We start from the raw sequence: 63,424 nt of genomic DNA on the forward strand, positions 1-63,424 counted from the left end.
TACTGGCCATGGTGGAAGTTGTTGTGGTGGGAGGGGCTGTGGTGGAAGCTGTAGTGGTCACAGGGGCTGTGGTGGAAGGAGTCGTGGTGGCAAGGGCTGTGGTGGAAGGTGTAGTGGGTGCAGGGGCTGTGGTGGAAGTTGTAGTGGTCTCAGGGGCTGTGGTGGAAGGAGTAGCAGTGGCACGGGCTGTGGTGGAAGGTGTAGTGGGTGCAGGGGCTGTGGTGGAAGGTGTAGTTGGTGCAGGGGCTGTGGTGGAAGGTGTAGTGGGTGCAGGTGCTGTGGTGGAAGGAGTGGTGGTAGCAGGGGCTGTGGTGGAAGGTGTAGTGGTGGCTGAGGCTGTAGTGGAAGCTGTAGTGGTTGCAGGGGCTGAGGTCAAAGGTGTAGTGGGTTCAGGGGCTGTGGTAGAAAATGTAGTGGGTGCAGAGGCTGTTGTGGAAGTTGTAGTCGGTACAGGGGCTGTGGTGGATGGTGTGGGTACAGCGGCTGTGGTAGAAGGTTTAGTTGGTGCAGGTGCCGTGGTGGAAGGTATAGTGGGTGCAGGGGCTGTGGTGGAAGCTGTAGTAGTGGCTGGGGCTGTTGTGGAAGGAGTAGTGGTGGCAGGGGCTGTGGTCAGAGGTGTAGTTGGTGCAGGGGCTGTAGTGGAAGGTGTAGTAATTGTGGGGGCTGTTGTAGAAGGTGTAGTGATTGCAGGGGCTGTGTTGGAAGGTGCAGTGGTGGCGGTTGCTGTGGTGGAAGCTGTTGTGGGTGCAGCAGCTGTGGTGGAAGGTGTAGTGGTGTCAGGGACTGTGGTGGAAGGTACAGTGGTTGTAGTGGCCATGGTGGAAGTTGTTGTGGTGGCAGGGGTTGTGGCAGTAGGTGTTGTGGTGGCAGGGGCTGTGGTGGAAGCTGTAGTGGTCACAGGGGCTGTGGTGGAAGGAGTAGTGGTGGCAGGGGCTGTGGTGGAAGGAGTAGCAGTGGCAGGGGCTGTGGTGGAAGCTGTAGTGGTCACAGGGGCTGTGGTGGAAGGTGTGGTCATTGTGGGGGCTGTGGTGGAAGCTGTAGTGGGTGCAGCGGCTGTGGTGGAAGGCATAGTGGGTTCAGAGCCTGTGGTGGAAGCTGTAGTTTGTGCAGGGGCCATGCTGGAAGCTTTACTGGTGGCTTGGGCTGTGGTGGAAGGTGTTGTGGTGTCAGGAGCTGTGGTGGAAGGAGTAGTGGTGGCAGGGGCTGTGGCAGTAGGTGTTGTGGTGGCAGGGGCTGTGGTGGAAGGTTCAGTGGTTGTAGTGGCCTTGGTGGAAGTTGTTGTGGTGGCAGGGGCTGTGGCAGTAGGTGTTGTGGTGGGAGGGGCTGTGGTGGAAGCTGTAGTGGTCACAGGGGCTGTGGTGGAAGGAGTAGCGGTGGCAGAGGCTGTGGTGGAAGGTGTAGTGGGAGCAGCGGTTGTGGTGGAAGGTGTAGTGGGTTCATTGGCTGTGGTGGAAGCTGTAGTTGGTGCAGGGGCTGTGGTTGAAGCTGTAGTGGTGGCTGTGGCTGTGGTGGAAGGTGTAGTGGTGTCAGGGGCTGTGATGGAAGGTGTAGTGGTGTCAGGGGCTGTGATGGAAGGTGTAGTGGTGGCAGGGGCTGTGATGGAAGGAGTAGTGGTGGCAGGGGCTGTGGTGGAAGGTGTAGTGGTGGCAGGGGCTGTGGTGGAAGGTGTAGTGGTGGCAGGGGCTGTGGTGGAATGTGTAGTGGTGGCAGGGGCTGTGGTGGAAGGTGTAGTGTTTGCAGGGGCTGTAGTGGAAGGAGTAGTGGTGGCAGGGGCTGTGGTGGAAGGTGTAGTGGGTGCAGGGGCTGTGGTGGAAGGTGTAGTGGGTGCAGGGGCTGTGGTGGAAGCTGTAGTGGGTGCAGGGGCTGTTGTGGAAGCTGTAGTGGTCGCTGGGGCTGTGTTGGAAGCTGTAGTTGTGGCTGGGGTTGTGGTGGAAGGTGTAGTGTTGGCTGGGGCTGTGGTGGAAGGTGTAGTGGTGCCTGGGGCTGTGGTGGAAGGTGTAGTGGTGGCAGGGGCTGTGGTGGAAGCTGTAGTTGGTGCAGGGGCTGTGGTGGAAGGTGTAGTCGTGCCCGGGGCTGTGGTGGAAGGTGTAGTGGTGGCAGGGGCTGTGGTGGAAGGTGTAGTGGTGGCAGGGGCTGTGGTGGAAGCCTTCGTGCTTCCCATGTGTGTTGTGGACTGTGCTCTGGTCTTCCAGGTGGTGGTGGGGATTGTTGGGGTTACAGATGTTTTACTGGAGGCGCGGGTGCTCTCAGCTGTATGTCTGGACGGAGTGGACACTGGTGCTGAGATGCTGCCCGCGGGCCCTGTGGTCGTTGTGGCGGGTGGCGAGGTCGGGGTAGCGGAGGCAGCGGCTGGCAGGGCGGTGTCCCGGGAGGCGTGGAGGACTGTCTTCTCTGTGTCCTCGGCGGTGCCTGCTGCTCGGGGGGCGGCCTGGCTTGTCACTGGAATGTGCACAAGGATTTTGTGATCAGACCTCACAGCATTTTCCATTTAATTGTCCTCTCTGCAGCCTTTTCTGCTTTAATGGGTGTTAATATCAGCACTTTCTTCCTGGCGGGCCACCCTGGCGCCCTCCAGTGCTGGTTTCAGGCGCCGTGGCCTGTCCATCCTCCCTGGCGGGGCGCTGCCCTCCTCTGCGACTGTCCGACTGTCCGTCCCACCTCATCAGTAACTGACATAGGTTAGGTCAGGGAAGCACACTGTCTTTGCTTCTCTCTGTTGCCCCCAGAACAGTGATTTTATTTTTAATAATCTTATTCTTAGCACATCTTCCCATGTCGTCTCACACAAGCCTGGAGTCCAATGATGTAAGACTTTGGGTCAAGAATGCATAGTAGGTCAAGGCAGGAAGATTACACCTGAATTACACCCCCACCCACCGCCACATGCACCACAGGAAGGCCAGGCTCACCTGGCAGAGAGCTCTGCCACAGCCGCTCTGGCTCCAGGCAGCCCCTGCGCAGCCACTGGTTTCTCCTGGCAACCACCCTTACAGCCGTAGCTGGGCCTCCGCCCACCCCTAATGCATGCAAGGCTCACCTGCAGCTGAGGGCTCACAGACACCACAGGCCCCTGAGCACCTGGCTCAGGCAAACAGGGGAGACCACCAGGGCGGCCCCAGGACAGCTACATAAGGCCTCTCACAGCAGATCTACCCAACACATAGAAACGAACACAGGGAGAAGGCAGATGAGGAAACAGATACGCGTCCCAAATAAAAGAACAGGGCAAAACTCCAGGAAAAGACCTGCAGGAAAAAAGGCAAGCAAGCTACCAGGTACAGAGTTCAAAACACTAGTTATAAGAGACTCAGTACACTTAGAAGGAGAATAAATTAACTCAGTGAGAACCCCAACAAAGAGATAGAAACTTTAAAAAGAAGCAGTCAGAAATAAAGAATGTGCCCAGCCAGTGTTGCTCAGTGGTTGAATATTGACCTTTGAACTAGGAGGTCATGGTTTGATTCCTGGTCAGGGCACATGCCCGGGTTGCAGGCTCAATCCCCATTGTGGGGCATGCAGGAGGCAGCTTATCAATGATTCTCATCATTGATGTTTCTATCTCTCCTTCTCCCTTCTTCTCTTAAATCAATAAAAAAATATTTAAATAAATAAATAAAAATAAAAACTCTTAAAAAGGAAATAAAGAATGCGTAACTGAGATAAAGAATACATTAGAGAGAATCAACAGCAGGTTAGATAAATCAGGGGATTGGATCAGCTATTAGTATACAATGTAGCAGAAAACACCCAATCAGAACAGTGAAAAAGAAAAATGCTATTAGGAAATGAAGATACTTTAAAGGACCTGTGGGACAACATCGAGCATAGCAATGCTCGCATCAGAGGGGTGCACGAAGGAGAAGAAAGAGAGAGAAAGGTACTGAAAACCTATTTGAATAAATAATGACTGAAAACTTCACTCATCTAAGGAAGGAAATAGACATATAAGTCCAGTAAAAACAGAGTCCTAAACAAGATGAACTCCGGAGGCCACACCAAGACACATCAAAATTTAAATGCCAAAGGTTATAAACAAAGAGAAAATCTTAAAAGTAGCCAGAGAAAAGCAGTTACATACAGGGGAGCTCCCACAAAGACTTTCAGCTGATTTTCAACTGAAACTCTGCAGGCCAGGAGGGAGTGGAACAAATATTCAAAGTGATGAAAAGCCAGGACCTATAATGAAGGTATTTCTATCCAGCAAGGTTATCATTTAGAATCAAAGAAGAGATAGTTTCCCAGACAAAAACAAACAACAACAATAACAAAACGGCCAATGGACTTTATCAACACTAAACCAGCATTATTAGAAGTGTTAAATAGACTTCTTTAAAAAGAAAGGAAAGGATTATATGAATAAGAAATATAAGAAAGAAAAAGAGAGGAGGAACCAAGATGGCGGCATAGGTAAACACCGGAAATTGTTGCCTTGCACAACCACTTCAAAAATATAACTAAAAGACAAAACGGACATCATCCAGAACCACAGGAAGGCTCACTAAGTGGAAATTCTACAACTAGAAGGAAAGAAAAAAGCACACGGAGACTCAGAGGAGGTGCGGAAGTAAAGTGCAGAGGTACGGAGGCACACGTGGAAAGGGCTAGCAACTGAGGACACGGTTGTCTTTTTCAATCGGGAGGGAGTCTCAAGCTCCCGAATGCTCTGAACTCCAGTTCTGGGCGAGTCTCTGGGGACCCAGGCTCATACGGGGAGAAACTGGACTGTCTGGCATCAGTCAGAACTCGAGGACGGCTTTCTCTCAGAGGTGCTTGCAGTGATTACCAGGACACTGAGAAGCCGGGCCTCTTAGGGTAGGACTGAGGATCAGCCATAGCCGTTTGCTCCACCCTGTTGATTCCCTGAGACCCCGCCCCACCCAAGCTGTGCGCAGAGGCTTTTGCATATGAAAGGCTGGGCCCTTTGCGATCTGAAAATTACCTAACAATCTGCAGCTGGGTCAGAGAGACCCAGAACTTCCTAAAGAAGGCCCAAGGCCCAACAGCAGCTTGCATTGCTTCACAGCTGGGCCTCATCTAGGCACCTCCAAACCCCAAACAAAGAAGAGGAATCTGCAGATCTCTCCATAGCTCCTGCTGGGTAGCCTCAGGCAGAGGCTAAATTAGCACCTCCTTAGAGATCCAAGAGCCAGTGTACCCAGTGGTCAGAGTGGGACCATCCAGATTACAACCCCTCAGACCCATAAGGGACACACTCAGGGGGCAGACTCAGTGAGGACCAGAGCCCCACTAAAGCAAGTCTTGCCCCATAAGGGTGTCTCCAGCACAGAAGTTCTCCCACTGCAGACACAGCTGATTCCCAGAGCCAATTGGCCTGGAGGTCAATTCCTCCCAGTGATACCTACAACAATAGGCTTAACTACAACAAGACTGTGCACACAGCCCACAAAGGGGTGCCCCAAGAGTGTCCACCTCAGGTAATTGGGGAGGCTGAGCCACTGAGCCCTATAAGGACACCTAGCATAGAAAGCCACTCTATCAACACAGGGAAGCATAAAAAATGCAGGGACAAAGAAACAGGCCACAAATGACAGAAATGGAGGACAGCAAACTACTGGATATAGAGTTCAAAACCACAGTTAGAAGATTTTTCAAGAATTTTCTAGAAACCGCCGATAAACAGTGAGATCCTCAAGAAATCTAGTGAGACCCTCAAGGATATGAAAAAGGACCAACTAGAAGTTAAGCATACACTGACTGAAATAAATAATATTATACAGAGTTCCAATAGAAGACTAGAGGATCACAAGAATCAAGTCAAAAATTTGAAATGTGAAGAAGCAAAAAACACCCAACCGGAAAAACAAAAAGAAAGAAGAATCCCAAAATGCGAGGATAGTGTAAGGAGCCTCTGGGACAGCTTCAAGCGCACCAACATCCGAATTATAGGGGTGCCAGAAGAAGAGAGAGAGCAAGATATTGAAAACCTATTTGAAGAAATAATGACAGAAAACTTCCCCTACCTGGTGAAAGAAATAGACTTAAAGTCCAGGAAGCCAAGAGAACCCCAAACAAAAGGAATCCAAAGAGGACCACACCAAGACACATCATAATTAAAATGCCAAGAGCAAAAGATAAAGAGAGAATCTTAAAAGCAGCAAGAGAAAGAAACTCAGTTACCTACAAGGGAGTATCCATACGACTGTCAGCGGATTTCTCAACAGAAACTATGCAGGCCAGAAGGGAGTGGCAAGAAATATTCAAAGTGATGAATGCCAAGAACCTACAACCAAGATTACTTTATCCAGCAAAGCTACCATTCAGAATTGAAGGTCAGATAAAGAGCTTCACAGACAATAAAAAACTAAAGGAGTTCATCACCACCAAACCAGTATTATATGAAATGCTGAAGGGTATCCTTTAAGAAGAGGAAGAAGAAGAAAAAGGTAAAGATACAAATTATGAACAACAAATACACATCTATCAACAAGTGAATCTAAAAATCAAGTGAATAAAAATCTGATGAACAGAATAAACTGGTGATTATAATATAATCAGGGGCATAGAAAGGGAGTGGACTGACTATTCTGGGGGGGGGGGGCGGGGGAAAGGGGTGTGGGGGATGCGGGAACAGGCTGGACAAAAATCGTGCACCTATGGATGAGGACAGTGGGGGGAGGGGATAAGGTCAGAGGGTGGGGTGGGAACTGGGTGGAGGGGAGTTATGGGGGGAAAAAGAGGAACAACGGTAATAATCTGAACAATAAAGAAAAAAAAGAAAAAAAGAAATTTCAAAAAAAAAGAAAGAAAAAAAATTCTGACAAAGGCAAACACTTAAAAGCAGTGAATCAACCAACTATAACGTTGGTACAAAGGTAAAAAGGCAAAAGTAAAAAGATCATGTGTAATTACAACAATAGCTTGAATATACACACAAACACACAGACAAAAGAAGTAAATAATAATGACAGAAACATAAACATGGAGGGGGTGAGTAATGTGTTTAGAATGTGTTCAAACTTAAGAGATCATCAACTTAAAACAAACTGCTATAAACACAGCTTGGTTATATGATGCACATGGAAACCAGACACCAGAAATCTACAAGTGACACAAGAAATGAAGAGAAAGGAATCCAAATATAACACAATAGAAAGGCATCAACATCCAAAAGAATATGACGAAACAGAGAAGAACCACAAACATAATCAGGAAACAATTAATAAAATGGCAATAACAATATACTTATCAATGATTACTTTAAATGTAAAAGAACTAAATGCTCAAATCAAAAGACATAGATTGTTTGAATGGATTTTTTAATTAAATCTTTATTGTTCAGATTATTACATTTGTTCCTCTTTTTTCCCCCCATAACTCCCCTCCTCCCAGTTCCCACCCCACCCTCCGCCCTCACTCCCCACCCACTGTCCTCATCCATAGGTGCACGATTTTTGTCCAGTCTCTTCCCGCATCTCCCACACCCCTTTCCCCACCAAGAATAGTCAGTCCATTCCCTTTCTATGTCCCTGATTCTATTATGATCACCAGTTCATTCTGTACATCAGATTATTTATTCACTTGATTCTTAGATTCACTTGTTGAAAGATGCATATTTGTTGTTCATAATTTGTATCTTTACCTTTTTCTTCCTCTTCCTCTTCTTAAAGGATACCTTTCAGCATTTCATTTAATACTGGTTTGGTGGTGATGAACTCCTTTAGCTTTTCCTTATCTGTGAAGCTCTTTATCTGACCTTCAGTTCCAAATGATAGCTTTGCTGGATAAAGTAATCTTGGTTGTAGGTTCTTGGTATTCATCACTTTGAATATTTCTTGCCACTCCCTTCTGGCCTGCATAGTTTCTGTTGAGAAATCCGCTGACAGTTGTATGGGTATTCCCTTGTAGGTAACTGAGTTTCTTTCTCTTGCTGCTTTTAAGATTCTCTCTTTGTCTTTTGCTCTTGGCATTTTAATTATGATGTGTCTTGGTGTGGTCCTCTTTGGATTCCTTTTGTTTGGGGTTCTCTTGGCTTCCTGGACTTTAAGTCTATTTCTTTCACCAGGTAGGGGAAGTTTTCTGTCATTATTTCTTCAAATAGGTTTTCAATATCTTGCTCTCTCTCATCTTCTGGCACCCCTATAATTCTGATGTTGGTACGCTTGAAGTTGTCTCAGAGGCTCCTTACACTATATTTGTATTTTCGGATTTTTTTTTTTCATTTTGCTTTTCCGGTTGGGTGTTTTTTGCTTCTTCGTATTTCAAATCTTTGACTTGATTCTTGCGTTCCTCTGGTCGGGTGTTGGGTGTCTGTATAATATTATTTATTTCAGTCAGTGTATGCTTAATTTCTAGTTGGTTCTTTATCACAACATTGAGGGTCTCATTAGATTTCTTGTCGGTCTCATTAAGTTTATTGGCAGTTTCTAGAAAATTATTGAAAGACCTTAAAAGTGCAGTTTTGAGCTCTATATCCTCCATTTCTGTCATGTTTCTTTGTCTCCACATTTTTTATGCTTTCTTGGTGCACCCCCTTGTGGTCTTTGTGTGCAGTCTTGTTGTAGTTAAGCCTTGATTGTTGTCGGTAATACTGGGGGTGATTTGACCTCCAGGCCAACTGGCTATGAGAATCAGCTGTGTCTGCAGTGGGAGAACTTCTGTGCTGGATCTCTAGGGTGGTGCTAATCTAGCCTTTGCCTGAGGCTATCTGGCAAATGCCTCTGTGCAGGGCTTGGGCGGGGCAGGTCCCGGGGGATCTACAGGGTGGGCGGAGAGAGCAGTTATAGCTGCTCTCAGTTCTGTCCCCAGGGGCCCTGCCTCTCAGAGTCCCAGCAACTGCTGCAAACCTCAGAGAGAAAGCTGCCTTCGAGTTCTGACAGAAGCCAGACAGTCCCATTTGAGTCTGGGTCCCTAGAGACTCGCCCGGATCTGGAGCTCAGAGTTTGAGACTCCCTCCCGATTGAAACAGACAACCATGCCCTCCACCGCCTGCCCGCTCCGCATGCACTCCGAACCTTAGTATTTGACTTCAGCACTGCGCCTCCTCTGAGTCTTGGTATGCTATTCTCTTTCCTCCTAGTTGTAGAACTTCCACTCAGCCAGCCTTCCTGTGGTTCTGGATGATGTCCATTCCGTCTTTTAGTTGTATTTTTGAAGTGGTTGTTTGAGGCAGCAAACTCCGGAGTTAACCTATGCCGCCATCTTGGTTTCTCCTGAATGGATTTTTTTAAAAGATCTGTGTATGTGCTGCCTACGGGACACCCATCTCAGGTAAAAAGACAGACTGAAAGTAAAGGGATGGAAAAAGTTATTTCATGCAAATGGGAAAAAAACTGGGGCAGCAATACCTATATCAGACAAAGTAGACTTTAGAGCAAAGCCTAAAAATATAAGCAGAGAACCCAGATGGTGGCATAGGTAAATGCCTGTACTCCCCGTCTCCCATAGCCACATCAAAATTACAACTAAAATACAGAATAACTATCATCCAGAACCACCTGAAAGCTGGCTGAATGGCGGTCCTACAACTAGAGAAGTAAAGAAGAAAGCACACCTTGACTGGTAGGAGAGGCAGAGTCACGAATGGGCTGGTCTGACACCCACCTGTGCCCATTTTTTTAATCGGAGGGAGATCATCTCTGTGGAGGCTGCCCATGAGGAGCAAGGGGTTCCAGCCTCACACCACACCCCCACCCTAGGGTCCCAGAGCTGGGAAAAGAATTCCCCACAACCACGGGCTTTAAAAACCAGTGGGGATTGTGGCTGAGTGACATGGAGGTTGCTGGAGACCCAGATGTCCCATTTAAAGGGCCAGAGCACAAACTTACTTGGACTTCCAGAATGGGGTGGCTTTGGGAGACCCAGACACATACAGGGAGGAACTGGATTGTCTGGCATCAGGGCAGGAAGTCAGGGGCAGCTTTCTCCCAGATGAGAGCTCTCACAAGGGTCATTGTTCCTATGCTGGGACCTACTCTCTTGCAGAGCTGACTGGCAGCCATATCTGAGTTTCCATCAGCCTGGAGCACACTGTTTGCTTCACTCTGGGGATTCCCTGAGACCCCACCCCACCCAATTTGCAGCCCTACCCAAGCTGTTTGCAGCAGCTTTTCCATATGAATGGCCTGTCCTGACTCAGGCTTCAGACTTTGTTAAAATCTCTCAATCAAGCAGCAGCTGGTGACAGTGTGCCCCAAACCTATCAATAAAAGGCCCAAGACCTGGCACTAGCACCAGCCTTCCTTACTTCACAGCTGAGCCTCACCTGGGCACTTCCAAGTCCAATACAAATAGCAAGTAGCAGCCATCTGCAGATTTTTCTGCAGCTCCTGCTGGGTGGCCCCAGGCAGTGGCTGACTTTGCACATCCTTGGAGGCCCTAGAGCCAGTGCACCCAGTGGTCAGCTTCAGACCATAGCAAATTACAACTCTACACAACCACAAGCAACACACTCCAGGGGCCGACTCAGTGAGTAGCAAAGCCTCACTGAAGCAAGTCCTGCTCCATAGGGTGTTTCCTGAACAGCAGCTCTTCCACTGTAGTCACAGCTGGTCCTCACAGCCAATTAGCCTGTGGATCAATTCCTCTCAGTGACACCTACAGCAATCAAGGCTCAACTACAAGACTGTGCACACAGCCCACACAGGGGTGCACGTAGAGTTCCTACCTCAGGTGACTGGGGAAGCTGAGCCACTGGACCCTGAAGGACACCTACTACACAAGGCCACTCTACCAATTCCAGGAGGCATAGCAGCTCTATCTCATACATAGAAACAAACACAGGGAAGCAGCCAAAATATGGATACAAAGAAACATGTCAGAAATGGAAGCAAGAAAACTACTGGGTACATGGTTCAAAACCATGGTTATAAGGTTACTCAAGGATCTTCATAAGATTTTCAAGGATCTTAGTGAGACTGTCAAAGACATGAAAAAGGACCAGTTAGAAACTAAGCATACACTAACTGAAATAAAGAATAATTTACAGGGATTCAACAGTAGAGTAGAAGATTCTGAGAATCAAATCAACAATTTGGAATATGAGGAAGCAAAAAACACCAGAGCAGAACAGCAAAAAGAAAAAAGAATCCAAAAAATATGAAGATAGTATAAGAAGCCTCTGGGACTTCAAGTGTACCAACATTCACATTATGGGGATGCCAGAAGGAGAATAGAGAGAGCAAGATATTGAAAACATTTTTTATTGTTCATATTTATTTATTAAGACCAGATGTACTTAATAAATGTTCTTAGCCCATTTTACTAAAAATCAGCAGAACATACATTCTTTTCCAAGTGCACATGGAACATTTTCCAGGACAGACCATATGTTAGGTCACAAAATAAGTCTCAATAAATTTAAGAAGATTGAAATCATATCAAGCATTTTTTTCTGATCACAATGATATGAGACTAGAAATCAATTATAAGGAGAAATCAGAAAAACATGTGGATGCTAAAAGCACACCACTAAACAGTGAATGGGTTAACAGTGAGATCAAGAGAGAAATCAAAGTACCCTGGGATAAAAGAAAATGAAAACACAATGACCCCAAATCTATGAGACATAGCCAGGCAAATTTATAAGAGACAAATATATAACAATACAGGCCTACCTCAGGAAACAAGAAAAGTCTCAAATAAATAACCTAACTTCACATTTAAAGGATTGGAAAAGAAAAAACAAGTGAAACCCAAAAGAGCAGAAGGAACTAATAAAGTTCAGAGTGGAAATAAATGAAGTAAAGTCTAAAAACTAGAAAAGATCAATGAAACCAACAGCTGGTTCTTTGAGAAGATAAACAAAAGGGATAAACCTTTAACCAGACTCATAAAGAAAAAAGAAAGAGAACCAAAATAAAATCAGAAAGGAGGATACATGATCACAAACACCATAAAAAGACAAAGAATTATCAGGAAATACCACAAACAATTAAACAATGCCAACAAATTATACAACCTGGAAGAAATTGATCTTCCAGGCTGAATCAGGAAGAAACAGAAAATCTGAACAGACCGATAACTACTATAAAAATCAAATCAGTAATCAAAAACCTCTCAACAAACAAAAGCCCCGAACCAAATGATTTCAAAGGTGAATTTTACCAAACATTCAAAGAATAATACCTGTCCTTTTCAAACTATTATAAAAAAATGAAGAGGAAGGTCTTATTTTATAAGACCAATAGTATCCTGATACCAAAATCAGACAAAGATACTACTCAAAAAAGAAAATTTTAGACTAACATACCTGAAGAATACAGATGTAAAAATACTCAACAAAATAACAAGCTGAATTCAGCAATACATTAAAAAGATGATTACACTATAATTAAGAGGAATTTATTCCTGGGATGCAAGGTTGGTTCAATACCCACAATAAATGTACATGATGCACCACATAAACAAAATGAAGAATAAAAATCATGTGATTATATCAATAGATGCAGGAAAAGCATTAGATAAAATACATACATTTATCTCAGCAAAGTGGGGCTAGAGGGAATAGACCTCAACATAATAAAGACTATATATGACAAACCCACAGTTAATATCATACTCAATGCAACAAGAATGTACACTTTCACCACTTTTATTCACCATAGCATTGTAAGTCCTAGCCAAAGCAATCAGCAAGATAAAAATGGCATTTGAATTGAAAGAGGCTTTTGGAACCAAGATGGTGGCATAGGTTAACGCCGGAGTTCGCTGCCTTGAACAACTACTTCAAAAGTGAAACTAAAAAACGTAACGGACATCACCCAGAACCACAAGAACGCTGGCTGAGTGGAAGTCCTACAACTAGGAGGAAAGAGAAACGCATACGGACACTCAGAGGAGGCGCAGGGCTGAAGTCAAATTCTGAGATGCGGAGTGCGCGGAGTGGGCTGGCGGCGGAGGGCGCGGTTGGCGTTTTCAATCAGGAGGGAATCGCAGACTCTGAGCTCCAGATACAGGCGAGTCTTTAGAGACCCAGACTCAAACGGGAGAAGTGGGACTGTCTGGCTTCGGTCACAGTGAGTGCAGCTTTCTCTCTGAGGTTTGCAGCGGGTGCTGGGACTCAGAGAGGCAGAGCCCCTGGGGACAGGACTGAGAGCCGCCATAACTGCTCTCTCTGGCCCACCCTGTTGATCCTGTGGGACCCGCCCCGCCCAAGCCCTGCACAGAGGCATTTGCCGGATAGCCTCAGGCAAAGGCTAGATTAGCACCTCCCTAGAAGACAGAAGTTCTCTCACTGCAGACACAGCTGATTCTCATAGCCACTTGGCCTGGAGGTCAAACCCTTCCTGGTATTAGCTACAACAATCAAGGTTTAACTATAAGACTGCGCACAAAGACCACTAGGGGGTGCACCAAAGAAGCATAACAAAATGGGGAGACAAAGAAACAGGACAAAATTGTCAATGGAAGATATAGAGTTCAGAACCACACTTTTAAGGTCTCTCAAGAACTGTTTAGAAGCCGCTGATAAACTTAATGAGATCTACAAGAAAACTAATGAGACCCTCGATGTTATATTGGGGAACCAACTAGAAATTAAGCATACACGGACTGAAATAACGAATATTATACAGACTCCCGACAGCAGACCAGAGGAGCACAAGAATCAAGTCAATGATTTGAAATGCGAGGAAGCAAAAAACACCCAACCGGAAAAGCAAAATGAAAAAAGAATCCAAAAATGCGAGGATAGTGTAAGGAGCCTCTGGGACAACTTCAAGCGTACCAACATCAGAATTATAGGGGTGCCAGAAGATGAGAGAGAGCAAGATATTGAAAACCTATTGGAAGAAATAATGACAGAAAACTTCCCCTACCTGGTGAAAGAAATGGACTTACAGGTCCAAGAAGCGAGGAGAACCCCAAACAAAAGGAATCCAAAGAGGACCACACCAAGACACATCATAATTAAAATGCCAAGAGCAAAAGATAAAGAGAGAATCTTAAAAACAGCAAGAGAAAGAAACTCAGTTACCTACAAGGGAATACCCATACGACTGTCAGCTGATTTCTCAACAGAAACTTTGCAGGCCAGAAGGGAGTGGCAAGAAATATTCAAAGTGATGAATACCAAGAACCTACAACCAAGATTACTTTATCCAGCAAAGCTATCATTCAGAATTGAAGGTCAGATAAAGAGCATCACAGATAAGGAAAAGCTAAAGGAGTTCATCACCACCAAACCAGGATTATATGAAATGCTGAAAGGTATCCTTTAAGAAGAGGAAGAGGAAGAGGAAGAAAAAGGTAAAGATACAAATTATGAACAACAAATATGCACCTATCAACAAGTGAATCTAAGAATCAAGTGAATAAATAATCTGATGTACAGAATGAACTGGTGATTATAATAGAATCAGGGACATAGAAAGGGAATGGACTGACTATTCTTGGTGGGGAAAGGGGTGTGGGAGATGCGGGAAGAGACTGGACAAAAATCGTGCACCTATGGATGAGGACAGTGGGTGGGGAGTGAGGGCGGAGGGTGGGGCGGGAACTGGGAGGAGGGGAGTTATGGGGGGAAAAAAGAGGAACAAATGTAATAATCTGAACAATAAAGATTTAATTAAAAAAAATGAATTGAAAGAGAAGTAAAACTGTCATTTGCAGATGACATGATACTATGTACAGAAAACAATCAAGAATCCACCAAAAAACTACTAGAACTAGTCAATGAATTCATCAAAGTGGCATAATTCAAAATTAGTTTTCGGAAATTGGTTGCATTTTTATGCACCAATAAAAAACTATCAGAAAAAGAAATTAAGAATGCAACCCCATTTACAATTGCATCAAAAAGAATACAATACTTATGAATAAATTTAATCAAGGAATTGAAAGACCTGTACTCAGAAAACTATTAGACATTGAAGAAAGCAATTGAAGAAACATGAGTAAATGGATGCATACACGATGCTGATCATGGATAGAAAGAATTGCCATTGTTAGAATGTCCATATTCTTTTTTCTTCCCTGGCTGCTTGAGGATCAGCCCCCATCATGAACGACACAGTAACTATCCAACCAGGAAGTTCATGACCAACAAACTATTTCAGAGGAAACAAATGCTCACTGATGTCCTTCATCCTGGGAAGGCAACAGTACCTAAGACAGAAATTTGGAGGAAACTAGCCAAAACAGACAAGACCACACCGGGTGCCATCTTTGTGTTTGGATTCAGCAACCCATCTTGGTGGTGGCAAGGCAACTGGCTCTGGCAGGATGTGTGACTCCTGAATTACCCAAAGCAAAGTGAGCCCAAACATAGACTTGAAAGACATGGCCTGTATGAGATGAAAGACCTCAAGGAAGCAGTGAAAGGAACGGAAGAACAGAACGAGGAAAGTCAGGGGGACCGCAAAGGCCAGTTGCTGGTGCCGCAGAGAGTGAGCTGGAGATGGGATGACAGAAGGAGTAAAGATTCTTCGGGGACTTGATCTGTGAAGACTGTGCTGATTTTTCATGAGGAAGTTCATAAACTAAGAACTTATAAAAAAGATAAAATTTCCGTATTACCTAAAGCAATATACAGATCTAATGCAATTCCTATCAAAATACCAATGACATTTTCACAGAACTAGAACAAATAATCCTAAAATTTATATGGAACCACAAAAGACCCCAAATAGCCAAAGCAATCTTGAGCAAGAAGAACAAAGTTAGAGGTAACACGCTACCTGATATCAAGTATACTACGGCTATAGTAAGCAGCATGAGGACAGACAGATGGATCAATGGAAAAGAGTAGAGAACCCAGAAATAAGCCCATGCCTATATGCTCAATCTATGCCACGAAGGTGAGAATAAATAATGCTGTAAAGACAGTCTCTTCAATATGTGGTGTTGAGAAAGCTGGACAGGTACGTGCAAGAGAATGAAATGGGATAACTTTCTTACACCCACATACAGAAATGAACTCAAAATGAATCAAAGACTTACGTGTAAGACCCAGAACCATAAAACTAAACAAACAAACAAAAAACAGCAACAAACAAACATGGGCAGTAAATTCTCTGATATCACTTTTAGTAATTTTTTTGGACATGTCTCTTCAGTCAAGGGAAACAAAAGGAAAACTATTAACAAATGGGGTTACATCAAACTAAAGAGAAACCATCAACAAAATGAAAAGACAACTTACTGAATAGGAGAACATATTCGCCAACGGTATTTCCAATCAGGGGTTAATATCCAAATTTATGAAGAACTCATAAAACTTAACACCAAGAAAACCCCAAACAACCCAGTTTTAGAAAGGGCACTTCTTCAAAGAGAGCATACAGATGGCCAAGAGACATATGAAAAGATGTTCAATGTCATTAACCATCAGAAAAATGCAAATTGAAACTACAATGAGCTATCACCTCACACCTGCCAGAATGGCTACCATCGACAAATCAACAAATGACAAGTGCTGGCGAGGATGTGGAGAAAAGGGAACCCTCGTGCACTGTTCGTAGGGATGCAGACTAGTGCAGCCACTTTGGAAAACAGTATGGAGTTTCCTCAAAAAAGTAAAAACGGAACTGCCGTTTGACCCTGCAATTCCACTTCTGGGTATTTATCTAAAGAAACCCAAGATACTAATTTGAAAATATATCCACACCCCTATATTCTTTGCAGAGCTATTTAAAATAGCCACGATATGGTAGTGACCTTAGTGCCCATCGATGGACAATTGAATAAAGAAGACGTGGTGCATGTGTACAATGGGATATCACTCAGCCACAGAAAAGAATGAAATCTTGCCATTTGCGGCAGCGTGGGCGGGCCTACAGCGTATTCTGTTACGTGAAGTAAGTCAGGGAGAGAAGGATACGGTATGACTTCACCGTGAGCGGCATCTACAGAACAAAATAAGCGAGCGAACAGAAGCAAGCTTACAGACGCAGAGAGCAGATGGGTGGCCGCCGGGGGGGAGGGCGGGGGCCGGGTGAAAAAGGTGAGTGGGTGAAGATGTAAAAGTTTCCAGTTATAGAAATAGTTATGGGGTGTAAAGTACAGCATAGGGGATATAATCAATAATATTGTAATAACTGTGTATGGTGCCAGATGGGTACTAGACATTCCGGGTTGATCACTTCATATGATATATAAATGTCTAATCACTGTTTTGTACACCTGAAACCAATATAATATTGTATGTCAACTTAATTGAATTTTTTTTAATCAAGTAAAGCAAGCAAGAAAATAATAAAATAAAAAATTAATGTTTCGAGAGGTTTCATTCAAAACCTGGAAACTGCTCAATTGTCTTTTAGCTGGTGAATCATTAGGCGCACTGTGGTGTGTACGGCCATACAGTGAAACTCTCGGCAACAAAGCGGAAATACCGAGGCAAGCGGAGCATCGGTGTCACAGGCATTCTGCTGAGTGAAAGTAGCCAGACTCCAAAGGCTACGTATTACACGATCCATTTGTATGACAGTCTACAAATGGCAGGACAACTGGCACACAGAACAGCTCCGGGTTCCCGGATGCGGGTGGGGACGATAGGTTGATGACAGAGGGTATGAGGGAACTTTGAAGGCTGATAAAAATGTTCTACATTTTGATGAACCAAGTGATTACATAACTGAGCATTTGCAAAATTTGTAGAACCATATAGCAACAGTGTGAATACTATTGTATGTAAACCGAAAAAGATAATTAAAATGCGGTGCATTATTTGTTCTGATGGGTAGTCGGTGTTCATAGGAGAGAGAAGTTTCACTTCCTGGAGATTTCATAGAGATCATGGCACTTGCACAGGTGCCCATAATTGGGTATTGTGGTTAGTCGGGTTAAAGGTAGGATGTGCAAACAGCTTTAGCTAAGGCTCACGCTTGGGAGTGAGTCGCTGTCCCAAATGGCTAAATCCTAAGCGTTCTGTTGCAGGAACACTGAGCCCCGAGACTCCATCGTTCATGAAGGACCAGATTTCGGAGGGCTCTTGTAAGTAGTGTGATTTGTTATCGGCGTGCTAGGCATGCGGTAGAAGACCTTGACTGCAGCTGAAGCATAAGGAACAGTATTCTCTAGAGATAGGAACTATGTACCAGGTCTACCCGGGCCTCATATGAGCTGAATGCTTTTCAGTGTTTTTAGTTTCCAAAAATAATCAACTAGGACAGTGATGGTGAACCTTTTGAGCTCAGCATGCCAGCATTTTGAAAAACCCTAACTTAACTTTGGTGCTGTGTCACATATAGAAATTTTTTGATATTTGCAACCATAGTAAAACAAAGACTTATATTTTTGATATTTATTTTATATATTTAAATGCCATTTGACAAAAATCAACCAAAAAAATGAGTTCGCGTGTCACCTCTGACACCCGTGTCATAGGTTCGCCATCACTGAACTAGGACAAAGGAGGTGGTGGGGATAAATTAGGGGTAAATTTGCGAGTTCTGGATGGTATTACTTTAAAATATAATTAATTATTTGGAAATGTTGAGCTCTTAAATTGTGCCTGGTATTTTGCCAAACTCTGGCCATATCAGTGTCAACAAAACAGCTGTGGACTTATAGTCAAGTAAAGAAGAGAGACAAAGCATGCAAGAATATAAATACACCCTAGGCTCTGTGCTGTTAAGGAAAGCAGGGGTACTGCTGTCGGTATTAGAGCCAGGAAAGGTGCGACCGAGGAGACAGCATAACTGAGATCTGACGGATGAGAAGGCAGCGTGGAAAGCCAGGAGGAGAATGTCAAAGAGCGATGGTGCACGGGAAATACGTGGGATGTTAATGAGCTCAATGTGATGCAAGAACAAATAGGAGACCAAGGTGGCTGAATGTGGTCATTGAATAAGAAAATTGTTGAAGGGGGACTTTAAGGCCACAGTAAAGAGTTAAGTTTTATCTCAAATACATTGAGAAGCCACTGGAATAACAGAATCTAATTAATTTTTCTTAATTTGTTATTTTTGAAAAGAACAAATTCTTTCGTAGTAAGTACACAGCAAAGAACTCCCCCTGCCCCCGAACCAGTTGGGATTTATTTAATCATCTGCTATTCCATCATCATTTAACACTTGATATATTCTCGTACGCAGCCATAATTCCGCCATCAAAACCAGGAAATTCACACTGACGCTTTCCTGCCATCTAATTCTCACACCCCTTTCAAGTTTTCCAGTTGTCCTGATACTGTGTTTGATAGCAAACTGATCCAAATCAGAGTCAGGATATTAGTCCTTGTGTCTCTTTAGTCCTTTCCAGTCTGTAGCAGTTCTTCATCTTCCTTTAACTTTTATGACGTTTTAAAAACTTTTCTAAATCGTGCACATGTTTATTCAGATCCTTTAATAACAATATAACATGATAATATGATAAATTATAATTTGAAAAGCATTCTCACACATTATCCTTTAGTTAATAATAATCACGTATAATTATTTTATTGAGGGCTTACTACATACTAAGTATATTGCTTAGCTCTTTATTTTTAAAATATATTTTTATTGATTTCAGAGAGGAAGGGAGAGGGGGAGAGAGAAGTAGAAACATCAATAAGAATCGGCTGCCTCCTGCACACCCCTCACTGGGGATGGAGCCCACAACCCAGGCATGTGCCTTGGCCGGGAATCAATCCATGACCTCCTGGCTCATAGGTTGACACTCAACCACTGAACCACACTGGCCAGGCTGCTCAGCACTTTATATGCATTAATTCATTTAACTAAAATCCGATGAGGCTGGAATATTTTTAACCATATCAAATGTTCTTTCTTTTTTAATTAAAATTTATTGGGGTGACTGGATAATAGGATCATATAGGTTTCAGGTATAGATTTCTGTGTTACAAGAGCTGTATATTGCACTGTCAAATAATTTTTCATCATGATCTTTTTAACATTACAGGTCAGTTACTTTATAGAATGTCCCTCAAATTGGGCTTGTGTGATGTTTTCTCATGATGAGGTCTATATTATATTGATTAGACGGGGCAGTAACAGTGGAGATAAAGTTAAGTGGGCCAATATAAGGTATGTCTCAAATTAGAAAAGTAGAATCAGCAGGATGTGTTGACAGCTGCTGTGATGATTGACAGGAAAAGAGAGAAATCAAGGAAACTCCTAGTTGTGGGGCTTAGCAAAGAGTTGAATATTGGTTCTACTCACTCAGATGGATAAGAAAGGAGGCAGAGGTGGGAAATATTAGACATTTGGAATTTTATATGTCTATTAGACATTCAAGAGACTGTGTCTGGTTGGTTAGATGCTTGAGCCTTGATCTCAGTTGAGAGGTCAAACAACAGGTAGAAGCCAGGTGAGTACAGCTTGACTTAAAGTCACGGAGCTGGCTGAGAGCGTCTGTGGGGAGACAGCAGCTGCTGAGGGAGCCCTGGGTGCTCCATCATCCAGATGTCAGAGAGAAGAAAAGAAACTCATGAGTGAGACCGAGAAGGAAGGAAGACAACTACAAGGTTATATGAAGACAGCAAAAAGATGAGGGGCTCTAGAAAAATATGGTGGGTATCTGAGTTGATTGTTGCAAAGAGATCAAGTAAGATGGGACCTGAGAAGTGTGCATTGGATTGAGGGACAGTATGGAGGCCACACTTTACTGTATTGAGTGCAGATCTGCATGCTGGGAAGACCATGACTGAAGTGAACGGAAAAGTGAATGAGTATGCATGCAGGTTTAAGAATCTCCCAGAAGAACTGAAGTAAAATAATAACAAAACTATAACTCTATAAAGCCAAAGTGTTGGAGAGATAACAACAGCAGAAGATATATAAACATTCTTCAAGATAATGGACAGCGGGTGGGTGAAGGGTGACTCTCCCAAAGAACAGAGAATGCTTCAACACAAGGCTTGTTTCAAGCGCGAGAGTCACCACTGACTGGTCCGTTATTCTTTATGTGGAATTCTGAAAGGGTCAGGAATTGCTCGGAAGATATGGGGTGTGATGTGTGACTAGATACAGAATGGAAGATTGAAATACAGTGCAGCTAGAACCCATCTCAATCCCCTATCCCTCCTTCTATTCAAGTACTGAGGTGAATACACCTCTGGCCCTCATGTGAGCCTGGGCTTTTATCTCTGGAGATACTGACACCAAAGAGACTGGTCCGTGGATCCCAGGTACTGCTAAAGTCAGGGTCAGTTGTTCTGAACGTGTGCGACCCATTCTCAGCTGTGAAGCTCTCATTGTCCTCGCCCTCCCCAGCTCCTAGCTCATTGGCAGCTGCGCTTGCTCTTTCCAAGCAGAGTGTGGAGGTCACCCCACACTAGAAAAGACCTGCAGACACTGACATTTCCAGGGTCTTCCCAACCAAAGGTGCCACATCTTTGCCGAGTGCCCTTGGAGCTAAGTCCATAAGTTAGCAGGCTCCACCCCGAACACAGAGCTTCTAGCATCACTTTAGTGCCTCACTCTCAAACACAAAAGACATTCTGAGATGACCACATATTTGAGGAAACCTCTAACTTGAAATACAAATGCCAAAACAAGCATTCTATGAACAGAACTCAGAGAAAACTGAGACAATGCAGAAAGCAAAACAATTTCAAATGTCCTAAACAAAATAAGTAAATATATAGCACCCATAAAAAAACAAAAATAAAAGCAAACTATTTTTTATTTATTTATTTTTTATTTTTTTAAAATATATTTTATTGATTTTTTACAGAGAGGAAAGGAGAGAGATAGAGAGTTAGAAACATCGATGAGAGAGAAACATCAATCAGCTGCCTCCTGCACATCTCCTACTGGGGATGTGCCCGCAACCCAGGTACATGCCCTTGACCGGAATCGAACCTGGGACCTTTCAGTCCGCAGGCTGACGCTCTATCCACTGAGCCAAACCAGTTTCGGCAGCAAACTATTTTTTAAAGGAGCATGCCAAAAGCAAAAAAGAACTCTTGGGAAAAAATTTAAAATTCAAAATTCACTAGAAGAATTAGAAGACCTCAGAGGCTTTCCAGAAGAAGAATAAAGTGACAGAGTTGGAAGACAGAAAACTAATAAAGTGTCAATCCAGGAGGTCAAACACCCAAACAATATTTCAGAAAGACAGAACAGAGAAATGGATCAGAGGCAATTCTCAGAGAAGAAATGCAAGAAATTTTCCCAGAAGTGACACTGTAAGCTCCTCACTATAGCACTACATCATGAGGTTTTAAAGCAACACTAGTTGTTTTAAAATCCGAATTTTCCAGAGAAACAATGAGTATTTGAAATAATATCAGACTTCACTATCTAGGTGTTAGAAACGGTGAATTAATGACTTTAAACTTCTGAGGAAACACAGTGTCCAACCTAGAATTCTATAACCAGCTAAACTCTGAACAAATGTGTGACTGGAATAAATACATTTTCAGGCATGTAAGGTCTGTACACTGCTAGATGCATTTGTCTCTTCTTCCCGTGCACATTCCCACCCTTGCTTGTAGCTGGGTGTGGCTATATGTCGAAGCCCCGGCCAGAGGACTGTGAAGGCATGTGATGTATATAACTTCACTTGCTTAAGAAGAAATCTCTTTTCTTTGATTTCTGTTCTTGCGTCCTTGCCTTTGGCTGAAAGGATGACAACACTGGAACCACTTGTAGAAGATGGCAGAACCACCTTCAGCCTGAGACCCTGAATGACTACATGGAGCAGAGGTCCCACCATCCTCTGATAAAGTCTATTTTATTTTACTTTGTTTTAATTTTATAATAAAGTGTATTTTACTTTTAAATTTGTTGTTTTTTAAGTCATGGATCTGTTTGTTACAGCAGCTTAGCATTACCCTAACAGTGCATAAGGTTTTAAACAATCTCTTACCATGAGCCCTCTCTCGGGAAGCTTCTAGAAAAAGTCCTGCATCAAAATGAGAAAATGAAACAAGAAACAAGATAGGGATCTACAAGAGGGAAATGGGGGCTTTCTGAGAGGAACAGTGAACCTGATAGATGCCTCGGGCGCATGGAAAAGAAGTCTATACCTTTGCTGGCGGCTTTAGGTGAATTGATGTATGTGAAGAAAGCAAAGCAAATTTTAAAATGGGCTATTATTGCCCAGCCGGCGTGGCTCAGTGGTTGAGCGTCAACCTATGGACCAGGAGGTCACGGTTCAATCCCGGGTCAGGGCACAGGCCCAGGTTTTGTGCTCCATCCCCAGTGGGGTGCATGCAGGGGCAGCCAGTCGATTCTCTCTCATCATTGATGTTTCTCTATCTCTCTCCCTTCCTCTCTGAAATCAATAAAAATATATTTTTTTTAAAAGGAAAGAAAGGAGAGTACTCATAATACAATGTATAACTCAGCTATAAACATGACTGGTATAGTGATCATAATGTACATATTGACTTAACACCAAAGACTTGATATAAACATTTAGGGGAGCTGTGAGATGGAATATGGGGGCGGGGGCGTCCAGGAGTTCACGCCTCCTTTGAGTAGAAGGAAGTCAGTACCCCTTCCTGAAGCAGAGGCGAAAACCAGAGCAAACTGGTGAAGGGGGAGGAGTCCGGGGGTGGGGGTGCGGGGAAAAATGGGGGACATCTGTAATACTGTGAACAATAAAAATATTTTAAAAAACAAACAAAAACACCAGAACAACAACAGACAAGGGATGGCCTAAGATGCCATTTACAAGGAGGTAAAAGCCAGGGCAGCCTGAGGAGCGGGGACTGGAGCCTGCAGCTGGGCTCCGGTGCGAGAGTGCACATTGTCACCAGTGGAAGAACCCAAAGGAAGTTCACGCGCAAGTGGGTGGTGAGCAGTGGAGATAGGAAGGTAAGGAAGCTAACGGTGGGGAGGAGATGGGGGGAGGCAGTGCTGGGAGGGATGAGGCAGGTCTCAGGGTGGAAGTCCTTACCACCCAGGGCCCAGGGCCTCGGGTTAGACCCCCCAGGAGCTGGCAAGGGCCTCAGCACTGCCCGGCCACAGAACCCGGCCTTGGACCTCCCTGAGGGATATTTATGCCCGGTGTTTGGATGCTGATGGGAGGGGTCGAGACCCGTGAAGGCAGAAAGGACGGGAGAGGAGCAAACCCACTGAGAGGGCCTTCGAGGCAGAGGGTGAGAGGGACCAGGGCTCCATGGGAGTGGTTAACCCTTGCAGCTCCTTGTGACAGGGTTACTCTATAGACCTGGCACGCTTCTCTCTTCCTGATGAACCGTGCGTGTCTGCGGCGTTTGGGGGAGAGGGCGCTCTCCTGTAGCCGTGCCCCGGCCCAGGGCTGCCACATTGCCAGCGTACCCGCTCCGTGAAGTGGCCCCAGGGAGGACGTGCCTGGTCTGAGGCGATCGGATGGGTGGGACAGGAGTCAGGGACCCACGGTTAGAGGTGGGTCTGGAGTCGCTGGGAGGGAGGGAACAGTTGAAGCCCTAGGATGTGGGGCTCACAGTCGGGAAGGACAGAGCCAGCCCTAAAGGAGGGAGAGCTGGAGCAGAGAGAGAGCGAATCCAAAAAGGATGCAATGGGACATGTTGGGGAGCAAAGGGGGACCGCCCCCAATCCTCCACCTCATCCAACCTGCACCCTTTCTTTCTTCCCCGCCTTCCTCCTTCTGACCTGACCTCCAATAGCAAAGGCAACGGAGACCTGCGCTGGGTAAGCCTGCCTCAGATAATGAAGGAAGACAGTTTGATTCAAGAAACCAAAGACCAGAGGAGCCGTGGAGCCAGCTCAGGCTGTCAGTTCGGCCCCACTGCGGCCCTGAGCCCGGGGGCTGCTCCTTCCAGGGTAACCACCCGCCGGCTTCGAGGGCCTCCACCTGCGTCTCCCAGGAACTCTGAGGGGGGAAGGCTGGTGGACACCAGGCGGGGTTCACGGAAGGGATAGTTCCGCTTCACTGGAGGCTCAGAACCTGGCTCGGATTTGGAATTAAGAATGCTATTGGGCCCAGCCGCGTGGCTCAGCAATGGAGCATCGACCTATGAACCAGGAGGTCAGGGTTCGATTCCTGGTCAGGGCACATGCCCAGGTTGCAGGCTTGACCCCCAGTGGGGAGCATGCAGGAGGCAGCCAATCAATGATTCTCTCTCATCATTGATGTTTCTCTCCCTCTCCCTTCCTCTCTGAAATCAATAAAGATATATATATTTTTTAAAAGAATGCTATTGGAACTAGGATGTTCCAGTTAAAAACAAAACTTTGTGCAAAATGCAGCGAAGTGAGCCCCCTACGCAGGGCCTCGCTGCCGCCGCAGGGCCCTCCGTGAGGCCAGGCAGCACTGGCTTTTGCAGGACTGGCCACGAGAGCGAGCAGGTCACCGTTGCTTCTGGAAGAGGAGTTGCACCCGGGCTGGGACCTCTCAGACCCGCGGCCTGCCCATCCCTCTCCTCACCAGCTCGTAGTCACTTACCCAGGAGTCCAAAGAGCAGACGCCACAGGCCGGGGACACCAGGAGGGACATTCCCTCTCCCCATCTTGAGATGACTCAGCGGGCAAGTCCCCAGGGAGAAGCCTGGGAGGGAGGAAGGGTGGGCTGCGGAGGCCGGGGGTACCGCGCCTCCAGGGGAAGTCTAGTCGTGGAACTCCCAGGCCAGTCAGGGCCAGGCGGCCTCCGGGTGGGGCTGGGGAGCTCCACAAATGGTCCCAGTTTGTTCTCGTTTTCTTCTCTTTTCTTATGAGCACGTCTGTCCGAGGCATTTATACCGGCCAGAGCCCCGGCCCTCCCTGCCCAGGGCGGGGCATCTCTGTGCCTGACTCTGCCGTTTGTGCTATTGGCACAGAGGTCCCCTGCCCCAAAGGCAGCCGAGGGGGCAGGCCCGGGAGGGGCGAGGAGGGGATCCGTGCCGGGAGGAAGGGACCCGCCCTTTGAACCAGAAATGATCTTAAGTCTGTTTGCTTTGAGTGTATGCCTCATTTCAAAGCAGACGCCTGTAGAGAAGGAAAGAGGAAGAGGAAGAGGAAGCAAATGGATCTTAGAGGTCAGCAGGTGTTCATCCAGGGAAGCTGGCGCTCTGGGGCCTGAAGAAGCAGCCACACGGAGGCTCCTCCAGGTGCCGGTCCGGGGCTCCTTCCTCTGTGCTCCAGGCTCTCACGTGGTCCCCCTGCGAGAGGGGGAGGGCCTGGTCAGCCGCTGGTCCGGCCTGGCTTTGGCGAGGGCTCAGAATGGGCCAGGGCCTAACCCATGACCCCTATTTCTAGGCCTCCCAGCGAGCGGTGGCTGAACTTGACACTGCAGGTCAGATGTGCAAGGACAAAAATGTAACGACTTGCTCTCCCTGATCTGACTTGGTTCCTGGGTGCGTCCCGCCAAAGGCAGGGAGGCTGTGGTGAGGGATGAGGCCGTGAATTGCGTGCCAGATGTTGGCTTTCATTTCACTTCCTTTTAAAAGGGTCTCTTGAGATCAACCAAAGGACTTGTATGCATGCAAATAAGCCTAACCTATGGACACAGACACCGGGGGTGAGGGCGTGAAGGGGGTTGGGGGGCGATGGGGGGAAAAGGACACATATGTAATACCTTAGCCAATGAAGAAAAAAAAGGTAGAGAAGGTTTCTGCCCTCATAAAGCTTACATTCTAATGGGGAAATAAATACAATAAACAAGGAAACGAATTAATAAATATAATAATTTCCACTGATGGAAAACACTATACGGAAAAGGAAACAAGGTCATGTGACATTAGCAGGTGGGAAGAAGGAACACACTCTAAGGCAGCGGTTCTCAACCTGTGGGTCGCGACCCCTTTGGCGGTCGAACGACCCTTTCACAGGGGTCGCCTAAGCCCATCCTGCATATCAGATATTTACATTACGATTCATAACAGTAGCAACATTACAGCTATGCAGTAGCAACGAAAATAACTTTATGGTTGGGTCACAACATGAGGAACTGCATTTAAAGGGCCAGAAGGTTGAGAACCGCTGCTCTAAGGTGTAGCCAGACAAAGCCTTTGCGAAGCAGTGACATTGAACTGAGATCTGAAGAACAGAGCTCTTGAAGAAGATCCTAGAGAGGGCTGAGCACCAGCAGCCCGCGGCACCACGAGGAACTTAAAAAAATTAAAAACGGAATCTGGGTAACTAAAACCCAGTAGCTAGGCAACCAAAGGCTGTCTCAGCCCGTCTCCAGGGATGCTGACCTGGCATGGTTTCCTGAGATGTCCTGTGGCTTCCGTCCTTCATGCCCTTGCCTGTGCTGTCTCTCCATCTGCACACACTCCTCCCTGTGGTCCCTTCTCCACCTCGTTCACCCGATGCACTCCTGCTCATGTGACATCGCTCTAAGAAGGGTTCCTTGACTCACCCAGGAAGAGGTAGGCCCTTCCTCCTCCTGGCTCCCATAACAGCCTAGGAATACCACTCACCTCGGCGTACTATTTAATCATTTATTTTCTTGTGTGTGTGTGTGTGTGTTTTAAATCTTTACTGTTGAAAGTATTACATATGTCCCCTCTCTGCCCCATTGATCTCTCCCACCTGCCTCCAGCCCCCACCCCAGCTCCCCACCACCCACCATCTGTGTCCATAGGTTATGCATATGAGCTCACTGGCTGATCTCTTCCCCCGCCCCCCCCCCTCTTCAAATGCTACCTTCTCCTGCCTTCCCTCTGAGGTCTGACAGTCTGTTTGACGCTTCTATGAGCATGGATGGACCTGGAGAACATTACACTAAGTGAAATAAGCCAGTCAGAGAAAGGTAAGTGTCACACGATCTCACTCATATGTGGAATCTAATGAACAACATTAACTGATGAATAATAATTTATTTTCTTGTCAAAAAATAAAAAAAAGGGTCTCTTGGAGCCCTGGATGGTATGCTCAGTGGTTAGAGCGCCAGCCTGAAGACCAAAGGGTCCCAGGTTCGATTTCCAGTCAAGGGCACGTATCTAGGTTGCCGGTTCGACCCAGGCCCAGTAGGAAGGCACTTGGGAGGCACCAATCTATGTGTCTCTCTCACATCTATGTTTCTCTCTCTCCCTCCCCCCCTTGCTCCTGCCCTTCCACTCTCTTTAAAAATCAATGGGAGAAATATCCTCGGGTGAGGACTAACAACAGCGAAAGGTCCCAGAGCACATAGTGTGTGGTTGGTCTACTTCTATGCAAAGCCTGCGATGATGTGTAGCTATGACCCGTGGTTCCCGGGGGGTGATATCGGGGTGGCAGGAGTGCACGGCGGGCTGGCAGCACGTAAGCACGTCACAATGCCATGGCCTCAACACAGGAGGTGGCCGCCTTGCTCACTTTCAAGGCCATCTCAGGGCTGGATTTTTCCTTCCAAGGATCTCCCGCTGAGGGAGGCGCACTCCTAACGGGCGGGGGAAGAGGACCCCACTCCCTTCCACCCCATTGGCCCCGGAGCCGGTGCTGCATCCACAGACCCTGAGACACAAGGGTCACAGAGAAAGAAGGAGGAGACCGGGTCACAGAGAAAGAGTCTAGTAACTCGGCCAGACTCACACGCTAATGAGTCAGGAGCTAAACTAGCAGGCCAGCTTCAGAGCCTGTGCTTGCACACACACCCAGGGAAGAGGCCAGGAGCCGAGGGCGGGAACTTTTGCTTTCTCAGGTGCGAGAATTAGTGTGTCACAGCGCCATAAGGCATTCCAGGGGCCCACGTCTGTGCAAAGTAAACAGAGTGTGGTTTTGAAATTCATCCTTCGCCTCGGGTGCTGAACGTTACTTGGAAAATGACCAGGCTCCTGACTCGCTGCCCGGCCCTCAGCCAGCCTCCCAGGCGCGGTGCTTCCCCGGCTCCCGCTGGGCCTCCGTCCAAGCCGAGTCCTTGTCCTTGCAGGGAGCCTCGGAGCTGCCTCCCATGGGACAGTCATCAGGAAACACCTCAGACAAAAGGAACAGCTTTCCTGTGAAATACAAGCCACGTGGTCCTGCCTGCGACCCACCTGCGACCCACCTGCGTCCAGGTGGCCCCGACCGCGCGGTCCCCTGCTGGAGGTGAGGGTCTCAGGACGAGGCTCAGACTTCGTCAAATGTCTGAGCCACCATCTGCATAGGAAAAACTACGTATTCCTTATGGTTTATGTTTAATCTAAACTTCCTATCACAAATTTAATCATTTTTGAATGCAATTTCTCCCTGTTGTAAGTACAGACTTTGGAACAGTAAGAAGTGTTGGTGCTGTTTGAACGGCTGAAGGGGATGCTGGCGCTGCAGCATCGCCGGGTCTCCCGTTGGCAGCACGAACCGCCTGCCCGGCGCTCGCGGCCTCCTGCTCTCCGACACGCTACTTGCCCCACTTAATTAGCTGCAATATATTTTTGCTTAAAAGGTTTTTCTGCGCATGTTTATGCACCAAAAGACATGTTTATGTGCTTTTAAAAGTTATAGTCCTCAATAACCTTTTGGTGAAAGTGAATGAAAATGTTCTTCTATGAAATGTTTTTCCATATTTTTAAGAAAATATGAAACACAAACCTACCTAATATAAAAAACAATCGCATCATTTTAGTCTCCCCACTGCAGGACTGCTCCGAGCCAACCCCCACCCCCGCCCCACCCGCACCGCCTTCCAGGCGAGCTCGGGGCCTGGGGACCCAGGTCTGTGCGGGCCTCGGACTTCAGGTTGGAAGCCGGAAGTTCAGTCCCTCACCCGTGCTCGCAGCGCACACGCCACACGCCCTCTGTGCCCTTCCATCTCCAGATGAAACATGAATCCGCGGGAAGTACATGTGGAGCGAGAAGCATCTTTCTCCTGGAAATCGCCGGAAACACAACTGCCACCCAGACCGCGAGTGAGCCGGCCTCCTCGCAGAGCGGCGTGTCAGGCGCTAGTTTTCACAGACCCTGAATATTCTGCAATGGCAGCGGGCAAGGTGGGCGGCCTCGGCCCTGCCACGGCGTCTCCGCTCTGCTCACACGTCCCGCCCCTCAGGGGACACATTCTTTGACACGAAGGGGAGAGGAGAGTTTGTTAAACAGAAGTTTTGTTTCTCCTGTACTTCACTCTACAATATATCTGACTAGATAACATCTTAACAGGTCCCCAAATCACCGGCTTCTTACACACCACGTGGCCCCTAGAGGAATCTGTAGGAGGCGGGAAAGCATGAAGCCTCCTCTGGGTGAAATGGTGCCTAAGTTAGGAGAGATTTCTGCCACATCCCGCCACTGCTCCATAATAACAGGGGCCGGAAAGAAAGGCGGTGGCCCTGCCGGGAGCGAGGGAAGCAAACGTGGCTGCTGCCCCGGCCACAGAGGACTTCTCACACACACCCTTCGGTTTTAGCAAATACATGTCCATGGACGTGGAAGATCTGGACAGTGATTCCTGTAAAACGCCCCAAACCTGCACAAATTCTTCAGAAAGCCTCCGAGCACCTCGGAGAGCACGCAGCCTCGCCGCGGGCACGGGCAGGGCCACAGCAGAGCACGGCGCCCGGGCAGCAGCAGGGCGCTCCGGGAGGCACCCATGACAGAGGCTGAGTAACCAGGGCTCACACTCCACAGACACACCAGTTTCTGGGAGTAGCGAAGTGTTTGCAGAGTAATCAGTGAGTTAGTCACAAGCGGAGCCACTGCCCCGCGCCTCCTCCCTTTCGGCTCTTCTGTCGCCAAGTGCTCATGGCTTTGAGTCATTTGTTGTTTATTTTTAGAAACCGAAATGTTAATGCTTACACACTTGTATAGCGCCTGGTAATATTTTAGTCACGTCATTGAATATAACTTCCGTGCCACACAGTTCACTTGTTTAGAACAGGCAAGTCCTTGGTGTTTAGTGTGCTGACTGAGCTGTGTTTACTTTTGACCTGAGGGTCCAGTCCTTCCTCTGTTACCTTCCACTTCCTCTCATCTCTTCTTCCTGCTGCTGGGCTCTGCACCTGCTGCTCGCAGTGGGCCCTCCTGAGCCCGTCCTCAGCTCCCCACCCCCACCCCCCCTTTTCCGAGGCCCCACCCGTGCACTGGCTCTGACTGCAGTCTCGCCCAACTCCCGGACAGGCTCCTAGTGTTCTCAACCGCGGCCAATCTTTTTCACTTTGTCTATTACCATTTTAACTTGAAAAAGCGCGTTTTACATGTTTAACTACCTGCCTGGGTTGCCCTGCCTCATCTCAGTTATTTTCCATTGTCCTTTCTCCTTCTCAGGAGATTCAGTTCAGCTTCTGTGGCTGCTGGGTCCCTTCAGGTGGCTGGGCCGCCTGTGCCTGGCACGGCCTCAGCTTCTGCTGATGGAGCCGAGGAACCTAGTGAGTGTTGGAAGGCAAGGCAGTCCCCACCCTGCGAGCTGCAGTGAAGCCACCAGCACACGCTCCCTCCCTCCCAGGGCTCTGTCCCAGGGGAGCCCTCGCACTGTCCACTGTCACACTGTCCACTGTCGCACAGTCGGGATCTGCAGCACCTCAACTGTCCCAAGCAGCTCCCTGTGCCCCGCAGCGCCGGAGGTCAGGTGGCCTGCTCCCTGCGCCATGGACGGCACCTGTGCTGCCCTCCTGGAGGGGCCTCAAGGTTAGCCCGTAGCCAGAAAGGCCTTGCTGGTAAAATAGGGCCTTCCGGCAGCTTCGGAAGGACGCACTCGAGAGAAGCCGGCCACCCAGCCAAGCAGCCCAGGCCCAGAGCAAACATGAGGCCCTGAAAACTGCGATCGGAGGGGACACACCTGCCCACAGCACCTGCACCCCCAGCCCCATGCCTGGGTTCAGTCTGTGCCACCCATCACCTGTGCGCCCCAGGCCGCTCAGTGGGCGGAAGCCTGGCCCAGGCCCTGCCTTCTCACTCCCCTGGCAGCCGGAGTGAGAAAGGAGGAGAGGATGGGGACAACGAGGCCTCTGGGCTCCCCCGTGGGCTTCCCTTAGAGCTGGGAGCCTCCGCATCGGCTGGGTGCTCCTTCGGGCGTGTTTACTTCTCACGCACTGTGGGAACCCTGACCGGAGTGCGCCGACAGGTCAAGGCCAGTTTGCAATTCGCAGGTGCCAAAGCAAGGACACTGCACCCACAGCACAGGCGTGCCTTTCTGCAGCCCAGACAATGGAGCCCCTACGGGGCAAGAGGCCTCATTTGTTTCAGTTGGTATAGAGATGTCCTATTGACCAGTGTGGGCGGCTGCTTGACTGGGCTCCTGTGTGTGTACTGTATTAGCAGGGGCTGCTGTGTGTATTGCGCTCCTGTGTGTGTATTGTATTAGCAGGGGCTGCTGTGTACAGGGCACCTCTGTGTGTACTGTAATAGCAGGGGCTGCTGTGTGCACAGGGCTCCTGTGTGTGTACTGTATTAGCAGGGACTGCTGTGTACAGGGCTCCTGGGTGTGTACTGTATTAGCAGGGGCTGCTGTGTGTACTGGGCTCCTGTGTGTGTACTGTTTTAGCAGGGGCTGCTGTGTACAGGGCTCCTGGGTGTGTACTGTATTAGCAGGGGCTGCTGTGTACGGGACTCCTGTGTGTGTACTGTATTAGCAGGGGCTGCTGTGTACGGGGCTCCTGTGTGTGTACTGTATTAGCAGGGGCTGCTGTGTACAGGGCTCCTGTGTGTGTACTGTAATAGCAGGGGCTGCTGCGTGTACAGGACTCCTGTGTGTGTACTGTATTAGCAGGGGCTGCTGTGTAGAGGACTCCTGGGTGTGTACTGTATTAGCAGGGGCTGCTGTGTAGAGGGCTCCTGTGTGTGTACTGTATTAGCAGGGGCTGCTGTGTACAGGGCTCCTGGGTGTGTACTGTATTAGCAGGGGCTGCTGTGTACGGGGCTCCTGTGTGTGTACTGTATTAGCAGGGGCTGCTGTGTACGGGGCTCCTGTGTGTGTACTGTATTAGCAGGGACTGCTGTGTACAGGGCTTCAGGGTGTGTATTGTGTTAGCAGTGGCTGCTGTGTATGGGGCTCCTGTGTGTGTACTGTATTAGCAGGGGCTGCTGTGTAGAGGGATCCTGGGTGTGTACTGTAATAGCAGGGGCTGCTGTGTAGAGGGATCCTGGGTGTGTACTGTATTAGCAGGGGCTGCTGTGTACAGGGATCCTGGGTGTGTACTGTATTAGCAGGGGCTGCTGTGTACAGGGATCCTGGGTGTGTACTGTAATAGCAGGGGCTGCTGTGTAGAGGGATCCTGGGTGTGTACTGTATTAGCAGGGGCTGCTGTGTACAGGGCTCCTGGGTGTGTACTGTATTAGCAGGGGCTGCTGTGTACAGGGCTCCTGGGTGTGTACTGTATTAGCAGGGGCTGCTGTGTGTACTGGGCTCCTGTGTGTGTACTGTATTAGCAGGGGCTGCTGTGTGTACTGTGCTCCTGTGTGTGTACTGTATTAGCAGGGGCTGCTGTGTGTACTGGGCTCCTCTGTGTGTACTGTATTAGCAGGGGCTCTGTGTACAGGGCTCCTCTGTGTGTACTGTAGGAGCAGGGGCTGCTGTGTACGGGGCTCCTGTGTGTGTACTGTATTAGCAGGGGCTGCTGTGTACGGGGCTCCTGTGTGTGTACTGTATTAGCAGGGGCTGCTGTGTACGGGGCTGCTGTGTGTGTACTGTATTAGCAGGGGCTGCTGTGTGTACTGGGCTCCTGTGTGTGTGCTGTATTAGCAGGGGCTGCTGTGCGTACAGGGCTCCTGTGTGTGTACTGTATTAGCAGGGGCTGCTGTGTGTACTGGGCTCCTGTGTGTGTGCTGTATTAGCAGGGGCTGCTGTGTACAGGGCTCCTGTGTGTGTACTGTATTAGCAGGGGCTAATGTGTGTACAGGGCTCCTGTGTGTGTACTGTATTAGCAGGGGCTGCTGTGTGTACTGGGCTCGTGTGTGTACTGTATTAGCAGGTGCTGCTGTGTACAGGGCTCCTGGGTGTGTACTGTAGTAGCAGGGGCTGCTGTGTACAGGGCTCCTGTGTGTGTACTGTATTAGCAGGGGCTGCTGTGTACAGGGCTCCTGTGTGTGTACTGTATTAGCAGGGGCTGCTGTGTACAGGGATCCTGGGTGTGTACTGTAATAGCAGGGGCTGCTGTGTGTACTGGGCTCCTGTGTGTGTACTGTATTAGCAGGGGCTGCTGTGTACAGGGCTCCTGTGTGTGTACTGTATTAGCAGGGGCTGCTGTGTACAGGGCTCCTGTGTGTGTACTGTATTAGCAGGGGCTGCTGTGTACAGGGATCCTGGGTGTGTACTGTAATAGCAGGGGCTGCTGTGTGTACTGGGCTCCTGTGTGTGTACTGTATTAGCAGGGGCTGCTGTGTGTGCTGGGCTCCTGTGTGTGTACTGTATTAGCAGGGGCTGCTGTGTGTACTGGGCTCCTCTGTGTGTACTGTAGGAGCAGGGGCTGCTGTGTACAGGGCTCCTGTGTGGGTACTGTATTAGCAGGGGCTGCTGTGTACGGGGCTGCTGTGTGTGTACTGTATTAGCAGGGGCTGCTGTGTGTACTGGGCTCCTGTGTGTGTACTGTATTAGCAGGGGCTGCTGTGCGTACAGGGCTCCTGTGTGTGTACTGTAATAGCAGGGGCTGCTGTGTGTACTGGGCTCCTGTGTGTGTGCTGTATTAGCAGGGGCTGCTGTGTACAGGGCTCCTGTGTGTGTACTGTATTAGCAGGGGCTAATGTGTGTACTGGGCTCCTGTGTGTGTAGTGTAATAGCAGGGGCTGCTGTGTGTACTGGGCTCGTGTGTGTACTGTATTAGCAGGGGCTGCTGAGCACGGGGCTCCTGTGTGTGTACTGTATTAGCAGGGGCTGCTGAGTACAGAGCTCCTGTGCGTGTACTGTATTAGCAGGGGCTGCTGTGTACGGGACTCCTGTGTGTGTACTGTATTAGCAGGGGCTGCTGTGTACAGGGCTCCCGTGCATGTACTGTATTAGCAAGGGCTGCTGTGTACAGGGCTCCCGTGCATGTACTGTATTAGCAGGGGCTGCTGTGTACAGGGCTCCCGTGCATGTACTGTATTAGCAGGGGCTGCTGTGTACAGGGCTCCCGTGCATGTACTGTATTAGCAGGGGCTGCTGTGTACAGGGCTCCCGTGCATGTACTGTATTAGCAGGGGCTGCTGTGTACAGGGCTCCCGTGCATGTACTGTATTAGCAGGGGCTGCTGTGTACAGGGCTCCCGTGCATGTACTGTATTAGCAGGGGCTGCTGTGTACAGGGCTCCCGTGCATGTACTGTATTAGCAGGGGCTGCTGTGTACAGGGCTCCCGTGCATGTACTGTATTAGCAGGGGCTGCTGTGTACAGGGCTCCCGTGCATGTACTGTATTAGCAGGGGCTGCTGTGTACAGGGCTCCCGTGCATGTACTGTATTAGCAGGGGCTGCTGTGTACAGGGCTCCCGTGCATGTACTGTATTAGCAGGGGCTGCTGTGTACAGGGCTCCTGTGTGTGAACTGTATTAGCAGGGGCTACTTTGTTTGCTCGGCTGTTTCGTGGGGCTCCTTTGAAGAACTCTTTGTCTGATGGCTCCTTGTTAGCAATGGCTTCTTGGCCTGCAATAAAGACTCTCGTACACACCTACGACTTCTCATATCGTCTTCATCCGGCCCCGTTGCCCATGCAGCCGGGTGCGGAGGCAGAGCTGTCTGTGTGCCCCAAGGAGCTCTCTCCCGTGCAGGCGTGCATCTTGGGGAGATTGGACAGGCGGCGTTGCCACTGGAGAAGGTGAGGATCGTCCGCCGCAGGCAGTCCTGCAGCCTCCGGTGCCTGACAGCTACTGCCCCGACTGACCGAGGATTGCAGAGAACGGAATGAAGTGCCTCCCCCGTCACCCTCCGGTGTGCAGGCCATAGCAGATCTCCTGGACCACCCAACTCCGGCAGGAGGGCGGCACCACTGTGCAGTGGCCTGGGCAAGCCTCCCCCGGGGCCAATGTTCCATGTGGTAACGATGTTGTGTTAGCTCTGATTCTCTTGCAGAACGTGAACGCAGCTGCCAGGAGTTGTTACAGACCTATGTTGGCCTTTTAGGGTTTTGGCGAGTGTTCAGTCCCCACTTGGCGCCGTTGTTACGCCATTGTCAGTTGTCATGGAAGGGGGCGACGTGGGGTTGAACCCCAGAACTAGAGGATGCTTAGCAGCCAAGAGGGCAGTCGCCCAAGTGGGCGGAGACGGGTACCCATCAGGTTTTGGTCCCAGTGATGATGGCAACTGGGAGCTGATGCTCTCTTGTTGGGAGACAGTGGGCAGCCATGAGTGCTGCTTTACAGGCCTGTGTGACCAGCCCATGTTGGGAGCGGCACAAACCCCACCTTTAGCAAAGTGGGGGCCTCTCTGGAACAGAGCGCCGCGGTGAGGACCAGCCTGTCCCAGGGATTGCAAGCCCTGTGACATCTGAGACCTGTGCAGGGATGACACTCCTGTGAAGGAGGTGCTCCCTAGTCCGTTCGGAGAGGGTCCGCCCCTCCCGGAGACCAGGTGGTACACGGCCCGGGCAGGTGGGGAAGAGCCCAGCCACATGGACGGCTGTGACTGTCCGTTTGGATACTTTGGCCATTGGAACGCACAGCTGGGCTGTCCTTGTAGTTGCCACGATGGCACAACAGCAGTGACTAGTAGGCCCCGCCCCCTGTGGGGACCCGCGTAGCCGGAAAGACTCAGCTGGAAGGGTCTGTACGAGGCTTCCTCAGACACTGCAGTGCAGGTAAAAGCAACAGACGAGCTGCTGCAACCCAAGGCCTCCCCCTTGGCAGAGGGGGGCAGGGAGTGTGGACCTGGCCATGGTCTGTTACTAGGGAAGGGCCCTCCTATCCCCCTGGGGAAGCGGGTACGACTGTAAGTGACAGTCACGCCCCTGGGTCCAGCCCTGGGAATGTAAGCAGTGCCCTGAAAGAGAGAATGAAGTACAGGCCATACAGGCCCTCCCGCATGACCCCTCCAAGATTGGTGGGGTGGACTGTCAGGGACATGGCATTAGGCATTCGTGAGTTTTACTATAGGGCAGGAATACTGCTCCTAACATGCTACAGTTGGTATTGTTGTAGGCTCTGTATTCAAGGAGCTGGCAACTAGGCCAGGGTACCCCTTAGAAGACTATCTGGCATAAGGGGTGGAGTGTGGGACCCTAATCAGAGTACGCCAGCTGTTCATGGCAATTTGAGTGGGGGCTCTGTCTAGAGCCCACCGGATGTTCAAGGGCAATTTGCCATATGCAGGTGCAAAAACAAGGACACTGTGATTGTACTGCAGGCAAGTGCAGGTGCACCTTTCTACAACCCCAATACTAATCTCACTGTTTGGCAAGAAGCCTCTTTTGCCTCAGTTGGTATGAAGATGTGTTGTTGACCAGCCCGTGGGCGGCTGCTTGACTGGGCTCCTGTGTGTGTACTGTATTAGCAGGGGCTGCTATGTACAGGGCTGCTGTGTGTGTATTGTATTAGCAGGGGCTGCTGTGTACGGGGCTCCTGTGTGTGTACTGTATTAGCAGGGGCTGCTGTGTACAGGGCTCCTGGGTGTGTACTGTATTAGCAGGGGCTGCTGTGTATACTGGGCTCCTGCGTGTGTACTGTATTAGCAGGGGCTGCTGTGTACAGGGCTCCGGTGTGTGTACTGTATTAGCAGGGGATGCTGTGTACAGGGCTCCGGTGTGTGTACTGTATTAGCAGGGGCTGCTGTGTAGAGGGCTCCTGCGTGTGTACTGTATTAGCAGGGGCTGCTGTGTACAGGGCTCCTGTGTGTGTACTGTATTAGCAGGGGCTGCTGTGTACAGGGCTCCTGGGTGTGTACTGTATTAGCAGGGGCTGCTGTGTACAGGGCTCCGGTGTGTGTACTGTATTAGCAGGGGCTGCTGTGTATAGGGCTCCTGGGTGTGTACTGTATTAGCAGGGGCTGCTGTGTACAGGACTCCTGTGTGTGTACTGTATTAGCAGGGGCTGCTGTGTACAGGGCTCCTCTGTGTGTACTGTATTAGCAGGGGCTGCTGTGTATAGGGCTCCTGTGTGTGTACTGTATTAGCAGGGGCTGCTGTGTACAGGGCTCCTCTGTGTGTACTGTATTAGCAGGGGCTGCTGTGTACGGGGCTCCTGTGTGTGTACTGTATTAGCAGGGGCTGCTGTGTACGGGGCTCCTGTGTGTGTACTGTATTAGCAGGGGCTGCTGTGTGACTGGGCTCCCGTGTTGTGGCTACCTTGTGGGGCACCTTTGAAGAACTGTTTTGTCTGATGGCCCCTTGTTAGCAGTGGCTACTGCTCTGCGATAAAGACTCTCTTATAGCCTCACAGCGACTCCTCATGTCTCTGTCTAACGCCCGGTGTCCACGGGACACAGCCCCTGGCAGAGAAGGACCTGTTCCCACAGCTGGCGCAGGAGCAGGATTCAGGAGTTAGTGCTCCCAACAGTTTCTCACCCACTCACTCCCTCACTCACAGGCTCTGAGCTCCTTCCGGTGTGTTTATTTCTTAGCTAAATGACCAAGGAAGAGTGGCTCCTCTCTCCAATGTCTGGTACAAGCAGCCGAGAGCGAGTGTCTTCCCCGAAGCTGTCGCAGATCCCAACAGCGCTGTGAGGGGACTCCTGGGGATGAACAAGACACTCGGGTCTCCCGCCCCCCAGGCCGGCTTCCTCCAGGAAGGTGTGGCCCTGGCCAGCTGCTCAGGGCCCTGGGTGCAGCCCTCTCATCTCCAGGACTGCGGAGGACCCCTGTCTCCTCCACCTCGGCCTGCAGTGGGAGCCCTCCCTCCCTCCGGGGCCCGGGCCCACGTGGAGGTCGTGGGGATGGTAGACAGCTGCGTCAAAGGCATCTCTCAGGCACAGGGAGTTTCTCTAGAACAAGAAGGGAGAATAGTTTCAACACTGTACCCCTCTCACAGGTCTTCACTACGGACGCCTTCCAGAGTCTCCTCCCCTTCAAACCTCGGGCCCTCCAGCCCTCTCCTTCTTCCAGTCCTTTCTCTCCAGTCAATAGTTCCCTCTTCCACGGTGGCTTCTTCTGTCTTCCTCCCTGCTCAGCCCCGGCCCGGCTCCCCTGCTCCTGAGACCACTTCCTCGTTCCTGCTGCTCCTCCCCAGGCACTTCCCTGCTCATTAGGCACTCACCACACAGAGGAAGAGCCCAGCGAAGAGCCCCACAGCCACTGCAGCCGAGCCCAGCGTGATGAGGAAGATTTCCCATGGCTTCAGGGACCCTTCGGGCCTCATGCTGCTCGTTGAGGTGGCAGCACTTATGCTAAGCACATCGGAAGTTGTCTGCATCCCAGGTGGAGAAGGTAAAGGGGCTCTGCTGTTGCCACTGTTGGTAGCACTGGATCCAGTGGTGGGGGCTGTGCTGTTGCCACTGGTGGTAGCACTGGATCCAGTGGTGGGGGCTGTGCTGTTGCCACTGGTGGTAGCACTGGATCCAGTGGTGGGGGCTGTGCTGTTGCCACTGTTGGTAGCACTGGATCCAGTGGTGGGGGCTGTGCTGTTGCCACTATTGGTAGCACTGGGTCCAGTGGTGGGGGCTGTGCTGTTGCCACTGGTGGTAGCACTGGATCCAGTGGTGGGGGCTGTGCTGTTGCCACTGGAGGTAATACTGGATCCAGTGGTGGGGGCTGTGCTGTTGCCACTGTTGGTAGCACTGGATCCAGTGGTGGGGGCTGTGCTGTTGCCACTGTTGGTAGCACTGGATCCAGTGGTGGGGGCTGTGCTGTTGCCACTGGTGGTAGCACTGGATCCAGTGGTGGGGGCTGTGCTGTTTCCACTGGAGGTAACACTGGATCCAGTGGGGGGGGCTGTGCTGTTGCCACTGTTGGTAGCACTGGGTCCAGTGGTGGGGGCTGTGCTGTTGCCACTGTTGGTAGCACTGGGTCCAGTGGTGGGGGCTGTGCTGTTGCCACTGGTGGTAGCACTGGATCCAGTGGTGGGGGCTGTGCTGTTGCCTGATGATATTGATAAATGATGACACATTTGAGAGAATATATACTTTCTGCTCAACATTTGGTCTAAATTTGTTACATAGGTAATTCTATTTAATGCTCACACAAGCCAATGAAATAGATTCTATTACTATTACCAGCTAAGATGAAGAAATGGAGGCTTAGAGATGTTGAATCTAGCCCAAGTTTATATAGCTGGTCAGTAGTAGAACAGGAATTTGAACCCAAGCTGTTGAGCCTGCACCTTTACTAGTAGCTTCCTCACTCTGTCATCCTCCCCACCCAGCCCCAACACCAGGGTTAGCTGACCTAGTTTTTTTTTTTTTTAAATATGTTTTTATTGATTTCAGAGAGGAAAGGAGAGGGAGAGAGAGATAGAAACATAAGTGATGAGAGAGAATCATTGATCAGCTGCCTCCTGCACGCCCCCTACTGGGGATCGAGCGTCCAACTCAGGCATGTGCCCTTGACCAGAATTGAACCTGGGACCCTTCAGTCCGCAGGCCAACGCTCTATCCACTGAGCCAAACCAGCTAGAGCAGCTGACCTAGTTTCACTGGCAATAAGCTTATTCCAAAATCTTCTATACAAGATCTAATACAGATTAAAATTATCATAAAGGAATTATAGGACCAGGTGAAACGAGTATATTCATTCATTCTTAAAGTAGTGTTGCTCCCTCCTTGGAAAATATTTCTCAGAGTGTTATTCAGAAAACACCTACATTAGGGTCACCTGGAGAGCTTATCTATCTATATAAAAGGCTAATATGCTAAGTGTCCAACCATCTGGGTAATGACATCATGTAGCAACACCCAGCTTCCTCTCCCTAGCAACTAGCCTCCTTGCAGTTTCTTCAGCCCAGGAACATGACTTGCTCTATAGCCAGGTGCAAACATTTTACAATTTAAGTAAATGTCTGTGAAGCGTTTTCCCATGCCTCATCTCATTTGATCCTCACAGAAGTCCTGGAATAGGTAGATAGTAGACTCAGTGAAATCCTATTTTCTTTTCATTAGCAGTAAAACGGAGATTTAGAAAGCTTAGGAACTTGATCTGACTAAAAAGAAGTTAGAAATGGTGGACCTTGAAAATGACTTCAGGTTTTCTCACTGCACAGAATATAGTCAAACACTGCTGCAGTTAAATATTTCACCCTTTGTTCTCCCTCCATGATCTACAATAATAATCTGCTTCGTGTTGATATTTACTGCTGTGCTGCTGACAATTACCTAAAAGAGAAGTTGGGGTGCTTCACTGGGCTGGAGAAAGTTTAGCTACATCAGAAAGCAGGTCTAATTAAGCAAGTTTATTCTATATCTACAAAAGGCTAAGCTGACTCGCGCATGCGTGATACATATAAAGCTCTCACTGGCACCAACTGCATGCATGTGTTTCCATCTGTCATTGTCAATCATGAATTTGGTTGACACTTCTATTATAGAGAAAGGGCAAATAACGATATCAAAGTATTTCTTCTAATTAATTTCCTTTCAATGTGCATGAATCCATGTACCAGGCCCCTAGTAGAAAATAAAGATGTCTACACAAACCACTCCAGACTGAATGAATCAGAGTTTGAGGTGGGGCCAGCTATCTGTCTCTCCTAATGGGTGAGTGGTTCTATTGGCATTGGAGTGCCAAGGGCCCCTGACCACTGTGGCAGAGGCTGGAGAAGAACAGGTTATAGGGTGGAGGGTGGGGTGGGAACTGGATGGAGGGGAGTTATGGGGGGAAAAAAGAGGAACAAATGTAATAATCTGAACAATATTTAATTAAAAAAACACACACACACACAGGTTATGTGTAGGTTAAATGTGCACGATCTGCCCCAATTAAGGGCCATAAATCAATACTCACAGGTGTAGGGAGGCTCAGCTGGAGTTTAGGTTGTGCCCACTGTTTGCCCTCAAGACCCTGAAGGACAGACACGCGGCCTCTCCCTGAGTTTGCATCTATCTCATTGGGGCTCGTTTCACTGCTGCCTGGGACACGGGTGCTCCTCACCTCACTCTGCATGTGTGTATTTTCCCTCAGTTTTATTTCAAGTAACATAAGTTTAGAGTATAGCTCTATTTTGGGAAGGTCCCCAAATTCTGCAATAGGATGGAAATTGGGGGTAAGATCAGAATCATGAGTAAAACTAAATAGGAAACGGAGATGACCACATGTAGAGGTGACATGTGGGAGAGAGTGGCTTTGACCTGAGAAGCTTTGGAGAACAGGTGAGTCAAAATGATAAGAGGCCTAATTTTGATTCCAAATGATGAACTCTCTAGGAAGTCCTGCTTTCTGGTTGTGCACTAGGAGCTCTGAGGTCTGAGTGCCAGGGCTATGGGACAGGGTGGGAGTCTGTTTTGACTCTTGACTTCTATTCTCCTTGGTCTGAGGCTGATTAGGATGATGTAAATCAGGTTAGGAACAGGAGAGAAATTAAATTTGTAGAATATAGATGAGTGATATTTTTTAAAGTAGATAACTCTTCCTGTCCTTACTATTTAACTCCCCCTGCCCCAGCCATATCACATAAGTCATTACTGTTTTATAGATGCAGAAACCTAGGCACAGAGAAGTTAAACAGCTCACCCAAAGCACTGAGACCAGTCTTAACGCTGTGCTCTGCGGGCCTCCCAGGTCATTCGTTGTTAGACTGGAGTGATTGGAACAAAATGAAGGTGCTCACATGGAGGACCACCGCAGCCACCCTGGGAGTGGTCACCGCTCTGCAGTCCCTCAAAGATTCTCAGACCACCCGCTTTTAAGGAAATCACTCACCATGTCCTAAAAGCAGGAGATGTAATAGTAGCCAATACTTTAAGGGAGGGCTTCCTGTCTGCATCTCGATCTGCTTCTTGGTGTCCAGAAAGCAAGATGCGTGGATCCCAGATGCAGCCAAGCCCTAGAAGGCAAAGAGCAGTATTCTCGAGAAAGGAGAGTTCCGGGTGAAGAGGTGAAGGCTGACGCTTCCAGGAGCTGGGGTCTCCTAAGTATGTGTTCTTGGAAGAGCCGTGAGCTAGGAGGTGGGGTGAGAGACTGGATGCCTGGGTTCCTTAAGCTTTCTCCATGCGATGCTGCTCCCTCTTTATCATGGAAGAGCTGCAGGGGCCTTTATAGCTTCAGATGGGTGGGGGAGGAGTCGAGAAGGTGACTTGTTCTTCTGTCAGCTTTGAGCAGCTAACAAAACAATACTGAGCCTGGGAAGGCATAGACTAGGGGTCAAGAGGAAGGTGAGAAAGGAGAAAGACATGATCACACTAGACAGGGCATTGGGCTGGGTTGCAGCAGGAAGCAGAATGGGACAAGGTAATCAAGATTGTCAGAGTGGAAGGGACCCACCCTCTGAGGCAGGGATGGGGCCAGAAACCTGTTCTACTTCTTTCTCCCAGTCAGGGAGTCCTGTGGGCCTTCTCTTTTAGCAGGGAAGATGCCCTAATGAACTGAGCTAAGGGGACAAACAGAAATAGGAGACTCTAAGGAGAGCAGTAATGAAAGATCTGGGCCCTGGGTTATGGGCAGAAGGCAGATGTACGGCAGAAGGCTGGTGAGCAGTAGGCCTTCAACAATTAATGAGTGAACAGGGGAAGTGGGGTGCAGGGCTCAATGCAGCCCTCTCGGCGGTGTCCCGGGCATTGGGGCTGAGGGCGTGGGGAGAGTGCTGAATGTGCAAGAACAAGTCACCCGTCAGACTGAGGGGGCGTATGACTTCAAGCACAGGACTTCCCGCCTTGCCTATTTTCAGAGGAATCCATAGGCGCTTTTCCACTCTGGGATCCACGGATGTTCCTTCTCCGAAGCGCCAGTGAGGCATCTCCCAGTAGGTGCGCCTCAGGCCACATTAGGAGACTCAAGTCTGTTAGTCCTAGTCCGCCGGCAGCTTCCCATTGGGTCCGGATACGGAAGACCGCAGCAGCAGAAAGCACACACGGTCCGCTAAGTGAGCATGACTGGTCACACCCAAGTGCGTGGGAGGTTTGGGGAGCTCATGGAGAAGACATCCTGTGGCCAGGGCAGGAGGTGTGGGACCAATGGGAGTTCCACACGGAGTGAGTGTGGTCGTTTATTTGAATGAGCATCCCCAACGTGAGACCTGTTAGAAAGGAGTTGGCAAGCGGGAGGCACTGGAGACACCCGGGACTTTGGAATGAGTGAGTCGGAGTCCGGAAGAGATGGGTGCACTGGGAAAGGCTCAGACGCAGATGTCCTGGCGGCCGTGATGGGCAGTTCCTGAGGCAGAGGGCAAGGGGCCATCAGTGATGGGTTGGGTCCTGGGTTCACAGCAATCCTATTCTGTGGCTAAAAAATAGCAGCAGTGTGAGAAAGAAACCTTCTTTCCCTCTAGAATCGCACGGGTCCTGAATTGCAGCCCAGATCGCACCTGTGAGAGGTCATCCTAAAAAGAACTTCACGTGCGTACTTACTATAGTCTAAGTGTAACTCATGTTTTACTCTTCCTCAAAACAATACAAGGACCTCGGCACATTTTAATTCTTATTACCATTTCCCAACTCATACCCTAATGTTATCAAGTATTTTAATTTTATCTTGTTTTATAACTTCATGAGAGGTTATTATTGTCTGCTTATGCACCATAAGCCAGAATATGGTCACATCATTACAGACAGCTTCAAAGATACGGAAACACACTGTCTAGGTGGGTGGACACACACTCAGCTAAAACTTGAGGACTCTATTGTTGAAATGGAGAGCGGACATCTGTGGTCAGCTCTACAGCTGTGACACACGTAAGCCCGTGGCTTTGTGCTCTGGGTATGCTCATCCCAGTGCCCATCCGTGCAGCTGGCTTCCTGCTGGCTGTCACTCCTGGCGTCTCTTTTCATTAGTGATTGACAGCTATGACTACGAATTTACTTTTCTTGTAATGTTATCTGTAGAAGCTCCGTGAGGCCTGAGGTGAACATCTGATCTTCCACAAAGAATTTGCATGCTTGGGCCAGGCATACGGAGGCATTATCATTCAAGAATTCTTTTGAATTAAATGCTAGGCTTGAGGTCTTTTGAATTACCCATGATTTGGGGCTGCAAACCATGTGAAGTATTGTGGTTACAGCTATTTCTTGACATATGTCCCTTTCTTCTCCCTTCCCTGCACCACGTTTAGAGACCAGCAATCTTACTTGCCTTTCCCGGGGGCGGAGGGAGGGGGGCGGGGCGGGCTGTAGTCTGCACTCTCCCTGCAGGGTTCAGATTGCTGTGAGGGTCCTGCCCTGGCTGGTGCTGCTGAAGGTTCAGTGCACCTGGTTTGGCCAAAGTTGGCTTCAGTACGCCCCTTACGCCTTGGCTTCCTATCTTAACTTAGTCTTTGCTTTTAGCGTTCCTCATTTCCCTGCCAACTCGCTGGTTCATTTAAGAAGACTTCAAGTCCACCATGTTAAGCTTTTCAGGGTATTTTAAGTCAAAACTCCTAGCTCATTATGGAGCTGGAAATTTAAGTTCCCATTGGATTGTTTCGAGGAAGAAATGATGGTGTGCTTAAAGGTACCAGCATAGTGTTTGCACATAATAAGCATGTGATAATAAAGGACAAAAGCAAAGGAGACAAACATGACTATATAGATTCCACGTGGGAGAAATCGGGGAGAAACAAGGAGTAAGGAGAAGAATCTCCCCAAAGGGGAGGAGGACTGCAGGCACCGAGGGGTCTCGGACGCTTTGCTGTCCGCCCGGTGTGTGTGATTGAAGCTACAGCCTCGGCCGAGGGCAGCGAGGCTTGCCGGGGACCATTTCACATGGATGCAAATAGCAAATCATTATGTTGTACACCTATCTAACTAACGTAATGTTAGAGGTCAAGTGTACCTCAGTTTTTTAAAAAAGGAATGTGCCCTAGCCAGTTTGGCTCAGTGGATAGAGCGTCGGCTTGAGGACCAAAGGGTCCCGGGTTCGATTCCAGTCAAGGGCATGTCCCTTGGTTATAGGCTCCTCCCCAGCTTGGGCCCTGGTTTGGGCTCATGCAGGAGGCAACCAATCAATGTGTTTCTCTCATATTGATGTTTCTCTCTGTCTTTCTTTCTCTCTTCTACTCTCCCTATAAATTAATGGAAAAATAACCTCAGGTGAGGATTAACAACAACAACAACAACAAAAAACACTTAAAAAAAAGAAATGTCCTAATCAGTTGCTCAGTGGTTAGAGCATTGGCCCACGCATAGATGGGTCCCAGGTTTGATTCCAATCAAGGGCACATACCTCGGTTGCAGGCATGATCCCCAGCCCTGCTCAGGGCTGTGCGGGAGACAACCAATTGATGTGTCTCTCTCACACTGATGTTTCTCTCTGTCTCTCTCTCTCCCTTCCACTCTCTCTAAAAATCAATGCAAAAATATCCTTGAGTGAAGATTAACACACACCAAAAAAGGGGAAGAATGGACAGTAGACCCGTGAAGATCAGGTTGCCAACAGCGCTTGCAGAATTCCTGCGATGTACCTTTTACCAATCAAGCTCATGTTCAAGACTCAAGCCTGATATGATTAGAGGCGACTTCCCACTGCTGTTTGTTTGTTTGTTTGTTTGTTTGTTTGTTTGTTTGTTTTGTTTGCATACAAGGTCTTCCATGTCTCTGGATCCACTCCGTTCATCAGTTTATTTTGTTCCTTAGATTCCCCATATGGGTGTGATCGTGATACTTGTCTTTCTCTGACTGACTTCTTTCACTTAGTGTGATACTCTCCAGGTCCCTCCATGCTGTCTCAAAGAGTAAGAGAGTCTTCTTTTTTACTGCTGCACAGTATTCCATGGTATAAATGTCCCACAGCTTTTTATCCACTCACCTACTGATGTGCACTTGGGCTGTTTCCAGATCTTAGCTATTGTAAATTGTGCTACTATGAACATAGGGGAGCATATATTCTTTCTGATTGGTGTTTCGGGTTTCTTAGGATGTATTCATAGAAGTGGGATCACTGGGTTAAATGGCTGTTTATTTTTAATTTTTTAAAGAATATATATTTTATTGATTTTTTACAGAGAGGAAGGGAGAGGAACAGAGAGTTAGAAACATTGATGAGAGAGAAACATCGATCAGCTGCCTCCTGCACATCCACTACTGGGGATGTGTCCGCAACCAAGGTACATGCCCTTGACCAGAATTGAACCTGGGACCCTTCAGTCTGCAGGACAATGCTCCATCCACTGAGCCAAACTGGTTAGGGCCATTTTTAATTTTTAAACTCCATACTGTTTTCCATAATGGTTGCATCAGTCTGCATTCCCACCAGCAGTGCACTAGGGTTCCCTTTTTTCCACATCCTCACCAGCACTTGTCATTTGTTGATAGCCATCTGACAGGTGTGAGGTGATACCTCATTGTCACTTTAATTTGTATCTCTCTGATGATAAGTTACTTTGAGCATTTTTTCATATGTCTCTTGGCCATCTGTATGTCCACTTTGGGGAAGTGTCTATTTAGATCTTTGCCCATTTTTTAATTAGATTGTTTGTCTTCCTTTTGTTAAGATGTATGAGTTCCTTATATTTTTTGGATATTAACCCTTAATCAGATGTATCATTGCCAAATATATTCTCCCATACAGGGGGTGCCCTTTTCATTTTGTTGATGGTTTCTTTTTTTGTGCAGAAGCTTTTTATTTTGATGTAGTCCCATTTGTTTATTTTCTACTTTGTTTCCTTTGCCCTAGGAGATGTATCTGTAAACATATTGCTACAAGCAATGTCTGAGATTTTTCTGCCTGCTTTTTTTCTAGGATTTTTTGTTTCTCAGCTTACATTTAGGTCTTTTATCCATTTTGAGTTTCTTCTTGTCTATGTTGTAAGTTGGTGGTCTAGTTTCATTTTTTTGCATGTATCTGTCCAATTTTCCCAACACCATTTATTGAAGAGACTGTCTTGACTCCAGTGTATGTTCTTGCCTCCTTTGTCAAATATTAATTGAGCATAATGGCTTGGGTTGCTTTCTGGGTCCTCTGTTCTGTTCCATTGATCTATATGCCTGTTCTTGTACCAGTATCAGGCTGTTTGATTATGGTGGCTTTGTAGTATAACTTGATATCTGGTATTGTGATTCCTCCAACTTTGTTCTTCTTTCTCAAGATTGCTGTAGCTATTCGGGGTCTTTTTAGGTTCCATATAAATTTTTGGAGTATTTGTTCTATATCTGTGAAATATGCTGTAGGTATTTTAATAGGGATTGCATTGACTCTGTAGATCTCCTTGGGTAGTATGGACATGTTAATGTTGTTAATTCCACCAATCCATGAACACGGTATATTTTTTCATTTGTTTATATCTTCTTCTATTTCTTTTTTCAATGTCCTGTAGTTTTCCGAGTACAGGTCTGTGGGAAAGCATGGGACTTGGTTGGAAAGTCTGTAAGGAGGATTCTCTGAAAGGTCAGAGGCCTCTGGGGGACCTTGCCAAAGGCAGCAGCCCCTGCCTTGACTGTTCCAAACAAGTCTGAGCCCCCGGATGTTTTACTAGAATCTTTATGTTTAGACTTCAAAATGTCCTTGTTTGAAAGACACTACAGATCAGGTATTTTCTCAAGGATGCTTATCCTGGTGATTGTATCTAAAGGTTAATTTTAGTTCAAACTGTTGTTATAATAAAAGCCTAAGGAGGCAGGTGAACAAGGATGTTTGCTTCTAAAGCAAAACAGCCCTTTAGCCTTCTCTTTCATAGAAATGTGTGTTAGAGTGATTATTCATCCATTGCTCAGGGTCTGCTGGTCAGACCCAGCACAAATCTCTACCTTGTTGGTTAAGTTTATTCCTAAGTATCTTAATATTTTTGTTACAATGGTAAATGGGATTGTTTGTTTAGTTTCTCTTTTTGAGAATTCATTATTGGTGTATAAAAAGCCATCAACTTCTGGGTGTTGATTTTGTATCTTGCTACATTGCCAAATTCATTTATTAAATCTAGTAGTTTTTTTTTTTGGTGGAGTCTTTAGGGTTTTCTATGTACAATATCATGTTATCTGCAAATAATGAAAGTTTTACTTCCACATTTCCAATTTGTATGCCTTTTATTTCTTCTTCTTGTCTGATCGCTGTGGCTGGGACTTCCAGTATTATGTTGAATAAGAATGGTGACAGTGGACATTACTGTCTTATTCCTGTTCTTAGGGGAAATGGTTTTAGTTTTTGCCCATTGAGTATGTTGTTCACTGTAGGTTTGTCATATATGGCCTTTATCATGTTGAGATATGCTCCCTCTATTCCCACTTTGTTGAGAGTTTTTATCAAAAATGTTGGATTTTGTGGAATGCTTTTACTGTGTCTATTGATGTGATGATGTGATTTTTGTCTTTCAATTTGTTTATGTGATGTATCACGTTTATTAATTTGTGAATATTGTACCAGCCTTGCATCCCTGCAATAAATCCCACTTGGTTGTGGTATATGATTTTTTTTATATATTGCTGGATCCAATTTGCTAATATTTTCTCAATGATTTTAGCATCTATGTTCATCAGGGAAACTAGCCTGTAATTCTCTTTCTTTATAGTCTCTCTATCCGGTTTTGGAATTAGGATAATGCTGGCCTCATAAAAAGACCTTGGAAGTGCTCCTTACTCTTGGATTTCTTTGAATAGTTTGAGGAGTTATAGGTGTTAGCTGTTCTTTGAAGGTTTGGTAAAACTCCCCTGTGAAGCCGTCCAGACCTGGGTTTTGTCTGTTGGGAGTTGTTTTTTTTAAATATATTTTATTGTTTTTTTACAGAGAGGAAGGGAGAGGGATAGAGAGTTAGAAACATCGATGAGAGAGAAACATCAATCAGCTGCCTCCTGCACACCCCCCACTGGGGATGTGCCCACAACCAAGGTACATACCCTTGACCAGAATCGAACCCGGGACCCTTCAATCCGAAGGCCGACGCTCCATCCACTGAGCCAAATCAGTCAGGACTGTTGGGAGTTTTTTTTATTATTGCTTCTATTTCATTGGTTGTTATTGGCCTATTTAGGTTTTCTGATTCTTCCTGATTCAATTTTGGGAGATGGTATTTTTCCAGGAATTTTTCCATTGCAGCCACATTTTGTCAGATATGGGGAATTGCTACTCCAGCTTTTTTATTTTGTTTCCATTTGCATGGAAAAAATTTTTCCATACCTTCACTCTCATCCTGCGTGAGTCTTTTGTTTTGCAGTGGGTCTCTTGTAGACAGCACATAGTTGGGTCATGTTTTCGTATCCATTCAGCTACCCTATGCCTTTTGATTGGAGCATTTAATCCATTTACATTTAAGGTTATTATTGATAGGAACTTATTTATTGCCTTTTTAATTCTGCATGCCTAGGTTTCTCTCTGTGTTTCTTCTTCTCATTACAACAGTCCTTTTAGCATTTCTTATAGTGCTGACTTGTTGGTGATGTACTCCTTTAGCCTTTTTTTGTCCAAAAAGCTCTTTATTTCACCAACTATTTTGAATGATAGCCTTGCTGGATATAGTAATCTTGTTTTCAGATCCTTGCTTTCCATTACCTTGAGTACTTCATGCCATTCCCTTTTGGCCTGTAGAGTTTACAATGAGAAATCAGATGACAGCCTTATGGGAGCCCCTTTGTAGGTAACAGTTTTCTTTTCTCTTGCTACCTTTAAGATTCTCTCTTTGGCCCTAGCTGGTTTGGCTCAGTGCATAGAGCCTCGGCCTGTGGACTGAAGGGTTCCAGGTTCGATTCCAGTCAAGGGCACAAGCCCAGGTTGTGGGTTCGATCCTCAGTGGGGGGCATGCAGGTGACAACCAATCAATGATTCTCTCTCATCATTGATGTTTCTCTCTCTCTCTCTCCCTACCTCTCTCCGAAATTACATTTATATATATATATATATATATATATATATATATATATATATATATATATATATATATCATATTTAAAATACCAAAAATTAAAGACAGAGAGAATATTTAAAGACAAAGAGAGAATATATATATTCTCTCTGTCTTTAATTTTTGGTATTTTAAATATGATGTGTCTGGGCGTGGGCCTATTTGGGTTCTTCTTGCTTAGGGTTCTCTGTGCTCCTGAACTTGGGTGACTTTTCCTTCACCAGATTAGGGAAGTTTTCTGCCATTATTTCTTCAAACATGTTCTTTATCCCTTGTTTACTCTCTGCCTCTTCTGGCACACCTGCTAATTCAAATATTGTTACATTTCTCATTGTCCCACAACTCCCTAAAGCTGTCTTCTGGTTTTTTAATTGTTTTTTTTCTCTGATTACGTGATTTTTTTCAACCCTGTCTTCTAATTCACTAATTCAATCCTCAGCTTCTCTAATCTGCCATGTATTCCTTCTAATGTGTTCTTTATTTGTGCTATGTCATTCTTTATTTCAGTTTTCATAGTTACTATATCTTTTTTAATACGGTTGAGTATCTTTACCATCATCATTATGAACTTTATATCAGATAAATTTCTTATCTCCTTTTCATTTATCTCTTCTTCTGGAGAATTCTCTTGTTCTTTCATTTGGGGGTTGTTTCTTTGCCTCCTCATTTTGGCTGCCTGTTTGGGCTTGTGACTCTGTATTAGGTAGATCTGCTACGCTTCTCAGTCTCCAGTGCAGGACAGTTTCTGACTTCCACTGCTTTTGGAATCTCCCCCTTCAACCAGCCACAAAAGCTGTTTCCACAGCTGGTATCCTGGAAATTGTCAATCCTGAACTGGTCATTGTTGCCAAGATAACCCTTGATGTGAGACCACGTTTCAATGAAGGAGAGGTTTCTGGTGTGAAAGACTCATTTCCAGAGTCCAGTAAGATAGTCGTTATGTCTTAAGTCTTAGAAATGAACCCAACAGTGTTTTTTACCTTCTCTGTTGTTTTTGCTGTTTTAGACTGGTGATTTTAGCAAATGCTATGAAAAGGTTCTCATTTTTCCCTGCATAAGAAATGTCTAACTGCTCTCTCTGTGTGCTTTTTATTGTTGCTCTCATTACAAAAGGAGTCAATAAAGTTGCCTTGCTTGACCTTTTTAAAAATGAAGGGAGACACCTTAGCTGGTTTTGCTCAGTAGATAGAGCATCAGCCTGAAGACTGAAGGGTCCTGGGTTTGATTCCAGTCAAGGGCACATGCCCGGGTTGAGGGCTCGATCCCTTATAGGGGGCATGCAGGAGGCAGCCAATCAATGACTCTGTCATCATTGATGTTTCTATCTCTCTCTCCCTCTCCCTTCCTGTCTGAAATCAATAAGAATATATTAAAAAACAACAACAACAATGGAGGTCATGCAATTTATGAGGCCTTGGGGGAGACTTTCCACACACCCTGCTCAGCGTTGGTTAGCAGTAGATGTTTCCGGGCCTGACCTCGGCCTTACTCCATCTAACCAGGCCCTGGAAGCTGTAGCCCCGCAGGGCCCTGCTCTATCTAGGGTCCCCTGCGCTGTGCCTCCCGCGCCCTCGTGGGAAGTGCGCCGGCTTGACAAAGGCCCTCCGTGTAAGGCTGGATCAGAGCTCTTTCAGTCTCTGAGCATCGCCTTCTCTCGGTCGTTAATCCAAACATTGTCAACTATCTACCCAGCTAACTAATACAATTGCAAAGGCACCTCCCAACATTTAGCCCTGCGGTTTTTGCCGCGCTCCCTGAGGTATGATTAATGCTCACTCAGTTGCCTTCTGGAAGCCCATCCAGACTATTCATGGTCACTGCCTTCTCCTCCACGATCCCCTTCTTCCCAAATATTATTTTTTTGCAGCCTACTCCACTGTCCAATTTATGTCCATGCTCCCCTTCGCCTCCATGGCTTCCTTGGGGTCCCTTCGGTGAGCCAGTTCATGGCTCTTGCCATGGACATGGAAGTGGCCTCTTCCACATCCATAACACTGCCATGATCCATGTCACAACCACCTCATGGCTGTGGCTCAATTCATGGCCATGCCATGGTTCACTCCGTGTCCAAAGCCATGTGCTCCTCCATGGACCAGCTCATTCCCAAGCTGTGGAGCATTCCGGGGCCCAGTCTTGTGCCCAGGTCCAGACAAATGCATAAATGCATGGAGGAAAACAAAACTCCTTCTGAAAGAGGAAAAAAAACATTATTAACCCAATAGTTCAATGGCTGACTATTGACCTATGAACAAGGAGATGGTGGTTTGATTCCCAGTTAGGGCTTATGCCCAGGTTGCAGGTTCGATCCCCAGTGTTGGGCATGCAGGAGGCAGCCAATCAATGATTTTCTCTCATCATTGATGCTTCTATCTCTCTCTCTCCCTCTTCCTTCCTCTCTGAAATCAATTAAAAATATTTTAAAAAACCATTATTATAGTGAATTCTTCCTTCCCTATCATTAAACCTTCTTGGATTGTCAAAAGTAAAAAAAATTTCACTTTGCAATACTCTGGTTTTTTTCTCTGTTCTCATTCATTTTTCCCCTCTTTTATTTATATTTATTTATTTTTAAAGTATTTATTGTTCAGACTATTACAATAAAGCTGTCCCCATTCTGCCCCCACCCATTCCCCCCTCCACCTGCTTCCCATCCCACCCCAGGCCTTCACCACCTTGTTGTCTGTGTCTATAGGTGATTCATATATGCATATAAGATCTTTGGGCCAAAACCGGTTTGGCTCAGTGGATAGAGTGCTGGCCTGCGGACTGAGAGGTCCCAGGTTCGATTCCGGTCAAGGGCATGTACGTTGGTTGCAGGCACATCCCCAGTAGGAGATGTGCAGGAGGCAGCTGATCGATGTTTCTCTCTCATCGATGTTTCTAACTCTCTATCTCTCTCCCTTCTTCTCTGTAAAAAATCAATAAAAAATATATATATATAAAAAAGATCTTTGGTTAATCTCTTCCTACCTCCCCTGCTCCCTTCCCTCTGAGAATTCTCAGAGTGTTCCATGTTTCCATGCCTCTAATTCTATTTTATTCATCAGTTTATCTTGTTCATTAGATTTCTTGTTTGTTTATTTTGATTTTTATATTCAATTGTTGATGGATATCTATTTATTGCCATTTTCTTCTTCTTCTTCTTCTTCTTCTTCTTCTTCTTCTTCTTCTTCTTCTTCTTCTTCTTCTTCTAGAATACCCTTAAACATTTCATATAATACTGGTTTGGGGATGATGAATACCTTTAGTTTTTTCTTATCTGTGAAGCTCTTTATCTGACCCTCAATTCTAAATGAGAGCTTTGCTGAGTAGAGTAATCTTGGTTGTAGGTCCTTGCTATTCATCACCTTGAAAATTTCCTGCTACTCCCTTCTGGCCTGCAAAGTTTCTATTGAGAAACCAGCTGACAGTCTTATGGGCGCTCCCCTGTAGATAGCTAACTCCTTTTCTCTTGCTGCTTTTAAAATTCTCTCTTTGTCTTTAACCTTTGGCATTTTAATTATGATGTGTCATGGTGTGGACCTCCTTGGGTTCCTCTTGTTTGGGTCTCTCTGTGCTTCCTGGACTTGTAAGTCTATTTCTTTCACCAGGTAGGGGAAGTTTCTTGTCATTATTTCTTCAAATAGGTTTTCAATATCTTGCTCTCTCTCTTCTCCTTCTGGCACCCCCATAATTCGGATGTTGGTAAGCTTGAAGTTGTCCCAGAGGCTCCTTACACTATCTTCATATTTTTGTTTTTTTGTTGTTTTTTTTTTGGTTTTTTTTTGTTGTTTTTTTTTAATCCATGCAAAGAAATGTATTGCCATGACTCATTTAGCACTGCCAATATTTCAGAGGAATTATATAAGGAGAAAAACATACTGATCTGCTCTAAGATTTTCTGACTTTCCTTGCCAATTCCTTTTCATGGATTCTTCAGAGTTACAACAAAACAGTAACTGTTTGCATTAAACCTTCTTTCTATGCATAACCATGCCTCAGACCTTACATGGGCATGCTTACGCAGGCCTGCAAGACAGTATATAGGCTGCCAACCATCAACTGTCTCTCAACAGAGACCAAAACCTGATGGGCACTCTTCCCTGTCCAGTTGGGCACCTGCCCTCTTGGCAGCTAGACACCCTTTACTTTTGGGGGTCACCCCACACAGTCCCCTTCCAGGATAGCCAACATACATTCAAACCTGCAAGAGAATCAAAGGTCAATGTAACATATCAATACAATGAAACATAATATTGGCATCATGGCCGCTTCAGGCAGCCAAATTTTACTAAAGTCTAATTTTGACCTTCCTATAAATTGTCCTTGTCTCTTTGGAGCCATGTCCATGAAGATGCAGACATTATCTAAGTCTATTATACAGTATTGTGGGGGCTCCCGGTAGCAGGAGTGATCGCGAGCAAGGTTACCAGCATCAGGCAGGTCGAGCACGCCGTAGCTTGAGCTTGAGCGGGTTGCGTTGATCTCGATCAACGCTCCATTTGGTGACGAAGTCTTCCCAGATCATGGATGGATCCGCTGACCGGATGTGAGTGTGATGGACCCAGGTCGCGACGCCGTCTACCTTGAGAGTGGTGGGGGTCGTCAGCACCACAGTGTAGGGACCCTTCCAATGTGGCTCGAGGGTCTCCCGGTGGTGCCTTCTGACGTAGACCCAATCTCCTGGTCTGTGCTGATGAGGAGCTGGGGTTGGGCTGGTCTCGTAGATGGCGCGGAGGTGTGGCCAAATGTCCTCATGCGCCCTCTTAGCCCTCTCAAGGAGAGAGATAGTTCTTGACTCCCTCAATGGCATGTGGGGTTGTAATCCATATTTCCTGCCCAGGGTTAGTTTGTCAGCGTCCTTGACTAAGAGCGCTGTTGCCGCGATAATTCTCAAGCATGGCGGCCAGCCGGCAGCTACAGGATCTAACTTCTTAGATAAGTAAGCCACTGGGCAGCTCCAGGGGCCTAAAACTTGAGTCAAGACCCCTTTCACTATTCCCTTGTGTTCATCTACAAAGAGATGAGAGGGCTTCATGATATCTGGTAGGTCCAGGGCTGAAGCACCTAGGAGGGCCTTCTTTAACTGCCTAAAGGCAGCTTCTTCTTCCTAGCAACAAACACAGTCTGTCCAATTTCCTTAAAATGTATTCTGGCATGGGAGAAAGTTGTTTTGCTGCACACTGGTAGCTCAACTTCTATACAACTGGGCTTGGATCTCTGCCCAGCAAACTGCAGTCTATAAGTTTGATATGCAGCGTCCGGTTCTCCCAAACCAACGAGGTTTTGGCCAGTCTCTGAGTCAGATTTCTCCTCTCTTGGAGGACTTCAAAGTCCCGATGGCTTCCAGGTCCAGGGAGAATGCCCTTTTGTTAACCCTGTTTATTAGTTACAGCGCTCTGCTTTCTTGCCTTTCTACCAGTTCCCTTTGTGGCAGAGCAGCAACGAGGCCTCTTTCAAGGGAGTGCACTAGAAGGGGATATCAGCCCCTCCTTTGCTAGCAGCTACAGGTATCAAACCCTTTCAATACATTTAACCAGCTTCAATACCAGCCATTTTTACAGATTCTAGGGCCCAGTTGCCTTCCTTTAACCAGCAAGCCAAATGACACTGGCCTGTATTATTTAATTCAGCACAGGCAGGGGGAAGGGCCCATGAAATCTCTGCCCTGAGGAACTGTGAGCCCCACCCTTAAATGTCCATCAGACTAGAAAAGCCACAAATACCTTTTAAATCTACCCCAGAATTCCAAAATCCCAACCCAGCACAGAATATCACATAGCAAATCAAAGTTTCCAGCAAACAGACAGAAATGTTTACTAGTTAGGTGGGCCGATTCCACCTCTGACAGAGAGCAAGCGCCCTTGGAGAAAGAACCCAGCGGCCGCTAAGGGCGTTTTGCTATTGGTCAGAGCACTCAGCCTTAAAGAAATCAAGCGTGTGGGTTTTTTTTCTTCTGCAGATTTCCACACTTACATGAACAAATAGCCTCAAATTAGCAATACATTCATATTTTTAAGAGACACAAATAGAAATTTTACTAGCTAAACAATTTTAAACAACAAAGATATATATATTTAAGCAATAAAGACAGATAACATTTCCCATTAAAACTTTGAATCACAACAAGTCCCTGAACAGAGGCAGTCAAAAAAATCACAAAGGTATTGACCACACCCCAAGGTTTGGAATGAGGAACCTAGTTTTCAAAAAAAGCAATTTACAGAAGCAGAGACAGCATGCAATCTAAATTACAGTTTTGGGTAAACACATTATCTAGAGTCCTTGGGTAACTTAGGTTAAACTTAGGCATGCTATCTAAACCACAGTTTCTACCTGAAATAATTGTCATCATACTTTACTTTAGAAATTGGATTACTGCTATCAGTCCCTTTTAAAGACTTTGACATAACCTTTAATTGTCCTTAGTTTAAGGAAAGCAGGGTTTTCTAGATTTAAGAGATTAGCTTAAAAATAAATCCACTAGGCAAACACACTTCCTACCCCATCCACATTTCTGCAGCAAAACTCCGCCTTAAAGCTCCACCCCTGAAATTCCATCCTGCCTCAGTGAGACATTCCTTTCTGGCTAAATCAGAGGGAGGGGCCTCTGCTGTTTCAAGATGGTGGTCCACAGGGGAGTGGCAAGCCATGTGGCTGATGGCAGCTGCCAAATCATGCAGCTCAAAATGGTGGCTGTACACAAACAGAAATCTCATTAGCTGTTTATACCTTTTATAATCATTTTAAAGAATATCAATTAAATTTAAACTTGTCCTTGCATCAAAAATCTTCAGTTGAGGTTACAAAATTAATCCTCCCTTCTCAATCAGGCCAATAAGCAAAGGCATTTAGTTACCACAATTACATAATTTTTCCCAATTCAATCCGAATCTTAAACTTTTAGCTGGCAAGTCAAATATTCAGCATTTCACAATCAGTAACATCTTTAAGAATAAACTTTAAAAATGCAAGACATACTTAACCAACAGATTTAATTCTGTCCTCTAGATTTCTCATGAGGCAAATTAGAGTAAACTTTACTTTTTACTTTCAAGCGGCTCTAGAAAACCACATTTGAGCCTTGCAAAACAGGTTCTGGCCTACCTGGTCTTTTCAGATGTAAATTGACCACATTCTTTCTTTTAAGATTTTGCTACAGGTGGGAAGCGACTAGCCCCTTCCTTCATTAGAAATTGCCTGGGGAAGCCAGCCTTAACACCCTTCGTTAGCATTTAAAAACTGTTCTTTATTATGGAAATGCCAATCTTTCTGCTAGAATCTAGCTAGCATCATTTTTTTTTCCCTTTGGGTAAATAATCAGTCTTGGGCTCCATCCTGCACATTTGAAAAGAGACTCCAGCTCAAAACTCTATCCAAAATTGGACTATGCGTGCATTAGTTTTAAGCCAGCTTTTCTCTCTACACGTGCACAGAAATCCCAGACACATTTACTTGGGGAGGGGGTGACCTGTTTTCACAGATCCTCACTCAGACGCCCATCCAACCGAAGTCGTGGAGCACACAAAGAAGGGGAGAGGGCAGGCCCCCTCCCTCTACACTCACACACTTTCACCAGACATTCATTCAGAATTTAAATGATTCATCCAATTCCTAACAATTTCCCAATTCCTGAGGGAGCTCTAAAGCCTCCCCCAATCTCCTTGAAATGATCAATCACAATACCCAAAGGAGCAGTCTGAGTCCGTCCCATAACATCTGTCCAGCAAGTCCACAAAATAAGACAGAAAAAAAAAACACAAACACAGACAACTAAGGGCCCGATAGTACAGTCTTCCAACTCCATGGAAGCAAAACCATAAGGTAGATGATGGCCATGCGCCAACTGGCGGGAGCGACCCGCCTCATCTCAGATTGAGGGGTTTCCGCATCCGTCCAGATGGAGGATCAGAGTGTCCTCCGACTCCTCCCACCCGAGGTCCTCCAGTGCGTCCACCTAGACCGTTTGGGGCACTACAGATTTCAGAAACGAGCTCGCACAGAACAGAACAGAACACACAACTACACAGACACCTACCATGGTCAGTCAGACTCTCCGGATCGGCGGTCTCTCGATGGTCTTGGGGATCTCGGACGAGCCCCCAAATGTTATGCCCAGATTTCAGGATCCCCATGAGACCACACCAGGGAGCCAGCCATGTCCAATGCAAAAGCATAAGAGTCTTTATTCAAGCCAGGGCTTGGCTCCCCTACCCTCCTTACTGACGCAGCAGCAAGTGGCAGAGAGAGGATCTTCATATTTTTTTATTCTTGTTTTTTTTCTTCTTTTTTGATTGTTTTTGTTTGTTTGTTTTGTTTTTGCTTCCTCATATTACAAATCATTGATTTGATTCTGGGAATCCTCTACTCCAGCAGTTTCCAACCAGTGGTCCATGGAACACTGATGGTCTGTCAGAAAATTTTGGTAGTCTGTAGAAGAATTTGGACATTATTTGGATATTTAATGTTTTATTAATCCTAATCCTATCTAATAAAAGAGAAACATGGTAATTAGCGTACGTCTGCTACCCTTCCCATTGGCTAATCAGCGATATATGCAAATTAACTTCCAGACAAGATGGCGGCTGGCAGCCCGGCAGCTTGAAGCTAACATGAGGCTTGCTTGCTTCAGTGATGGAGGAAACCAATGTTCCCCGCCTGCCTTGCCGGTCTCTGAGCTTGCAGTTTGAAACATTGTTACAAATATAGAAGCTAAACAAAACCCCAGGAACCTGCTTTCAGCCAGCTGGGATCTCAGAGCTGGAGTTGAAACAGTGTTTCGATTATAGAACCCAAACAAACCAGATACCTGCTTTCAGCAGCAGAGGCCTCAGAGCTGGAGCCAGAGCTAAAGCTGGCCCAGAATAAAAAAAAGAAAAAAAGAAAAAAGGGAGCAGTTGGGAGCTTCAGTCACCTGCCAGCCTGAAAACAGCCCTCAGCCCCTCACCCAGACTGGCCAGGCACCCCAGTGGGGACCCCCACCCTGATCCAGGACACCCATTAGGGCAAACCAGCCAGCCCCCACCCATGCACCAGGCCTCTATCTTATATAGTAAAAGGGTAATATGCCTCCCAGCACCAGGATCAGCGGAGCTGCGAGGCCTCCTGGCACCGGGATCAGCATGACAGGGGTCAGCACCCAAGCCCCCTGATTGCCCTGTGGCTCTGTGTGTGACAGGGGGCGGGGCCACAACCTCCCTATCCGCCCTGCTCTGTTCGTGACAGGGGAAGGTGTCCCAACCCCCTGATCAGCCCTGCTCTGTGCCTGATAGGGGGGAGCTCCCCAACCCCCTGATCACCCTGCGGCTCTGTGTGTGACAGGGGGAGGTGCCCCAACTCCCCTATCGGCCCTACTCTGTGAGTGACAGGGGAGAGCTCCCCAAACCCTGATTGACCCTGCTCTGTGAGTGACAGGGTACTGAGCCCCAACCCCCCTGATGGGCCCTGCTCTGTGCGTGACAGGGGGCAGCGCCCCAACCCCCTGATTGGCCCTGCTCTGTGCATGACAGGGGGTGGCGCCACAACCTCCCCATCGACCCTGCCTTGAGTGTGACAGGGGTTGGTTCCCCAACCCCCCAATCGGCCCTACCCTGAGCATGACTGAGGGTGGCATCACAACCTCCCAATCCGCCCTGCTCTGTGCATGACAGGGGGCGGTGCCCTAACTCCCCAATCGGCCCTGCTCTGAGCCCGACCAGGGGCTGCACCTAGGAATTGGGCCTGCCCTCTGCCACCCGGGAGCAGGCCTAAGCCAGCAGGTCGTTATCTCCCGAGGGGTCCCAGACTGCGAGAGGGCACAGGGCGGGCTGAGGGACCCCCCTCCCCCCCGAGTGCACAAATTTTTGTGCACCAGGCCTCTAGTCTGTATATATAAAAGCCTAAGTGACCATTATGACCGAACAACCAGAATGACCCTTTGACCAGTCACTATGATGTGCACTGACCACGAGGGGTCAGACGCTCAATGCAGGAGCTCTCCCCTGGTGGTCAGTGCACTCCCACAGCCAACCTCCCATGGCCAGCCAACAGCCCCCCCCCCCCCCCAGACCCTCTTCCCGGCTGGCAAACTTCCTGCGGTCCTTCCCCCCAGCCAGCAGTCCCCAGCCAACCCGGCCCGATCAGGACTGGGCAAGAAGGCCCCGATAGGCCCTGTTCACTGGCCAGGCCTAGAGACCCCACCCGTGCACGAATTTCATGCACCGGGTATCTAGTAAATAATAATAAAACAAAAAAATTCTAAGAAATTCTTATATTCTGACTTAATGACAATTTTCGCCTTTACATTGCACTATACTCACTAAATGTACTAGTCTAGTACATTTTGTGAATCCCCCTTTCTAGTAACTAGGGAGGGGGAAACAAGAGAGGTGCAAGCAGCTTCAGTATTGTTTCAACCATTACAGGAGTCACCCACTCAGTGATTACCGATTCTCATCTGATTGTTTTATTTTCTTTATGTATTGTATGTAACTGTCTATTTTCTTTAACTGTTATATTTAATGGCATCAAATCATTTGACTTTAATAACTATCATTTCTTGTTTGGTTTTAGATTCAAATGAAATAAACCCCATAATGAGTGAAAAAAAGCAAAGGAATATGTTGCATTTCTTTAGTAATACAAAATGATAATAGTAACAATAGTCATATGTGTACTTCACTTAACCATGAGCTGATCAATGAATCAGTCTCCACAGTCCTCATTGAACTGGAGGCAGAGAGAAGAAAAAACTCAAAGTATCAAGAAAATATGATTCAAACTACTTGACATTTGGATTTGTTCAAGAGCCTGGTCATGAGCTGGATCTACAGCCACTTTATGTTGTGTGTTCTGAGAGTTTATTTAATGATGCCATGAAACCTTCAAAATGCAAAAGACACTTGCAATCAAAACACCCAGATTTAGCTAAGAAACCACTTGAATATTTTCAAAGAATGCGTGAAAATATGCAAAAGCAAGTAATTGCTCTAACAAAAATAACTGTTTGAGATAAATCCTTATTAAAGGATTCTTATCTGATAGCACTTCAGATCTCAAAAAATAAAGCCATGTACAATTGGAGAAGAATTAATTAAGCCTTGCATGTTACAAGCCTGGGAAGAGGTTTTGGGAAGGCAGGCTGTCCAGAAATTGAAAGCAATTCTTATGTCTGTTAACACTATCAAATGCAGAATTGAAGACATGGCTGAAGATATTGAAAATCAAGTTATAAAAATGGTGAAAATTCACCATTTTATTCAATTCAACTTGACTAATCAATGGACATAAGTAACAAGGCACTTCTTTGTTTTGTGAGGAGAGTTACAGGAAGAACTACTTTGTTCACTCAGCTTGCTGATGGAACAACTAGCTCTGAGATTTTTGATGCAGGTTAATAATTATTTCCTGGAACTCAGAATTGAATGGGAAAAATGTATTGGGATATGTATAGATGGTGCCGCAAACATGACTGGACATCTTTCAGGAATTTTTGCAAAGGTGAAAAATGTTAGTCACCCAGACATTTTGTCTACACACTGCATTATACATCGTGAGCAATTTGGTCGAAAAAAATGTCCCCAGAACTACACAAAGTATTATCAGATGTTATTAAAATTATAAATGAAATTCGACACAAAGCTCTAATTCTTGAATATTTGAGGCACTTTGCGAAGAAATGGGTTCCCAGTATTCTCACCTTCTTTTCTGCACGCTGGGGTGAGATGGCTGTTGAGGGGCAAGATACTAACCCAACTGTTCACCCTGCGCGAAGACGTAAAAATATTTTTCCAGCAGCCAAATAATCCGAAATTACAAGAACTCTTCTCCGACGATGAGTGGGTAGCCAAGCGTGCATACCTGGCAGATATTTTTTTGCTATTAAGTGAACTAAACATACCCTTGCAAGGACAACTTAAGGATGTGTTCACACTACGAGGTAAAAGGGATGCTTTTCAAAAGAAAATATTTCTGTGGCAACACTGTTGGCTGAAGAAGATCTGCAAATGTTTTCAAACTTTGATGACTATATGAGAGAGAAGGATGTCAGCCAGCAGGTGGTAATCATCATTCAACAGCACCTACAATCACTCACAGAATCTTTGGTCGTTATCATCTAAAGAAAACAGATCCCAGACATGGCAATACGTGGATAATAGATCCATTTGCGGCAAACATTGAAGACAGCAATTTAAGCACGAATGAAAAAGAAGGCCTCATCGATCTATCATCTAATGACAGTCTCAAAGCTAAATTCCAGCCATCCTTATCAAGACCTCATTTTTGGATCTCCATTAAAAGTGAATACCCATTGCTGAGTGAAAAAGCAATAGAAAATTTTGATTCAATTTTCAACAACGTATTTGTGCAAAAAAAAATTTTTCATCTGTCACAGCAATTAAAACTTGGTACCATTCTTGGCTTGAAATAAATACGGGTCTCTGTCTTGCGGTAACGTCATTGGAGCCAAAAATCCATAAACTTATTTCAAGCAAACAGGAGCAAATATCACACTCTAAAAATGTGTAATATTTAAATAAGCTTCAATTATTTGGTAAAAATTAAACTTACTTTTTTAAAAAATATATTTTATTGATTTTTTACAGAGAGGAAGGGAGAGGGATAGAGAGTTAGAAACATAGATGAGAGAGAATCATCAATCAGCTGCCTCCTGCACACCCCCTATTGGGGATGTGCCCGCAACCAAGGTACATGCTCTTGACTGGAATCGAACCTGGGACCCTTCAGTCCACAGGCCGACGCTCCATCCACTGAGCCAAACCAGTCAGGGCAAACTTACTTTAATAAATTTGTTACAATTAAACACTCTTTAAAGATTTTGTTATGATTAAATAAGTATTTATAATGTTACATTAAATAGGTGCATTTCATATTAATAAAATGGAAGTTCTCTTATCATTATTTTACAAATGTAATTATATTTTTTTAAAAAATCATATTAGTGGTTCGTAGGATTTAAAATTGTGAATTTAGTGGTCCATAAGATCCGAAAGGTTGATGACCGCTGCTCTACTCTACTGTTGAATCCCTGTAAATTATTCTTTATTTCAGTTAGTGTATGT

The 63,424-nt window shown here is 46.8% G+C and overlaps 1 protein-coding gene across 1 annotated transcript; it reads right to left on the reverse strand.

The window, feature by feature from the left end:
- Positions 1-497: 497 nt before the first annotated feature.
- On the reverse strand, positions 498-39,605 carry MUC21 (mucin 21, cell surface associated). Its single transcript, XM_036356264.1, has 3 exons — positions 38,757-39,605; positions 38,375-38,484; positions 498-753 (listed from the first exon to the last, which is right to left on the reverse strand). The coding sequence occupies exons 1-3, from the start codon at positions 39,603-39,605 to the stop codon at positions 498-500; spliced, it is 1,215 nt and encodes a 404-aa protein (XP_036212157.1).
- Positions 39,606-63,424: the final 23,819 nt, after the last annotated feature.

The sequence above is a fragment of the Myotis myotis genome, unplaced genomic scaffold (assembly GCF_014108235.1).
Source record: "Myotis myotis isolate mMyoMyo1 unplaced genomic scaffold, mMyoMyo1.p scaffold_m19_p_26, whole genome shotgun sequence".
NCBI classification, from domain to species: domain Eukaryota; kingdom Metazoa; phylum Chordata; class Mammalia; order Chiroptera; family Vespertilionidae; genus Myotis; species Myotis myotis.

What these genes read in the sequence shown, in the direction of transcription:
- MUC21 (XM_036356264.1), bottom strand. Translation starts at nt 39,605, where the DNA reads ATGTGTCATCATTTATCAATATCATCAGGCAACAGCACAGCCCCCACC. An exon ending in CTGGGCTCTTCCTCTGTGTG is followed by an intron (nt 38,485 to 38,756) that starts GTGAGTGCCTAA and finishes TTCTTGTTCTAG; the next exon opens with AGAAACTCCCTGTGCCTGAG. An exon ending in GGCTCCCACTGCAGGCCGAG is followed by an intron (nt 754 to 38,374) that starts GTGGAGGAGACA and finishes CTTCCACCACAG; the next exon opens with CTGCTGCACCCACAACAGCT.